The sequence below is a fragment of the Delphinapterus leucas genome, chromosome 6 (genome assembly GCF_059928025.1).
Source record: "Delphinapterus leucas isolate spDelLeu-1000000601 "Yukka" chromosome 6, BTC_Dleu_Yukka2, whole genome shotgun sequence".
NCBI classification, from domain to species: domain Eukaryota; kingdom Metazoa; phylum Chordata; class Mammalia; order Artiodactyla; family Monodontidae; genus Delphinapterus; species Delphinapterus leucas.
The window spans coordinates 15303082-15375170 of record NC_143134.1 but is presented as its reverse complement, the minus strand read 5'-3'; positions in this window follow the sequence as shown (position 1 = coordinate 15375170).

Genomic DNA, 72089 nt, shown 5'->3' with positions numbered 1-72089 from the left:
ATGGAGTGAAAATCCCCCAGAACACTGCTCAATCGAGTCCCCTCCCCAAGGGTAACAAGGCCAGCAGCTAAGCTTGTGTCCTGAGAGGTCTTTTCAGTGGATTTCCATGCTTCTATGGGTACATCTAGAAATGAGTAGGTTCTAATATACTGCACTAATCCACTAGATGGGCTCACATACTATCCTCATACACTAGAGGATTTACATAGGGCTTCTACAAGTAAAGATGTGCTATGGTTTATACAACGACTTACTTACAGAAATTTGGACCCCTTCTCGTTTATTTCTGTTCCAAACCGTGCTGTAATTAAAATGCGTCCCCTTTTTTATTTTGCAGGCAAAGTTGGTAGGTGCCCATATCCCACTGGGACTAGATGATCACACGTCTTCCTCTTCACCCTGGGAGGAGACCACACCCTTGCTCTGCACGTTTGCCCTGCACAGTGTATAATGAGTGATCTACAGCACCCAATGTCCTTCCCAAGTTGTGTCTATTTCCACAAATACAGCTGATGACTCTTTGAAAATGTTGGCATTGTTGAGTGATATTCTCAGCCTTAACTCTTCTTTAGGTTTCCGACTGTTTGGCCTGAAGTTGACCAGAGGAACAATATAGAGATTGCATCGTGTGCTGTGGCTGCCATAACAAATGATCACAAACTTGGTGGCTTAAAACAACAGAAACTTATTCTCTCAGGGTCGTAGAGGCCAGAAGTCTGAAATCAAGGTGTTGGCAGGGCCCTGCTCCCTCCGAAGTCGCTAGCAGAGCATCCTTCCCAGCCTCTTCCAGCTTCCTTGGCTGGTGTCTGCATCACTCGGGTCTCTGCCCCTGTCTTCAAATGGCCTTCTCCTCTGTGTGTCTGTGTCTCCTGTCTCTTATAAGGACACTTGTCATTAAATTTAGAGTCCAGGGCTTCCCTGGTGGTGCAGTGGTTGAGAGTCCGCCTGCCGATGCAGGGGACATGGGTTCGTGCCCCGGTCCAGGAAGGTCCCACATGCCGCGGAGTGGCTGGGCCCATGAGCCATGGCCGCTGAGCCTGCGCGTCTGGAGCCTGTGCCCTGCAACGGGAGAGGCCGCGACAGTGAGAGGCCCGCGTACCGCAAAAAAAAAAAAAAAAAATTTAGAGTCCACCCAGGTAATCCAGGATAACCTCCTCTCAAGATCCTTAACTTAAGTACATCTGCAAAGACCCTTTGTCCAAATAAGGTCACGTTCACAGGTTCTGGGGCTAGGATATGAACATATGTATTGGGACCACCATTCAACTCACTACTGGGATCATTAGTGCAATTCTCCACTTCACAGATGGGCGTATTCTTCCCAGCCAGGGGATGATAAGTACTATGGAAAAAAAAACAAAGCAGAAGAGAGACACAGGGAGGTGCCAGGCCAGGGGCGGGGTTCCTATTTCAAATAGGGTGGTCAGGGGAGGCCTCCCTGATAACATGACATTGACCAAAGAACTACAGAAGTGAGGATGTGAGTCATATGAGTGTCTGGGGGAAAAGCCTTCCAAGCAGAGGGAACGGCAAGGGCAGATCCGGCCTCTGTGTACCCTCGGCACTTTGCTCCTATTGTAATAATTTACTACACTACTTTTATTTTAACCATGTGCATATTGGTCTCCTGGATTAGATTGTAAGTTCCTTGAAGACAGAAACTGTTTCTTTCTCCTTGGAACCTCCCCAGCACCTAGCCTAAGGCATAATGCATGATGCATGGTAAGTAAATACTTGACAAGAAAGTAAATGAATGACAGCAGATATGAAGGGATGCATGGCTTACATGACTTGCCCAAGGTCATACAGCTGGTCAAGGGCAGTGCTGAGGCCAGAACACCAGAGCTCCGGTTCTCATGAGAAAGCAAAGTGGCACATTTCAGTGGAAGCTCATTTTCTAGTCAATTCTCTCTAAAGAATCCATTTGCTGTATTGAGATACACAGAGTAGATGTAACCACATCATAAGACAGAGCCACAGGTCTCCTCAAGTCATGGGCCTTATTGAATGAGAATATCCACACGCCAGGAAACATTTCATAAATGGCTGGTTACGGGGCCGAGAAAGCAGAATGGACAAGATCAATAAATTGAGTATCTCTTGAGAGTAGACCAGATTCCAAGGAGCAACCACCCAAGAAACCAAGTGGCTATGGGAAGAGGTAAGGGACAGAGTGACATGCAGTGCTGGACAGTTGGGTCAGCTGATTATCAGCAGGGACAATGGTAGTTAAGGGGGAGCCCTGGACTGACTTCGAGGCTGACCCTCAAGGCCATCGTGGACTGGGTCCAGTGAGCTCAGATCAGCAGGACCTAGAAAGTGAGTGAAAGGGCAAGGTACTGTAAATCAGACAGGCAAAGTCTGGTGGGGTCCAGAGCCAGGGAAGGCCAGAGGCCAAGGACCCAGGTAGAAAGATGGGGGGGGGGTCAGTTGATTACAGGGAACACAGGGCAAAGCATTTGCAGGACCTTGGATAGCTCCACAGGAGGCTCTGCTGAGGGGACTGAGGGTCTTTCCAGCTCCAAGTCCCAAGGGTGAACAATTGGATCCACCTCTCAGACGGAACTCTGAGATTTAAAGACCTCCTACAGTCACAGAGGCTCTCACCCTCTGGCTGTGAGGAGCAAAAGGGCTTCTACACTCTGAGCACATTTCCCGAAAGTAGTGGCTCCTTCAGCATTTTTAAGGTGTTGTGTTGATGTGACCAATGGTTGCCAAAGCCACAATAAAGCAGGAGAGATTAGTGTTCAGAGGAGGAGCCTTAGCTGTGTTCCAGATCTCCCACCTCCAGTGCAGACCCCATCCCCAGCCTGGCTTCCCTGCTCCAAAGAGCGGACGCTGGCTACGCCTTGGGCAAGGGGTAATCGTCACCTACGCAGGAATCCCCAGGCATCTCCAGGCCACGCCAGTGCATCTGTGATGTGTCGGAACGAGCATACAGTTTGGAGGCATTTAGCAGCACAGCAAGTTATTTCGCTCCTTTGAGCCTCCATTTTGTCACCTGTAAAGTGCGGGCAAAGGATACCTTTCAGAATGATTGTAAAGACTAGTCATGCTACACAAAGCACCTGGCACACAGCACAGATTCCGTGAGTGACTGCTGTTGTTAGGATTGAGACCACTCCCCGTCCTCCTTAGGGTCATGCTGCGGGTCTAGTGCACACCCCTCAGAGGAGGCATTGTCCCTCTCCCAGAATTTTTAATCCCCTGCCACATCCCACCCAAGTTGGAAGCTTGTGTCCAGGCAGGATCTTAAGACACGGTGGAAACAGACAGCCAGGAGATTGGAGAAGGATTTTCAAAAGCCAGTGGAAGAAGAACTCGGCAGCTTAAGAATTGCTTCCCATACTAATAAAACGTAACATTTTTGGACTGCACAGCCTGGAGAATGGCTGAAGACAAACTCAGTTTATCGGCGCAGCCTGGTCAGACTTTCTGCCCCCAGAATCAGGCCAGTACAGTGGGTGCCTACTTCTGACCAACATAAAAATGCTTGTGGAATTGTTTATGACAAGGAAGAGAAGCCAGGGCTGGATCATACAGATCTGGATTCAAACCCTCTGTCTAGCTCTCACCAACTCTTTGGCCTTGGGCAATTTACATATCCTCACGAGCCTTCGTTTCCTCATCTGTGAAGTGGGGAGCTAACACCTCCCTCAAAGAGCCGGTGAAAAATAAATGAGGAAACACGTCTACAATTCCTGACAGACAGTAAGCACCCTTCCTCCCACAGGAGTGAATATCAAGGTTTTGAGGGGAAAAAAGTCTAGCTTTTAGGTTTTGTTGTAAGATTTCCTTTTTTTCTTTCATTTTTGAATTAAAAACTTTTTTAAATTGTTGTAAGTTTTCTAAGTGAGCTGGACCACGTTTCCTTGCTTCTCATAGGCAGAAGTAGACTCACAGAGCTGGGAGAGCTTTAGCCATCACCTATTCCAATATCTTCATTTTAATGAATGAAATGAGTCAGTGAGGCCCTAGAAGTGAAGTGGCCTCTGTATCGCAATTCCTTTCGTTGCAAGTGAGCAAAATCCAACTCAGAACAGGTTAAGAATCAGTGAAATGTTTGGGACATCAGACACTGCTGGGTCCTGAGACTCAAAGGACGTTACCAAAGCTTCTCTCTCTCCTTTACCATGTCTTAGTTCTCATTCTGCTTGAGGCTTGCCCTCATTTTCTCTACAGCTGGCAAACTTTCTCCATACAGAGGGGAAAGAAGATTGATAACCGCTCTAGACCTGTAATGTCAGTTCAGCAACCTCGATAAGAAATTCACTCTCCCAATAGCCCATATACATCCCAGGGAAGGACACAAAAATGGTCTTATTTGCATCATGTGCCAACCACTGTATCAGAGGGTAGAGGTCAATGATTGGCTAAGCATGTGATGGGGTGGGTGATACAAGACCTTATGGGGGGAGGCTGGGCAGAGAACACCCTTCTATCCACTCTGTCCGCCGAGTCATCCAGCTGACTAGCGGCCCTGCTGGGGTGAGCGCTCAAGTTTTCTGATTCCTAATCCAATGTTTCTTCCCCTCTATCAGCTCACATTCCTAGACCCAATGGTAGACCTTATTTACCCAGTGGTGGGAATGGATTTGTGCTATTTCAATCCCTTAGGAAATGTGAGGGCCCACAGCTCACATCTGGGGACCCGTCAACCAGAGTTTGTGATGAGATCAGGCTGCGGCCACGGTCAACACTGTAAGGGTCTGGGAATACTCGCCCGTAACCGGCTAGGGCAGTGCTGTTTTCAGTCTCCTAGTTAGCAGTGGTGTCGACACTAGGCTGCATCGCCTGTCAGGAATTCAGGGGCCTCTAACATACACTCCCACTGTCAGAAAAAGGTTTCTTAACTGCTGCGAATCTGGCTCTACTGCTCTAAGAAAATATATCAGGTTGCTTCTTCTTTGGCCTCGCCATGAGGGATCTTAGTTCCCCGACCAGGGATGGAACCCGTGCCCCCTGCAGTGGAAGCAGTGTCATAACCACTGCCCCGCCGGGGAAGTCCCTCAGGTTGCTTCTTTAAAGCAATTGTTCATGCATCTGGTGCTATCTGCACAGTGTATAGACGTTCCAGAAGGGTCAATCCAATCCACCACTCCAACTGAAACAGCCAAACCAACCTTAGCACCAGCTGATTTCGCCATGCATCCAATCCACGCAGAGCATTGTATGTTAGTGTCCCAGAACGTTAGAGCTAGAGGTGGCCCAGGCTTTCTTCCACTTTACAGATGAGGAAGTTGGGGAATAGAGAGACCCATGTTACTTCAGGGCAGAGTTTTACAGCAACATTTATCCAAGGAATCTTGAGCCTGGGCATGGCCAAGTGCTGGCCTAAGGGCAGGGCAGCCACCACAAACAGGCCGTGGAGGCCACAGTCCACTCTTGGGCTCCCCAGGTCCCCCTCCACAGCCATTCAAGTCCTCAGGGACACGGGGCCGGAAGTCCTGCTGTCTCACAGGGACCAGCAGTGGGCGAGTTGCTGGTCCTGGAGGGAAGTCTGGGCAGAGTCCTGGCATCTGGGTCCCCTGTCCTCGTGGGCATCCCCTCCTGCTTCCCAGAACAAACTGCTGGAGCCCTCGGGAGACCCGGCTCAGCCAGCTGTTCCATGTCTAATCTGAGGAGCAGAAATTCTAATAGGGATGATTAATGAGTTTCTGGGCGAGGGGAATGGGAGCCGCACTTTCCTCTGACACAGAGCCTGGTCCCGCGGGTGCCGGCATGAGTGATGCTCTTCCGTGGGGCAAAGGGCTGTTGTCTGAGTCAAGGGATGATTTAACTCCTCAGGGAGCCAGCGATCCCTCCAATAACTCACCCTCCTTGAGAAAGGGAGTGGCGTCCCCCGTCCTGTCGGCGTCTCTGCCCACTCAGGGGCAGGAGGGGCCCCAGGAGCAGTCAGCAAGGAAACCCCACGTCAGCATCCGGCAGGGCAAGGTGGAAGCCAACAGGCACGGGAGCGGGTCAGCGTGCTGACCGCTGGGCAGGGGCTGCCCCAGGCTGCCGAAGGGACCCCCAGGTGAAGAAGGAGCCGACTTAGACTGGCTGGGTGCCAGGGCCAGCCCAGGGCAGATGTAAAGGGTACTAGAGGGTTTGAGCTCGGGATAAAAAGAACTTCCCACCAATCCGATTTACACCAACACCCATAAAGAATACGCTGTTTCCTGAAGTGGTTACTGAGGATGTGGAGAAATCAGAACCCTTGTGCGCTGCTGGCAGTGTGAAGTGGTGGAAACCAGTATGGCGGTTCCTCAAAAAATTAAACCTAAAATTACCATTTGACCCAGCAACAGATATTTGCATACCATGTTTATAGCAGCGTTATTCACAGGAGCCAAAAGGTGGAAACAGCCCAATTGTCCATCAACAGATGAATGGATAAACAAAGTGTGGTCTGTGCATACAATGGAATAGTATTCAGTCTCAAGAAGGAAGGGAATTCTGACATATGTGACAACATGGGTGAACCTTGAGGACGTTATGCTGAGTGAAACAAGCCAGGCATAAAAGGACAAATACTATATGATTTCACTTATACGAGGCACTTAGAGCTTCCAAATTCATAGAGACAGAAAGGAGAGCACCAGGGGCCGGGGGCTGGAGGGAGGGGGAGATAATATTTAATGGGGACAGACTTTCAGTACGTGACGATGAAAAAGTTCTGGAGGTGGATGGTGGTGACGCCTGCACAGCAATGTGAACGTATAAAGTGCCACTGAACTGTACCATTTTTAACCTTAAAAATGGTGAAAATGGTAAAATTTTTGTTATGTATATTTTACCACAATAAAAAAAAAAAAGAAAAAATGAAACTCAGTAAACACAAGAGAAGGGGCTCAGGCTTTTGAAGGACCCGGATGATTTTGAAATTAACAGGTCGTCTGAGCATCAGGGAGACTTAGGGTAAACTTGAGAGAAAATGGGAAACTCTGGACAGACTCTGGGGTTCTGTCCAGTCCAGATCCTCTCAGTCTGAGATAATGATGCCCAGGGCATCTGTCCTTGGAAAACAGATGCAAAATTTATCTCAACCCTGACAATCCACTTCCTAAGTCAGTCTCCTGCCTCTCCTGGTACCTTTTCTGTATTAGTAATAAGAATTACCAAATACAGATCGGTGTGCCAGTCCCTGTGATACGCACACTATACACACTGTTCCTCACAGCAAACCTAACAGGTGGGTACTGTCATCACCCCTTCTGCAGATGAGGAAAACTGAGCCTTGACGCCATTAAATACCTTGACCAGAGATTTCTCCAGCACTCACTCTCCCACCGGCATGTGCTGTAGACCAAGGGGCGTGAGAAACAGGACGAAGATGGTACAAATCTTTGTCTTCAAGGAAAACGGGGCTCTAGCTATGAGCCCAGCTGTTGGACTCACGAGCCATGATTTAGCCATCTAAGCCTCAGTCTCTCGGCATGGACACATATACACTGCCAAACGTAAGGTAGATAGCTAGTGGGAAGCAGCCGCATGGCAGAAGGAGATCAGCTCGGGGCTTTGTGACCGCCTAGAGGGTTGGGATAGGGAGGGTGGGAGGGAGACGCAAGAGGAAGGAGATATGGGGATATATGTATACATATAGCTGATTCACTTTGTTATACAGCAGAAACTAACACACCATTGTAAAGCAATTATACTCCAATAAAGATGTAAAAAAAATTTTTTTTTAAATAATAAATAAATAAGCCTCAGTCTCTCAGTCTGCAAATTGGGGATGATCATCTCACCTGCCCAAGGGTTTGTCACGAGGACGAGGATGCAACCAGTGAACAACGCAAGAGCTTAGCACAGTGCCTGGTGAGGGAGAGGTGCTGACAAGCGTCTACTCTCCTTGTTAGCATCCATCTCTCCCCCTCTGAACTCTCCGAGTGCTCGGCTGCACTTGGCAACTTCTACCAGGCATTGGATGGAGCCCTTTAACTCCGTCCAGCAACCTCCCTGCTCTCCACCCTATTTGAGGGCAGAGGTCTCATCTTGCACCTCTCCGGGTGCCCAACAGCAGCCTAGGAAGTGCACAGTGAACGTCTGAGTGAATGGTGACATCATAAATGGATTCATGATGCTCTGTGCAAAAACAAAAAATCCTCCTGCGGCTACAATCAGAGCCACAGTTGCGCGGTCCATGAGACAGGCCAGAGCACCGGCCCGCCCCATCCTCGCAGACGGCCAGTCGGCCACTTTGACTGATGCCAGAAAGGACCAGGGGAGCAGGCGCCTTTGGGAGGGGACAGCCCTGGGCCTGCGGTAGAAAGTCGAGGCTGTGAAAAAATGAGTGGGAAATGAAGTCAAGGAGCAGAGGGAAATCGCAGATCTGTTAACAGGCTGTTTTTGCTTTTGTCTCTGGAGGAAGAGGATGGAAAGTAGAGAGGACAGTCACGGCGGCTTCCTGCCCTGCCCGCCGGGTGGGATTGTGCTAGATAGCGGCTGATAGCGGTGGAAACCGGGGGAGACAAGATAAAGGGGCGGCACACAGGCAGCAGACCCTCGGAGCCAGAGCCGGGGAGGCGCAGGAGGGGAGAGAAAGAGGGTGAGGAAGCTGGGAGGACGGTCTCACCAAAAAGGACCCTGCAGAAGCTGCCCAGCGGGCCGGGGCCTCTGTCTGGGAATGAGATGCTGCGCTCTGGCTCAGGCCCCGGGGCAAATCCCACCTCCTCCAGGATTCCTACCGTCCTGAGTGCTGGGGCTGCAGAGGTGGCCAGATAGAAACCCAGCTCCCTCCAGGGGTGTTTGCTGCAGGTTAGATGGCTGTTACAAGTGGCAACTCAACTAAAAAGCTGATTCCTCATCTTCCCTGTCCATGGATTCTTCCGTTCCTCCCTGTGACCCCCGACCTCTGGGGCGGCCGCAGGGGGTCTCTGGTGACTACAGCAGCAGCCACTCTGCGGAGAAGGCTTGGGTGGTACCCGCTTGGCTCCAGGGCCTCTTCTGGCTTCGGGCATCAGAGGGCACGTGGGGAGCCTGCGTGAGCAGCGCTTGTGTGTGTGTGTGTGTCCCAGCGCTGCACGCACCGCTCCCCCCTCTGCTCTCCCTCCTGAGAAGGAGCCTGGCGCTGCCATCCACGCAGGGCGCAGTCATCGTGTAGACGCCTGGGCTGTCTGACCTGGTCACCCTGCGGCGTGACACTCTCGCCACTGCTTCCTTACAGAGCCAGGCGAGGCACGGACCCAAGAGACGGCAAGGAGCTGGCGTCAGGAAGAGCTCAGAGGCGGCTGCCCCTGTCCCCGCGGCTGACCCTGGACAGTCATCTTCTCTCTGAACCTCCGCTTCCTGCTCTGTCCTCAGCCTCCAGCGCCGCTTCTGGCTCCTGCTCTAGCAGGCTGAGGTCTGGGATGGCCTTGCCGTCACTCACCCACGCGGCCGTCCTGCCTCAGAAGCTCAGGACACAGCCCATCCCCCCTGCCCCCCGCAGAATCCTGCTCTCTGTACAGCATCCCTTCCTCAGCTCGTTCCTTGACTCGGCCCCTATTTCCTGAACACCTTCTGTGTGCCAGCCCCGGGCTGAGACGTGGGGACACAGTGGGGACAACAGCGACCAGCTCCCACCCTGATGGGGCTCTTGGTTGAGAGGTGATGACGAGAAATGAACGACTGATCATTGCCAAGCACAGGGAGTGCTGTTAAGGGTTCTGTGAGAGATAAAGGTTGGGGAGGAGGTATATGTCAAGGAAGAATACATCACTTCCTCATCCAGGCCACAGACTTCTTGTGTGAGTAGGTATTTCAATGGCAAATTTGCAGATCTCACGGGAGAAAGGATAGAAAGGTGAAAGGCGAAGGACAGAGGCAGAAGGCAGAAAAGAGAAAGGGACGAGCTTACAGAGATGAGCCGGGCATTGTGTGCTAACACGGTATTTATAGAGTTCTGATAACTCCCTAAACTTGATTATTTATCTGGGCAGGGAGGAGGCGCTTCGATGTCTGTAAGAATCTTCCAAGAAACCCAGCCAGGCCTCTTAACTTCTAGAAAATTACACTCTGAGATCATCAAAGCTTAAGGAGCATAAGTGCTTGGTTGAGCAAAGGGACACCCAGGAAATGCTGCCTTGAACCAAAGGAACATGTGTTCCAAACACAAAACTAGAAGGGAAAAGATATCCTACTCCATGCGATAATATCAATAATGATAAAAGCCAAGTCTGGATAAACTGTGCAGCAGATACTTGTCTTCTGTTTCCATGCCCCTTTCCTCCTGCACTGGCCCTTCTCCCCCCAGTGTTCTCCGTGGGCACCCAGCATGTGAGTTACTCATTCACACTAAGGTGTTCATGACTAACTTGCACTTTAAAATGGGACAGATGGAAGGATCGTTGGTGCAATTTTACCCAGTCCATGGAGGAGAGCTTTGAGACCTGTAGGAATCCTACAAAGCCCTCACAGAAAGAGAATTTACTTCGCCTGAAGCTGCCCTTGAAAACACCATCTCCTATCCACATGGCACTTTATTTCTGCCTCCGTCTCATTCTAGTATTCAACTTTTGCAACTTCCAAAAGAAAGTCCTATCAAGAAAGAAGTGGATCCCATGTGGCCTGGAATTGGGTCCAAGGAAGTACAACCCTGTCCTGGGCTTCTGGTCCCCTCGGTCCCCTTAGCCCTGGCCTCTGGGCCAAGATCCCCAGGGATGGCAGAGAATGTGGCAAGATGAAAGAAGATCACCCAGTAAACACCATGACAAAGCAGACAGTCCCTGCCCTTATTCTCTAAGCTTCTTTTCGTCCCAGGAATGTGTGTTTGAGAGGCAAAGCCAAGGGCTTTATCTGCTGCCACTGGATGTCCTGGAAAAGGCCTGGATTTGGACTCGGAAGACCCAGGTTTGACTTCCGGCTCTCTGTGATCCCGGAGTCCTCATGGTATGGAGACTCCCATGGGTGTGGAGACTCGCCAGTGTGCCTCACTGGTTCTGGTGAGAACCTATTGGGATGTGGTTCCCGTGTGCACCCCGGCCTTTAGGAACTGTGCTTATTATCAGCCTGGGGGTCTGGAGCCGCAGGGAGGGGGACAGATGGATGACAAGGGTCTCTGCCGTTCTCGGTGTCATCCGCAGGCCTCAAGCCCCTCACCCTCTTGAAGGAGTAAGACCCGCCTGCGGGGTTTGCGTGTGTGTTAAGTTAGGTTCCCGAGGCCACTTTGCACGGTAAAAACTACCTTCAAATGGAGCTTGAAATTAAATTTCCCCAGGAACACTCCAAAACAGACACATGAGATATTAAGTTTGACTCCATAGAGAAGTCTCCAAATGCTCACCGTATGCATTTATTTTCTTTTTAAAGTTGAGGCAAAAACTTGAGGCCTGATGGTCTCATTTTCCCTCTTGCAGCCAACACAGGCTGGCCTAGCCCACCGTGGCCCACCTCTTCCTCTCTGCCCCGGCTCTCCGAGGAGGTGGCCAGGAGGACGACCTCTAAGCCCCACTGGCACCTCTCCTCTGCCCTGCTCACCAGGGGCCCAGACCAGGCTCTGTGCCAAGCCACAAACGGCTATACCCACAGCAGCCACGCCTTACCGCGTGGGACTATAGGCCACGCATCAGCCGGCCACCTTAATTGTTTGAATTCTGGCCTCAGGACAATCCCTTGAGAAGCTCCCTTATTGGACCTGCTTAATGGGTGAGGAAGCTGAGTCTTGGAAAGGTTAAGTAATTCATCCAAGCAAATGGCAGGGGGGCAACGCACCACTTTCTTTCTTAACCACGTTCTCTGAGGGGCTTTATAAAAACGGCAGCTGCAAAACACACACACACACACACACACACACACACACTCCTGTACGCAGACCTCCACTATGAGCAAAGAGGATCTGTGAAGGACTGAGCACAGACCATACTTTTAAGACTTTCCTTGGGGGCTGGCACAGTTTGGGTGTGGGGCGTTCAGGGGTGCGGTGTAACAGAAACGAAGGTGGGTCTTCGAGTTTTCTACCTGCTCTCGGGCTGGACCTTCCCAGCTGGCTGCCCTTGGGTTTCATCTCTTATATTCTTACTGAGCTCCTACCAAGAACAGGCTCTGGTGAGGCCTTCCGGGGCTGCAAGAGAGTCAGAGAAGGAAGGGCCTGTGCCCTCCCCAGCCAGAGCTCACCAGTGGGACAACAGGTCTCCAAAAGCCCAGAGCCCAGGGGGGCAAACCCCCCACCCCCCCACCCCCCGCACACACCAGTATCCTACACCCTCCCCAGCATTTCAGCTCCGAGGCAGGCCGTCAGGGTTGAGAGCCAGGGACAGAGAGAAAGGCCAGGAATGGTGGCGGGGAACCACCCCTCTGCGGCGCCCTCGGCGGCCCCGCTGAGGGGAGGAAAGGGGTGCATTCTCGTGAGAATTCTGATAAATGGGCTCCTCCACCCCTCCCCCTCCCCCAATTAAAGCGAAGCCGTCCGAGCGGAGATGCAGAAACCACTTCCAAGCCAGGCATGACATCAACATTTCAGCGATAAGCGGTGGACAATGGGGTGTTAGACTAATAGAAAAACACCGCTGGATAAGGCCGGCTCCTGATACCCAGGCTGATGGGAAATACCATTGTCTGTCCGCTGTCAGCTGAGTCCCGGGGCGACAGGGATTCCAGCGGCCGCAGGCAGCAGCCGCGGGAGGGGCGGCGGCCGGTGGGGCTGGGGGAGGGCGCCTCGGAGAGGGGGGGCGGGCGGGGGGAGGGGCGTGGAGACGGTGCTCAGAGGCTCCAGGACGGGAGGCGGAGGGTGCTCTGGGCGTGGCAAATAGAGGACGACCCGCTCTGTCCCCGCCTCGTCTGTTGGGGAAAGTGTCTCCCTCGCCCGGCCTCCTAGAAGCCTGCGACAGCGACGTGGAGCCAGCTGTTCCCAAGCTCGGGGGCCCGCAGCAGCCCGGAGAAACCCGAGGGCTGGGCTGAAACGGAAGAACCAAACTTCTCTCCACGGCCCTGGGACCGTGCTGCTTGACCGTGTTCATTGCTCACACGTGAACTTGATGCTTTGAGTCTCAGAATTTTTGAAAATTATTATTAAAGTAATATGTGCACAGTTTTTATATTTTAAATCAATTAGTAACAAAAGAAGGTTTAACAACAAAACTGGTTTCCTGCAGTCCGCCCCCCCATCGCCCTTCCCATCCTGTCCCCTGCCCTGTTCTGCTCCCCAGAGGCAACCAAACCACTGTCAGCCTCTGGGGCTGCATCTGGTGTTTGCCTCTCTGTTTCCGCATAATGTACTTATGTCGCCATGTCTTTGTTTATCAGTTTTAGACATCATCTAATGGCTTCTTCATATGGCAAGTGAGAACTTAGTAATTTTACACTACTCCCCTTTTTACTTTTTCTCTCTCATCCTTCCAATATAATTATAATACTTGAGTAAAATAATAATAGGTGATTATTTCTGACAATAAAAATATTGCTGTAACCCTGTTTCATAGATCCTGTGTTCTGTACTTTCTTGATTTTATTCCTTTGTCTTAACTGGAACACCTCCTTCAGTACCTTCCCAAGAAATAGTACGTTTTTCATTTGCTAAGCTACTGAATTCTAAATAGGAAGGTGTTTTGTTTTTTTTTAAGGATTTTAAAACAATTTAAAAAGTATTTTAAAAGGATTGCTCCTTTGTCTTCTAGAAGCTGTCAGACTTCTCAAGACACCATTCTGATTCCTGAGTCTTTGTATGGGACCTTGTCTTATTGTTTTGGACAATCAATCAATAGGCTGTCGATCTGGAAACGCACCTCCTTTAATTCTGGGGGAAAATTGTGTATTATTTCTTGGCTAATTTCTACCCTTTCCCATTTTTCTCTATTCCCTTCTTCTAGAACTTCTATTAATTGGACATTAGATATCCTAAATGGATAGTCTAAATGTCTCATCTCTTATCTCGCATCTTCTATTTCTTTATCTTTTTGTTCTACTTTTGGGAAGATGTCTTCAACTTTATCTTCACATCCTGCCATAAAATCCTTTTTTTTCTATTATATTTTGATTTTCAAGAGATCTTTCTTGCTTTTTTTTTTTTTTGCTGTACGCGGGCCTCTCACTGTTGTGGCCTCTCATTGCGGAACACAGGCTCCGGACGCGCAGCCTGTGGGATCTTCCCAGACCGGGGCACGAACCCGCGTCCCCTGCATCGGACTCTCAACCACTGCGCTACCAGGGAAGCCCCTTTCTTGCTTTTTGATTGCTGCTTTTTCATAACTTCTAGCCTTATTCCATTAAGGCAAAATCTTATCATCCAAAATATTTTAATTATGATTATTTTTAAGTTTTCTTCTGCTCCTTGCATTGTGTGTTACCTTCAAGATCCTTTTATCTGTTTGTCTTGATTTCTCTCCCTCCACTCTGCCAGATCCTCCTGGGTCAGGAGCCTCCCCAGTTCAGGTTCCACCCGCAGACAGTTTACTTAGTACCTACCACCTGCCAAGCCCTAGGATTATGCTGGAGAGCTCATGGAACCCCTTCCTTTGGCAGAGAAGAATGGTGAACTCAGTGAGAAACGACTTGGCCTACATCCTGTGGGAGATGGGAGCAGTGCTGGACCAGGCAAGCCCAGCCCATGACCTCGACCTCGACCTCCACCACCACAGAGGACACAGCTGACAGGTGGCCAGGTCTCCCTCCCCGCTCACCTCTCTGTGTATCACTTCCTTTCCCTCCCTCTGTTTTTCTTTGCCCCTCCGATGACAGATCACGATAGGGTAAAGACATTTAGTATGAATTGCACAAATTGCACAAAAGGGAGCCTTGGATATTCTATGCATAATTTTTAAGTGAAGAAATAGAAATTTTAAAATTTTATATAAATAAATATGTCAATTATCCAACTAAATGGAAACCAAAAACAAAATGTGATACTGGCGGTAAGAGGGGTTAGATCTCAGGAACTCAAGTTGGATGAGACAAGAAGCTACCAGAGTGGCCAGTCTTTGGCTTCGGGCTGAAGCGTGTTGAATGAACCTGGTTGCTGTTTAGTTTTGAAGGAAAACAGCATAGTTAGAGAACAAGGCTTAATTGGAGAGTTTACAGTCTTTTTTAGATCTCTGCCGGAGACCATGTGTCAAATCTCGTGAGAGGATTCTGATTGGTTCTGCACAGGTCACACATCTGAACCAATCACTATGGGGAAGGGAGTAAACGATTAGAATTGGACCAGGCCAGGTCATAGGCCACCCATGGGGCCTCTGTGTTTAATACCCCATTAGACCCATATGAGGTTCAAGTCATGCTCCCCCAGTAAAAGCTTCCTGTCCCTTGAAATCATCCACACAATAGACATCTCATCAGTGCCCTCTCAGAATAAAGCACTATATTCGGCTTTGTGGGAGAAAACAAAGATTAGTCAGAGTCATCTGGCCAAAAGGGGCTTAGAGCCAGTAAGAGATTTAGTTATGTCCATAAATATCTATAACAGAATGCAGTTGGGCCCTAAAGGCACAAATAGAGTGCTTTTATAGGCCACAGAAGGGAGATATCTGAGGGGTCATCCGTGGGAACCAGGGCAGAAGAATAATCCTATAACCTTGGTGGTTCATTGGATGGAACCACCAAGGTGAGGGAGCATCAATCCTGTTTACCCAGAGCTGGCTGGATGCCTGGGCACAACTACTTGAAGGTCCTTCCATGCATCCAAGGTGCTGTTTTCTCTTTCAGGTCCAACCTCCCATTCTTCTGCTCACTTTCTCAGCTCACGTCAGGACCCTGATTCCTCCCTTTCTCATCCACTGGGCTGGTCCATCCAGTGTTTACCTGCGTCCTGCCAGCATTTCTACTTCTGATTCCTGAGCTCCATCAAGGAACCTGGCTGGTGATGACTTTAGGTCAGATTTGGCCCCAGACTTTGTTCTAAGCGTCTCTTAATCAAATGCTTCAGCCTCTAACCCCTGGACTTCTAAGTGATCCTCAGTCAGTTGACAAGAACTCTCTCTCCAATCACAGCCAAGCTTCTAACATGGGGAAGCTCAGCCTTTCAGAATATCCCCCTTTTCATCCCATCATATCCCCCCACCCACGATCCCATTGGAAGGTTGAATTTTCATAAAAGAGGGAAAGTGGATGCGGCTAGATGGAAAGGAGACAATGCTGCTTGGAGGTGGGGACATGGCTGGTTAGAAGGGAAATCTCGGCCAGCCAGCTAGATTGGCCTCTGGGGTCCCATCTGTTCATAATTTCAGTTTACTCAGTAAATGGGTTTCACAACTCTACATGCTCCAGAAAATACATGAGGTTTTTTTCCCCACACTGGCTAGGATGTGAAAAGTTGTCAGTCAAATAGTGATTTGCTCCGTGAGAAGCGCACAGTGGGTTAAATATTTTCCTTTCTTAATGACTCTCTGAGTGAATTAACTCCTTTTTTTAAAAAATTGAGGGAAAGTTTACATAACATAAAATTAATCATTTTAAAGTGTATATTTGGTACCATTTAGTATGTTCACAGCGTGCTGCATCCACAGCTATCACCACTATCAAGTTCCAAAACATGTTCATCGCCCCAAGAGAAAACCCCATATCCATTAAGCAGTCACTTCCCATTCCCGCCTTGCCTAAACTCCTGGCAACCACCAACCTGCTTTCCGTCTTCATAGATTTACCTATTCTGGGTATTTCATATAAATGGAATCATACAGTATGTGATTTTTTTTGTGCCTGGCTTGTTTCACCCAGCATAATGTTTTCAATGTTCATCCGCATTGTAGCCTGTGTCAACACGTCATTCCTTTTTTTATAACTGAATAAATTTCATTGGTCTGTATAACCACATTTGTTTATCCGTTCATCTGTTGATGGATATTTGGGTTTGTTCCCACCTTTTATCTATTGTGAATATGCTGCTGTGGATGTTCATGTATAAGTGTTTGTTTCGTGTACCTGTTTTCTATGATTCTGGGCACAGACCTAGAAGCGGAATTTCTGGATCATATGGCAATTCTATGTTTAATTTTTTGAGAAACCACCGTACTGTCTTCCACAGCAGCTGAACTATTTTACATTCCCACCAGTGATGTATAATGGATCCGATTTCTCCACATCCTCTCCAACACTTGTTATTTTCCGAGTTTTTGTTTTTTCTTAATACCCATCCTAGTGGGTATAAAGTGGTAGCTCATTGTGGTTTTTATTTGCATTTCCCTAAGCACTAATGATGTAGAGCGTATTTTCATGTGCTTTTTAGTCATTTGTATATCTTCTTTAGAGAAATGTCTTTTAGACCTTTGCCCATTTTTAAATTGAGATTTCTGTCATTTTGTTGTTGAGTTGTAAGAGTTTTTTTTAATATATTCTAGATATTAGATGTTCATCAGATATATGATTTACAAATACTTTCTACCATTCTGCAAGTTCTCTTTTCACTTGATTAATGCATGAAAGTTTTTAATAAGTCCAACTTATCTATTTTTTTGCCACTCATGCTTTTGGTATAATCGCTAAGAAAACATTGCCAAATCCAAGTTCATCATGATTTATCCCTATCTTTTCTTCTGAGTTTTATAGTTTTAGCTCTTATATATAGGCTGTAGATCCCTTTAGAGTTATTATTGTATATGCTGTGAGGAAGGGGTCCAACTTCATTTTTTGGCATGTAGATATCCAGTTGTCCCAGCACGGTTGTTGAAGAGACTATTCTTTCCGCATTGAATGTTCTTGGCCCTGTTGTTGAAAATCAGTTGGCCATGGATGTATGAATTTATTTCTGGGTTATTTTAGTTAAATTCTATTCCATTGGTCTATATGTTTATCCTTATACCAATACCACACTGTTTTGATTATTGTAGGTTTGGAGTAAGTTTTAAAATTGGGAAGTGTGAGCTATCCAATTCTGCTCTTCTATTTCGATATTGCTTTGGTGAATTAAAAGCGATTTTAATTACATGAAGCTCTCCTGTGATTGGTGAAACTCACCCAAGTCATCCCAGGAGGCAACTTGTTATAGTAGAGGGATCCTTGGAGACCTGAGTTCTGGTTCTGACTTTGCCACCAACTCTCTAGTTGTCCTTTGTAAACCACACCTCCTCTTTAGGTTTTTACTGCTTTGCAAAATGGAGACAAGGGATCTCAAACTTATATTTTCTCCTTGGAGTGGGACCTGAAGCTTTTTAATAAGCTCATCCTGAAAAATGCTTGGAATTCTCAAATTGAGGAGCCAGGTACCAGAGGAGTGAACGTCAGCCAGCTCCCCTCCCACAAACCCCACAACTATAGCTACCTGGCTTCCGCCTGCTCCTTCCTGGGTCATCAGTAAAGGTGTTATTCTAGCAAGCACAAAACTGGCAGAGGGGTGAGAAGTCTGGGCCAAGGAGAAAGTCAGATTTTGGGTCACCTTTAGTTCTTCCTCTAACTGTCACTGAATTACGCTTGATATTCTCTAGGACTTGACTGATGAATAAAGAGTGAAGTCTCATGTATTTTAGATGGCACACACTCATTCATTGATTCAAAAACATTTATAGGGAACTATTATGTACGAGGCAAGTTGGGTACTACGGGCTGTACAAGGATAAATTAGCTATGAGTCCCACCCTCTGGTTTCACATTTGAATAATATCAAGGGGAATTTTAATTGTTTTGAAAGTCCCTAATTTTTTCATTGATTTGGGTATTGCTTTCAATTTTTTAAATTGCTACTGCACGTATTAATGACCTTACAGGAAATCAAAGCCCCAGGCATAAAAGGTCAACTACAACACACCTGAAGCCACTTTCCACACCAAGCAATTTAGTACAGTTGGGGTTACATGCTGAAATCAGGGTGCACCTTCTACCACAGCTGGCCTTCTTAACTGGATCTAATTTCACTGAATTATTTTCTTGCAGAGATATAGTCCAAACTGCAGAGTGTGTGCTAGAATGCCACCATCTCGATAGTCAGCTTGCTTCTGCCTCTTGTCCGCGTTTCTGCGTCAGCTGCCCCCTATCTCATGTTCTAATGCGGGAGTGTGGCTGGATATGCAGGAGGCTACTACAGAGGTGACTGCGGCTTGTACAAGGTGGTGGACTACATATGGCGTGGGAGAGAGGGAAACAGGTATCAAGAATGACTCTTAGAGGGCTTCCCTGGTGGCGCAGTGGTTGAGAGTCCGCCTGCCGATGCAGGGGACGCGGGTTCGTGCCCCGGTCCGGGAAGATCCCACATGCCGCGGAGCGGCTGGGCCCGTGAGCCATGGCCGCTGAGCCTGCGCGTCCGGAGCCTGTGCTCCGCAAGGGGAGAGGCCACAACGGTGAGAGGCCCGCGTACCGCAGACGGAGCACAAAGAAGAGGTCAGGGCTGGAGACGGGGGTCTGGATGCGACTGCAGAGCGGGGAGAAAACCCAGACCCTGAGGGGCACCAACTTTATAGGCTGGAGGGATGGTTTCCTGCAATGGACACTAAGAAGTGACCCGAGCAGTCAGAGGAGACAAGGAGCTGCAGAAGCACCAGATGCAAAGGAACCGAGGGCTTCAAGGTGGAGGAGGGAATCGTAGACAAAGTCAAATGCTGCTGAAAGGTCAAGATGAATAGAGAAAACGTTCATCGGATTTAGTGACACTGAGGTCACTGGTGACCCTAGAGCTGTCCCAGTGGCCTCATGGGGGAGGCGTGGTTGAAGTGGACCACGGAGCAAGTGAGGAAGCGGAGAAAGTAGAGGCAGCTCCTCTGGGAAGCTTGGTTTCCAAACAGTCTATTCCAGCCCTTCCCCATCCTCACTGAGTGCTGTGTGACTTTAGGAAAATCTCCTCACCTCTCTGGATCTCATTCCCCAAGGAAGCCGGAGGGAGCGATACTGTATCTCCAAGCACCAAAGTCAGCATATATAACCTGAAAAAGAAAACAGGGCACGTGCAAGGACAATGAATCGAAGGAGAGTTGGGTAGTGTCACTCTTCTAGGGTCCCCGTTTTCCTTAAGAGGGGCACGGAGCCCTTTAGGGAATGGAGGGTCCTGAACTACCTCCAGGCTCTAGTGGGGCCTGAGTCTGCCCAAGGACGACGCAAGAAGGGGGCAGAGGGGGCGAGAGGAGGAGAGAGTGGCCTGATTCAGGGCCAGTTTATTCTTCCCAGAAGGTGCATCCACTGCGGCCTGGGGGTGGGGCAGGGTTGAGGAGGGCAGAGAGGAAGGACGGCAGGAATAATTGCTTTTGCACTGGCAGCAGCCGGCTGGAGGGACCCCCTGGGACCCCAGGGTAGAAAAGAGTGTGGTTCCTCTAATGGCCACAGGTGTTGGAGTAGAAAATTTTCCATGAAAAGGGGGCTGTTCCACATGATTAAAATAACCACTTGGCCCGCTTGGCAAGCGCGGGCCTTGTTTTTTTTCACACTTCACAGCGTGTCCTTCAACTCCTTTTGGAGACTGTTCCAAGGATAAATGGCTAAAGGAATTCCTTTTCTTTTTACTCACTAATAAGGAAGGAGTGGGAGAAACTGGGCCCCCAAGGGCAGTCTGGGCAGGCAGAGGCAGGGCGCTGGGTTTTGCTGGAGACTGAGCAGATCGAGGCGGGGGATGACGATGAAATGACTCGGCAACTGGGAAACCTTGTGGCCGGGGGGAGCTCTGCAGAGACACTGTCTGGTTGGAGGCTGCTTGGCAGGAAAAGCTGGCGGGAGAGTGACAGGGACTGAAGTCCCATCCAAGACAGAGAGCTCAGGACCTGGTGCTCGTGGTGGTCGCAGCGGGGAGTGTTGTGAGCGAGGCTGGGGAGAAACATATGTGTGCACCCCCTCGGGTGTTTCGAGGCTGCGCCTGGGCAGGGAGAAGCCAAGACCTGAGGCAGCCTGAGCGCATGCGTGCGCTCCACTCCCGGTTACTGGGTGGCTCATCGTCTCGCCGGCCTGTCTGTAAAACGGGGCTGCCTGAGGATTGGATAGGGCCCATTTCGAGAACAGCATGTGAACAGCAGCTAGCGTTAGTGATGGTGGGGATCCTTTCTCAGTCCCCACCCAACCTGAGTCTCCAGGGCTCACACCCATTCTCCCCACCCGCGTCCTAATTGCACTTGTGTTTTCTTTGTTTCTCTGTCCTGGATCAGGTGGCAGATACCACCTCCCTCGCCTTCATAATGTCCACTTTACCCCTGGGAATGAATGCCCGGGGTTATCCCCTTCCACTGAAGCAAAGGAGGTGACACTTTTCTTGTTGTTGCCATTGTGACATTACCATTATTGGGTGAAAGCTAACCATGGTGGCTTCCTACCACCTTACTTCCTGCAGATGCCCTCTGCCCCCCGTGGGCATGGCCCTCACTATCACGGGAAAGTGCTGGGCCCTCGCCCGGGCTGCCCCCCACCCTGGGCTTTTCTCCCCCATCCCACCCCACCTCCTAAGGTTCCCCAGGCCCTCTCAGGGGATGTCGGAGTGCCCGGCCTTGACCCCAGATGTCCTTCCCTCACCATCTCAGGCCTCACTGACACTCCCCTCTTCTGAACAACACTCTCCAAACAGCTGGTTTCCAGCGTGCAATCTGAGAGTCACCTACATCAGACTTTCCTGGGGAACTTAGAAAAGCAGATTCCTGAGCCCCTCCCCCATTCTGAATTATAATAGCATTCCTGAGCCAGGGCCAGGGAATCTGCATTTGTAATCATCCCTACAGGGGAATCTTAAGAGACACACACAGTGTGACATCTCATCATCTGCCATCCCTCATCACCTGTGCCAAACTAGCAGGCCTGGAACATTGCGGTGCACGGCCGAGCGCCCTGCACGTGGCAGGGCTCGATAAACTGTGAGAGAGAGAGAGACAGACAATGGATGAATGGATGGATAGATGGTGGATGGATAGATAAGGAATGAATAGATAGATTATGGACGGATAGATAGATGATAGATGGATAGATAAATGATGGATAGGTAGATAGATAGATGCTGGATGGATAGGTAGGGAGATGATGGATAGATAGATAGATAGATAGACGATAGAGCAAAACCCTGTTACCGTTTTGATCCCAGTTATGGTATCTCCCGGAACTGAAGTGTGGGATGTAGAGCAGGGTCTCACAAAAGACAGGGCCTGGATCTACGAAGGTGTTTAGAGCAAAGGTAGCTAGAGGGTTACGCTTGGATTCGGTAACCTGACAGGACAGGGTTCAAGTCTGCTCCTTACTGGCTGAGTGTGGCTGGAAGAGTTACTGGATCTCCAGGCCTGACTTACCACATCAGTAAAAGAGGATCCCAACAGCACCTGCTCTCGGGAGTACGTGAGTGCTGACTTAGACGGTGCCGGCAGCGAGCACACATGTGCTCCAAGTCCTGGCCTCTGTCTTCCTTCTCTCTTGCAACCTCACTTCCCCGGCTCCTCCCTGCAGACAGCCAACTCTTAGCTGGTTTACACCTCCTCAGAGGCAGCACAGCAGAGAAGAGGCACATGTCTCTCAGTCTTGAACCCAGGTCTCCAGAGAAGAGACTCTGGAGGGACCTGCAAGCTCCATCGCAACCTTAACCCCCTCCGGTGAGGGATCCAGTCATGCAAATGCGGATGCAGCTCCATCCCCTCAGCTTCCACCGAGAAAGGAAACAGTTCTCGGGCTTCCCTCGTGGCGCAGTGGTTGAGAATCTGCCTGCTACTGCAGGGGACATGGGTTCGAGCCCTGACCTGGGAAGATCCCACATGCCGGGGAGCAACTAAGCCCGTGCACCACAACTACTGAGCCTGCGTGCCTGGAGCCTGTGCTCCTCAACAAGAGAGCCCGCGACAGTGAGAGGCCCGCGCACCGCGATGAAGAGTGGTCCCCGCTCGCTGCAACTAGAGAAAGTCCTCACACAGAAACGAAGACCCAACACAGCCAAAAATAAATAAATAAATATTAAAAAAAAAAGAAATGTTGATGTATGAATATTAAAAAAAAAAAAGAAACGGTTCTCAGTGGAGGCTGGTGACGGGCTGGGCAGATACACCACCCCAGGTATTTACTGTGGCTCCCCAGAAATAAGCACCCTCCCCAGCCCTAACCCCATGCTGTCTTTCATCTCCATGCCCTCCACATCTTCCTGGCAATGAGTCCTTCAGCCTCAGAGCTCCTCACCTCTACCCTGATCCATCCCCTATCCCCTCAAGCCCTCCCCACTTCCCATGTGCCCTCCCCGTGGTGGGGGGGAGTGGTCCCCAAATGTGAGTCCTACCCTCAGGGTGCTGACAGTCTAGCTGATGACAGCAAGGCAACACACGCAAACTGATTGGAGAAGCATCGGTTACTAAGCCATTAGCCGTGACTCTCAGGGCTCCAGGGGGCTGCAGTGATCAGGGAAAGCTTCCTGGACGAGGAGGAACCAGGGCAGGCGTTTGAAGACTCTGGGGGTTGGGAAGAACGTTCTAGGCAGGCACTAGAGGAATGGAGAGAGCCCTACGGATAAGCTGCCCAGGTGGGAATAAAGGCTGGGGAAGGAGAGGAAGAGAAGGCCAGCTCGGCAGGAGCTGTAACTGGGGTGGGCCTCATTGGCCAGGCACGGGCCTTCAGACTGGGTGCTAGAGGCTGGTGAGCCACGGCCTCCCTCCCACCCCGCCGGGCAGGCTGGCTGTTGGGCCTCCCAGGCCCGGGGGCTGCCCCATTGATTGGCCTGTGAAAGGCCACTTGGTAGGCTGGTTGCCGAGAGACGGCCCCAGAGGCCAGGGCTAGGATTAGTGAGTGGCCCTGTTTGCTCTCATTGCTGGGAGGAAAGAGGACTTTGGTCCCAGCTTATCAAACTGCCCTGGGTTTGAAAGCCCAGGAATGCAGCCTTGGGCAAATGTGCAGGTTCACAGGACACCCATTAATCAAACAGTTCCCTTCCCTCTACCCCAATAACCTGGGCCCCACTACACACACACACACACACACACACACACACACACTCACACGCTCTGCCACTGCACTTTCATATGGGCCGGGCCCCACTGGAGGTGTGTCAAGCTCGTCCTCAAGTTGTGTCTTTCCCCTAGTTTGCCTGGGGGCCAAGCAGAGGCAGCTGAGCTCCACAAAGGAGGAGAAGGCAGCCCACCACCCCGCTGCCTCTTGGCACAATTCAGGTGGCAATGCGTTGTTCCCTCAAGATGGAAAGAAAAATATCCTGGGCAGTAGCTTTGTACAGATTTTTAAGTTTTTAAAAGTTTTAAGTAGTAAGCTTTTTAGAACAAACTTTTTTAAAAACCATAAACTTCTTCTTACACAGTGGATGAAAGTCATATATCAACCCAGAGGCCAAGCTTTGCAGCTTCTAACCCAGGGTTTCTGCCTCTTCGGGGCAAAGGGGTGGAGGTGAAAGCACTGAATCTAAGAAAATTGAATTTCTTGGGAATAAATAAAAACAATAAATGTGTGTTCCTGTTAATAGGTTCTAGAAACCAGCTGCCCAAGTTGCAAATGCGGGAACGTAGCTTGGAGCTATCCAGAGTGAAGGTTAGTGGCCATGAGAAGACAGTGTGAGTTTCGATGAGCAACTGTGCGCTCCAGCTACCAGACCTTGGAGGTCAACCTTGGTGGCAGAAAGGACAGAGAATAGAAGGAGGGAGATAAAGGGCTGAGATATTCCACACTGCCCAGACGGCAGCTGAAATCCTGTGTTCCGCCCTGGGTACCACGCTTGAAGTTTTCCCTAAATTGTAAATGGGAGCCCAACGCGAGGGGCTGAGCGCTTCAAAATTATGTCCAGTGAGTGCAGACTCTGGAGATGCACGCGCAGGGAAGGTTGCCAGCCCCGCCTTGGACCCACATGCTACCGTCTCTCAACTCTGCCCACTGCCCTCCACCCACGGCTGCCGCCTTAGCCCAAGCAACCCGTGCCTCCAGCCAGGCTTCCTCCAGGGGCCCCTCCTGGACTCTCTCTGCTCCAGCCAGAGGACACCCTGGAAATGCCTTCTCCACCTGGCAGTTGGCTCAGCCTCGCTGAAATCCACACCTGATCCTTCCATCCCCACTTAAAACTCCGTGGTCTGCACCCACCCTCACCCCTGCCAGGGCCTCAGGATGAGGTCCGGCTGATGCCCTGACTGGGTTAAGCTGTCTGTGACCCGCACATTCTGAGTCACCTGCAGTGCAGGCGCCATGCTGCACCCCCACGCCTCCCTTGTCCCAACTCCTCTGTCTGGAGCACATATAGCCCTGGCACCCCAACTGAGTAACCCTCGTGTGCCCTCCAGCACGTGGCTTGCTGTCCTCTCCTCCGGGCAGTGCAGTCCCCCAGGCACCCCCAGCCTGCAGGCCGCCACCCTACGGGGCCACCTCTCCTCTCCTGTCTGCCACTCCACCAGACCACCAAGCACATCTTTCGTCAGCTCCCAGCCCTGGGCCCGGCACCCAGCAGGAACCCTATCCGTATTTGCCAAATGCATGAGTGCCAGCTGTTTTCAAATACTGAGAGGCTGCTGTGCCGAAGAAGGGTTAGTCCTAACCCGAGTGGCACAGTCAGGACGAGCGAGTGGAAGTGACAGAGGGACAGGAACCTGGTGGGCTTTCCCTCTGCCATAGGCTGCTCTCAGGGGCAGTGAAGTCCCTGTCACCTGTGGTCACCGAACGCGACAGGCTGGCCCCTTGAAGGGGTGGCCATAGAGGGGATTCCCTTTAGATGAGATGACCTCCACGGCCTCCAGCTACACACCGCTCGTGCTGAGACTCGAGCTGCCCCCGTCGGGCCCAGCCAGGCTGTGCCTCGGAGCTGCTGAGGAACGCGATGCAGCCCCACTGTCACCATTCTGGAGAGGTGGTGCCTTTGGGAGGGCCAGGAGGTTGACCTTTGACCATCAGCCTGCAGACCCCCGGGGAGAGATGGACTTTTCTCCCCCAAACCTGCAGGGCCAGCGCTTAGCGCTCATCCCCTCCTTGAAAGCAAGAAGATGTCTTCCCGCCCAGGGCTGCCGCGGGGTCTTTACCATCAGAGCAAACCCAGGTGCAGCGGGGGAGGGGAAGTGACCTCCACTCAGCCAGTGCGGCTCCTTGGCCTCAGCTGGGCCGTCCTCCCTCACCAGCAAGGTCACTGTTATCTACTCCGTGAGCGCGCTCGCAGGGCCTGGACGCCCTCCAAATATGTAGAGGGAGTTTTAACCTAACCCAAGACTAGGAGGCCTCCCACACTTGACATTTTCCAAGTGCTGTAAACTCCAGGCAAGGACAAGAAAGAAAGGCGCCAGGAAGCACCTCTGCAGCCACAGGCTGTGGATGTTACCTGCACGAGTGCACTGGTGTGTATGTCAATGCGTGTGTCTGTGTTGGTCAGTGTATGTGCATATGTGCCAACGTGTGTGCGCACATGCCATTGTGCGTCTTGTGAGTGTATTATTACACATGCATGTGCCTATGTGTTCACGAGGGTGCAGGGAAGCTATTTTCTCTGATTGCAAGGCTGGATTTATAGAAACATTTTGTCCAGAACCCTCTCCCAGGCTGGGAAGCCAGGGTAAAGTGGTTCCATTTCTCAGCCTCTAGCTGCTTGATGGATGTGGCCACGGGCAATGCCCTCAGCCCTTTTGAAATCTTTAACTGTGAACCGTCTTCACCCTCCCCAGAAACTTCTGCTCCCCTGTTGCTGTCAGAGGTGCCATCACTTTCCGGCGTTGAGGTTCTAATCCTCAAAGCCACAGGGAAAGAGAGGAACGTAAAGTGGACAGTCCTGAATCCCCGCCGTCCCATCACCGGCTGTGCGACTCAGGTGAGTTAGCCTCTCAGCCGTCAAATCCAAAAGCACCTGAATGTACTATCACACATGTGCTCCTCTCTCCACGTTTCTGTAGTTCTCCTCATTGTAAATCCACTTTCCCAATGTAGAATCAAAAAGCAGAACAAAAACGACAAAGCTATTTCCCAGCCTCCCCTACCGCGGGGACGCTGAGATGTCACCCAGAGATGCACCTGCGTGAGGCTTCGAGTTGTTGACAGGGAAGCAGGCCGGTGGGACGTCTGCCAGAAGGATGAACAGCAGAGGTTGCTGAGTGGTGCTCCCTTCCCTGCCCAGCTCTGCGTAGCCCTGGGAGTCATTCCTAGAAGGTCGACCTAGAGCCTGGAGCTCACCCACAGCCTTTAATAAAGTCTCTCCTGCCTTAACTACCAGCTAACACTGATTCTGTGGTCGGCAACTAAGAGCCCGTCAAGTCCCGAGACATCGCCCCTACCAGCAAGGTGTTAAAAACTGGGAGGAATCGTGACTGTGTTAAATGAGGTGAGATGACAGCGCCAAGTACGGTCTGCTCCTGCCAGAAAAGCCCGTGACACCCGGCCCTCAGAAGAGAGCCAGGCTCCTTCTTTAAGCCCGTGCCCTGCTCGCAGACTGGCAATAAATCCGGAAGGCCAAGCCTCCAGCTCTGTGCGGCTGGGTCTCCTGCGGCTGGCGTGGGACCTGGCTCCGCCCCATCCCCCGCTGTCCGAGGTTGGGAAGAGAGTCGGGAGGTGGTGTGTTACAGAAGTGCAGCCGGATTCAAGGCCCCCTGGAAACCAGCCCAATGTCCTCATTGTCTTACTTGGAGATTTTCCTCTGTGACTAATGAACACCCACTGGGTGCCAGGTCCTGCCTGGAACTAACTAGTTTGGGGGGGGGGGAGTGAAAAAAAGTTAGAAGATCCAGTATCTAGCCCTAAAGAGTTTAGTGGGGTTGGGGAGACATCTTAGATATGTGGGAGAGAAAACGGACCAATAGAAAAAAGTAGACTTGATCCTCCATTATTGGGAGGAACAGATTGTACCCCTGCCCGCCCCCTATCAGGGACGATGAGATGGCTTTTTCTGGAGGGGGCAGCGGGGTCTTCCCAAAGGAAGCTGGACAGGGCCTGACCCTTGAAGGGGAGGCAGGATCTAGAGGGACGGAGCAGTCGGGGCGGGAGTTCCAGGATGGGGAAAGGCAAAAGCAGAAGTGCAGAGGAGGGAGAGCCTGTCTGTGTCGTGTCCAGGGCTCACCTGCTAGAAGGGAGGCTGGCGGGGAAGTAGAGGGAAGTTATCTGGAATTCCTGGGACTGTCAAAGCTTGGATAAGGAGTTTGGGTATCAGTCCAGGATGAACACATGGTTGGGCTAGAACAGAGGTGACATTGATCTCACCTGTTTGACCCCACTGTTTGACTCAGAATATTTTGACAACAATAAATTTATTTATTTACTTATTATTTTTGGCTGCGTTGGGTCTTCGTTGCTGCGCGCGGGCTTTCTCTAGTTGCGCCGAGCGGAAGCTACTCTTCGTCGCGGTGCGCAGGCTTCTCATTGCAGTGGCTTCTCTTGTTGCAGAGCACGGGCTCTAGGCGCATGGGCTTCAGGAGTTGTGGCACACAGGCTCAGTAGCTGTGGCATGCAGGCTCAGTAGTTGTGGCTCACGGGCTTAGTTGCTCCGCAGCATGTGGGATCTTCCCGGACCAGGGAATGAACCTGTGTCCCCTGCATTGGCAGGCAGATTCTTAACCACTGTGCCACCAGGGAAGTCCCCCAACACTTCCCTTCTTTCTCTGAGAAAATCTTCTGAAATCAGGAGGGATCCCTGAGGTAGATGATAAGGCAGGTTGAGAGTCAGATAGACTTCCCTCTGCTCCCTGGGACTACTTCTCACCTGGGTCCTCTTGCCCTTCAAGGAGCCTTAGGTCAGAACACAAGGTCACTGCAGGGGGAGGCATCTGGAGCCCTTGGGCCACAGGGAGTCCTACTTACAGGATAAACAGGGGACAGAGCTACAAGCTAGAAGGCGCCACGAGGGAAGCAATGAGACAGACCCGGAAGGTGGGACATTTTGCACAATACGGTAAGTCATACAAACTTTCGAGTTGTGAGCTTTCAAAGATGCGAATGTGCCCTTGTGTGCCAGCTGTTGTGTTGTACTATTGTACTTTTCAAGGTACTGAGCTGTAAGATTAAGAATGTTTTCTTCATTTTTTATGTTTTTTTAATGTGTTATTTGTGTGAAAAGTATTATAAACCTATTACAGTACAGAACTATATAGTCAATTGTGTTAGTTGGGTACCTAGGCTAACTTTGTTGGACTTACCAACAAATTGGACTTAAGAATGCACTCTCAGAACAGAACTTGTTTGTATGTAGGGGACTTGTGGCTCTGGAATTAAAAAATAAACAAATTAAAAAGTAAAATAAGAATAATAAAAATTTAAAATTTTAATAAAATAAATTTTTAAAATTTAAAAAATTTAAAAATAGAATAAAAATATTTTTTTATTTTAAAAATTAAAAAATACAATAAACCATGTCAACAAAAAAAATTATCTTAATGACAAAAGGAGATCCTTGGATGCTTGGGACCATGCTAAGTAGTAAAGGGGAATCTGAGGGTTAGCAGGGTGGGAGGGAGGGAGGGGAGCAGGGGATCAAATGCCTGAGAAGTGACTGTGAGAGTGAATGAAAACAGTACTTGGCAAAGGCCAAGACCATGCAGATCCAAAGCCCACTTCCCTGAAGAGCAACTCAAGAAGCAGAACCAGGGTTTGGGCCATGCTGGAAATTCAGGAGACAGAACCAAGGGAAGTTTGAGCGGCCTGTGGGGAAGCAAGGAGGGTGGGCTTGGGGATAGACACCAGACAGAGCGCTGCTCCGTGTACACTGTGGTGCTCCCTTCCATGTGGCCTGCATGACACCATCCGATTAGGATCACAGGCATAAAGCCAGCTCTACAACCTAAGGGTGGTCGTGCTGGAGGCAGCACACGCAGGTGTGAGTGCGCGTGCACACATTTGTGCGTTTGTCTTGGTGTCAGCAAAGTGGATGGGGTCCTTGGAGAGACAACACACCAACATTAGTGGAAACAGAGAGCTGACCAACTAAAAGTGAGTTCAGTAAAACTTAACCCATGAAAAGCAGACCCATATGGTAATTTAATTTAAGGGCATATAGCTGTACCTCTCAATGGTCTTGGAGGACATCACTGTGTTATTTACTACAAAGTACAAGACACAATGCTTAGGAGGACTCTTTATCATCAAGAAAAAGTTATATAGTACCTTTTATTCAGGGAACCAAGGAACTGTGTGCCAGTTTTAGGGTCATCATACATTATTAACTTTTTTAAAGTTATGTTTTCCAGGAGTGTCACTGATTAGTATATTAGTGCTACAAAGATCCCACGTACAAACAAATGGCTACATAACTGAAGGTGACTATAATAGAATAGACTGAATGAGTTTATTCCTAGGGTAAATCAAAGCTGTTAAAATATATATTTTGTTTATTTTTCTACATTTCAAAAACTCGGCAATTCTTGGGTCCAAAGAAAACCAGGGAAAGCGTGAAGAAATGTTTTTGATCATTATCAAAAATTATTAATGACTACTCGAGCCCTTAGAGGTGTATTTAGTTGGCATCCATAAGAGACACATTTGAAAAATGACTTCTGTATATGGACTGAAATATATTTTTCTTGCAAAGAACATATGTGTGTACTATATGTGTTATTCTTAGAATAAGGAGTGGGGGAAGATAGGATGCCATCTATCTTATTTTATTGAATGAGCTTTTGTGTGCATCCTGCCATCCCCAAACACCTGATGCATCTGAAAGCAGTCCTTCCTGGATTTGCAGTGCCATCTTTAACACTTCTTCTCTAGGTTATGGTGTGATGCATCTCCCTGGACATCCACCTGTAATCCTAGCTTAACCTCTGAGAAAGTTAGGAGTTTAGGTTGCACGTTACAGAAATCAGCTGAAGTTAGCTTAAGCCATAAGGAGAATTTATGATAAGGGTGCAGAGTCTCTTCCGTGATCTCAGGACAGAAATGCAGAGAAAACACAGCTGAGCTTAAGAAAGGCCCTGGGGCTCTCTCCGTCTCACCACTGAGCTTTACTGGATGAGTCTGGTTCACTCTTCTTTCTCAGCAAAGCACCTTTCTGGGCTATAATGTCCCAAAGAAGGATGAGATAGGAAAGATGGCTGCCACAGTCACAATTCCAGATATACAGGAAAACAGACACCTGATCTCCCAAAACTAAAGGTGTCCCCTGCAAAGTCTAGCTCTCCTTCTTCATAGCAGCCCTTCAAATGCCCCAAGTTCAAGGTCATGCCACCTTTGAATTCAGCCAACAATTCTTCAGTCATCTGTTGCCTGATCTGGCTGTGTGCCCCCTCCCCATCCCAACAATTATCCAAAAGAACTAGTGCCTCGATGATTGGCAATGTAGGTATTTGTAGATACTTGACAAAATCTCCAACATAATGATTATTCTCTCATGGCCCTAGCTAGGGAGCTGGTCTGTGGGTTTCCACACCACCTAAGAGACACCTCTCACCCAGATGATATGAGCCTTGGGAGTAAAGGTACACACAAATGATAGGAACCAATACAAGTGGTTCAAATGTTCACACTGGGAGGTCTCCTGGAGAATAATTTGTTCCAACATTCTCATATTACAGGAAAGAAACATGACAGCCAGAGAGAAGAAAAGATTTGCCATGTACACAGGTTAATTGAGAGATAAAACAAGGGCTGTCCCCTGATTCTCACTCTTCTGGCTCACATCATGTCCGGAGTCCAGGGTCTCAGCTTCTCACAAAACTATGCGAATTTATATAATCAAATTGGGTCCCCCCATGATATTTGTCCCAGCTACACCTTCATGAGACAAACAGGCTTCACATGCCTGCTTCCTTATCTGTAACATGAGGATAATGACAGATTTCACAGAGTTGTTGCAAGGGTAAAATGAAAGATTGCATGTATTCTCACACCGTATGTGATCAATGAATGAATCATTGTCATCACCATCATCCTTATTATTACTGTCATTATGAAACCCAACTTCATAGAATAGAAGAGATTCAAGGCCACAAAGAAACAGGGTCATCACTTATTCAACAACTGAGTATCTTCCATGAACAAGTTCCTGTCCACCTGCTCTCCTTCAGGGACTCCAATTAGACGTATGTTAGACCACTTGACATTGTCCCACAGTTCATTGATATTCTGGAAGATTTTCTAGTCTTTTTTTCTGTGTTTCATATCAAATAGTTTCTATTGCTATTTCTTCAAGTTTACTAAGATTTTCTTCTGTAATGTTTAATCTGCTGTTAATCTTATCCAGTCTAAATTTTATCTCAGACATTGGTTTTTTTCCATCTCTAGAAGTTATGTTTGAATATTTTTTATGTCTTCCATGCCATGGTCATGCTTTTCTCTATCTTCTTCAACTGTAGAATATACTTATAATGACCATTTAATGTCATTGTCTCCTAATTCTATCACCCATATCATTTCCGGGTCTGTTTCTATTGATTGATAGTTCTCTTCATTGTGGGTCATACTCTCCTGCTTCTTTGCATGTTTGGTGATTTTTAATTGGCTAAAAGACATTGTGAATTTTACCTTCTCAAGTGTTGGATATTTTTGAATTCCTTTCAGTGTTCTTGAGTTTTGTCCTGAGATTCAGTTAAGTTGCTTGGGAACAACTTGTTCCTTTCAAGGCATATGTGTAAGATTTGTTAGTTAGGACCAGAGCAGTCTTAAGTCTAGGGCTATTCAGACTTATTGCCACTATAGAGGCTATAACCTTCTAAGTACTCGACCCAGTGCCACAGGTATTATTAGATTTTTCACTCTGCCTTGTGGGGACATGAACTATCCCTGATCTGTGTGAGTTCTGGGGATGGTTATGTCTATTCCTTTAAGAGGTTCTTCCCCCAACTCCAGTAGTTCCCTTATGTGAATGCATCCATCCACTGCTCTGCTGGATACTTGAGGGGGACCCTATGCAGGTCTCCAAAGCCCTCTCTCTCTGGCCAGCTCTCTCCTCTCCATTAGTCTGTCCTGTGAACTCTAGCTGTGTGGCCTCCCCTTGGACACTGCCAGGCTCTACCTGGGTCTCCCCTGCGGTGCTTCAGCCTAGAAACTCTCTTCTGTTTCTCTTCTCTCAGGAATCCCTGTTTTGCACTGCCTGTTAGTCATTGTCTAAAGGCCATTGTTTCATACAGTGTATCCTGTTTTTAGTTGTTTAAGGTGGAGTTGAATCTGGTCCCTGTCACTCCATCTTGATTAGAAATGGAAGTTCCTTCAACTCTTAGAAAGTTATTCCTCCTCGCTGAGCTTGAACCTCAGAGCACCAGGGATTGGTCCTGCTGTTGCCATTTTACCTTTCCAAGGAGCCTGAGCCCAAAGCCAACACAGTGGAAGGCAGAGCCAAGAGATGGAGAGAAACAGGGTCCCAGTGACGTCATCTGAGCCCTGAATCAAGCTGCTCTGTTAGACATCTTTGCTGCATGAGAAAGAAAAAAAATTCCTTTGCTCAGGCCAGTTGGGGTCAGGGTTTTCTAGCATTTGAAGTGAATGAGTCTTAAGTGATTTCCTTCTCTGTTTAAAAGTACATATGAATAACCACACATTGCCTTTTAGAACCAAGAGGAAGGATAAGAAAATATCCTGTATAAAAGGGCCTGTCACCCCTGTATATAGTAGGTGCCCAGTAAATGCTGTTCCTGTCCTGTCCTTGGATATCTGCTTTGAGCTATTGATCTGACCTTCAAAATGGACCCAGTTCTCTCTCCTGCCACCCCTTAAGCTTCCCTTTCTTTCCAATGAGTAGCCGGTCTGTTCCTCGGTTTCCCTCCGAGCAGAAGCAGGGCTTTACAGTTAATATCCTGCCGCCTCTGATTGCAGCTTTAAGAGGTGTAACATTTGATAAGCTCCATTTAGCTTGGCTGGGCTGCATTGTTTAAATTATTCAGACAGATTGCTCCCCTGCCCTCCCCCACCCTCCACCCTGAGAATTTCTGCTCTACTGAGCCTGCCGCCTGCAACTTACCAGGAAATAAGGAAGGGGAATCAGCAGGGCGGTTTCTCACTGTAGGGCTGAAAATTAGTTCCAGCCGTTGTTCGACACCCATCACACCCCATTATTCCTTGCTAATTGCAAGCCTGGTATGCCGGTTAACTCTTTGAGAACAATGCCGGCTTTGATTGCTAAGGAGACGCAGGGCTGCCCCTCCATTCCTCTCCCTCCATCCTCGGCTGACTGGGCCTGTCTGGGATTCCAAAGGGCTCACTTTGAGGAAGAGGATATGTGAAGAACTGCTCGTTCCCCAGGCATTCTGATTGGGGGCCATGAAAGGGGGAGCGGAGCATCTGGGGACAGAGCCTGTACCTAAATGATGACGGAGAGCAGACAGCCCAGACTCAGCCCCTGCCCCCCCCCCCCCCCCCCCCCCCCCGCCTAGGCTGCCAGCTCCTCCTGGCCCAAAACAAGGATGGAGAGCGCTCAGGCATCTCCATGGACGTATCATTCACTGGGACAGTTTGCTTAAAAGACACTGAATAAACGCAGATGACTGGCAGGCACTGTGAATGGGGAAATGTACTGGGGGGACTATTTATTTCCATCTACAGAATCCATTGGCCTAGATTTGACAGCCATTCACTTGGAACAAATACAAATAATTGTAAGGGAGGGCACACGGCCTGCAGAGACTAAAATATCTACTCTCTGGTCCTTTACAGAAAACGTTTGCCGACCCCTGACCTTGAATCTGGATTAAAAGACACTAAGGCCACAAGACCACTAAATACAGCTCGTGAGCCTGTCTTGAATTGGATCTTGGACCAGAAAAATGTCCATTAGTGGAATAGTTGGAAAATTTGTATAAGACCCGCAGATTAGATAAGAAAGTTCATCCATGTCTATTTCTTCATTTTGATCATTATACTGTGGTTCTGTAAGATGTTAACATTTGGGGAATCTCGGTATGTGGGAGTTCTTTGTACTATTTTTGCAACTCTTTTGTAAGTTTAAAATTATTCTGAGGAAAAAAAAAAAACTCTACAGGAAATGATTTCAAGGAGATGGAGGGTCTTCCTCTCCAGAATCCAGGGACTGGGAGAAGACAGCCTTAGGGTAGGGAAGCATCCTTAGGGTACGGAGGCATCCGAGAGAGGAATACTTAGAGCTCAGGAGGCTACCCTCCACAGAGGGCCTGAGTGTGAGCTGAGGGATCTAGATGCTGCAGAGAATACAGGTCTGGGGAATGGATGGGAAGTGAGGGGGGAGGGGAAGTAAGACAGTGGAAGGATGTCCACGAGGTGAGCCCTCCCCATAAAACCTAAAGCCTCGGGCAATTTACTCACCTTACGAAATACAAGCGTGATTAGATTTCTCATGTAAGTGAAGGGCCCAAAGTGGTGCGAGCTGGCAGGAGGGTGAATGGAGCTGGCACACCAGGATGCAGGGGCAGAGACAAGGGCCATAAGGAAGTGAGGCTGGCCATTCACAGAAATCTCAAGAGGCCTCAGGGTTTATACCCAGGCTGGGAAACAGGATGGGAGCCAAATGCAGTTAAATTGTCAAGGGGCAGAGAGATCCCAAGTGCTGGGTTACCCTCTCAGGCACTATGGAACACAAAATGTGCATACATCCTTGCAAGTAGTAACCCAGATCTCCCTTAAGATGCCACAACGGCATCAGAACGATAAGCGGGGCACTGGCGAATCACCCCATCAGACTGGATGATGCCCGAGTCGCTCCCAGCCGCTCCCAGTGCTATTTGCTTTCTCCAACCCTCAGAACCTGGGAACCAAACTCTGGACGAGGTCCATTTGCTGTGCTATAAGCAGCACGATTGATCTCTGGATTCCGCAGCTAGTAACTAGCAAGAAAACAGAAAGTCCTGCCCCTGTAAAAGCATCTTTCAAAAAAGAGGGCGTAAAGAGAGCAGGAGATTCTGTTCAGGTAGATACAAAAATGGCCAGATGGGCAGTGTGGCCACGAGAATGCGCCCTGCAGACCAGCCAATGGTTGAATGATGTGGCGCACTGGGCAAGATCCCTCAGATGCCCAGATGCCTCTGATGGCCAGCTGAGCTCGAAGACCCCTCTACTGCCCCTCTAAACCTGCCTTCGACGGCCTGTGAGTCTAGAAGCTCCCACCCAGTTTCTCTCCCTCTCCTCCACTCCGTCTAGACTTGCTTTGCAGACTGACAACTCTCCCAGCTTTCCCAAACCTCTCCGCATTTTCTCTCCCACAGGCAAAAATTCCCTTTTGGTATCTGCTTCTTGGAGGATCACGGCCAACCCAGGAGGCTTTGGCATGCCCCACTCTGTTTCATGAATGCCTTTCCCCACATGCCACCTCTGAGACACCAACCCCACCCAATACAGATGGAGGGGAGGAGGCAGGGTGCAACAGACTTCGGGCAGGAAGGTATTTTTGTTAATAAAGTACAAAATTTCAAGGATGGAATCCTTACTGGGATTATAAGAAGGGATGGTAAAGGATTCACTCTAGAAAAAACCCATCAAGCTATTGATTTCTGATGACTGCCGTCTGAGGTGCTTATCACTTTTGTGCTACTTAGTGGCTATGTCTTCAAATGTTTTGTTAGACAATTACTGAAGGCGATTTCTAAGGAAAAGCATCACCTCCGTCCCTCTCCTCAAGAGAAGTGCGAAACTATTCCAGATGAACAAGCCTCAGATTTAGGAATCATAAGGGGTCCGAAAACACAGGGTGAGGACATCAGGCTGACGTAACCTCTGTTTCAACAATTACAAAACATTCACAGCGCACAACTGGCAAAGCGATACAGTTTTTTCGTTTGTCTTTACTTACCTCTCTGCAAACATTTTCTCCAGAATAAAAATATACCACCAGCTAAGTCTATTTATGAAGCAGGAAGCTGCTTCAGAAACAGCATGTTTAAATGGAAAGTAAAGGGAAGAGTAGGAAGGAAAGTGAGAGATGGAGACAGAGAGGAGGGAATGCTGGGCGTGGCTGAGCATGGGCGCCTTGCATCTGGGCGCTGGAAGGGCCGTTGACGCTGCAGCTGGAGAGCCCCTCCAGAAGACAAAGTCGGGGGATGTCTGGCATCGCCAGTCTGGCTGCTGACCAGAGTGCCAGCCAAACTGTCCATGATGTTCCCCCACATTCTCTGAATGGGTGAAAGCTGTCGGCATACAGGGAGAAACTTATTTCCCGGAGAAGCAAAGGGAAACGTCTGGAAAACATGTCCATCTCCGCACACTCCAAGGAGGCAGAAGACACTAGTGGGAGCTCAGGAGGAGGGAGTGGCGGGTGGCAATGTGGGTGGAGTCATCCCCAGAGCAGTGGTCCCGAAGTGCCAGAAGACAGCGTGGCCTTGGGCCCAGCTCCTCCCACACCAAGGAAGCCCAAAAGGTTCCCTAAGAAGAGCCAAAGAGGTAATGAACCCCAGAATGTTAGCACTGGGAGAGGCCTTGGACCCCAGGGGAGCCAACCCACTGCATTGGGCGTTAGAAAGTGAGGCTCAGAGCTACTAAGTCGAGAGCTGGGATTCGAACCTGTCTGATGGTACAGTGTTGATGTCATGACACCCGTCATGTGACTCAAGAAGGCATTTCTGGGCTCCCTGCCTTGGCGACTCGGTCAGCGCTCACTTCCTTGGCTGGATTTTGGACTCAAAACTGCCCGAGTGATGAAATCACATTTGTCTTTACCTAAAGCAGCACTTTTGATTTTTTTTTAAAGCACAACTCACGGTAAGAAACATCTTTTTCATTGCAATCCAATACACCTACACATGCTGAAGTGTATAACATATCTGAAACAAAAGTCACACAAACTGATACTCACCCTATTTGCCATGCATTCTAGTATTTCCTCTTCCTGTCTCTTCTTTTCTCTATCATGAAAAGAAATGTTACTTGTAGTCAAACACTGGCTACAGGGAGGACCGTGGTGACCTGAGAGGCCCCTGAAGAGACAGCAGGTAACCAATGAGGCCGTAGTCAGGTGTGGCTGGAGGTCATCATCAGGAAGCTGGAATTATGACCCCAAGAGGTCCCCATAGCCTCCATGGGTCATCCCACTGCCTTAGGTCCAAGGGACATGCCTCAACTCAGATGCCCATACAGCCTTTGACTACAACAGCAACAATTTATACTTAACTCACATACATTCTCTCACTAGAAATCCCTCAGAACAACCCAGCAGATTAATGATGTTATTCCCTCGTTTAACTGACGAAAAAGTAAAAATCTGACTGTCTAGGAGACTTGCCCAAGGTCACCTGCGGCCAAGGCTGAGACCTGGGTCTTTTGATGCTCTTTCCAACAAGACCCTCCCCCAATATTTGATTCTCTGTTAACACTGGGGGAATCCTCTCTCTACCTTTAGAAATCTCTCCTGGTTCTCAGGCTCGGCGAGGTCCTTGAGTAGGAGAAATTTCTGTAATCATCTTGCATCAGTCTATCCAACAGATAGCCCCCCAACAGGGGCTTCCACCAAGCACATGAGCACATGCTGAGGTTTTATAGAGACGGTGGATCGCTCAAGAGGAAATATGGGAGCTCTGCCTGGGAGCTCTTTTAAGCTGCTGAGGTCAGAAGGGATTTGCAAAGCCCTCCAAGAAACTTAACCGAAAGACGCCGTGTGCTGGGGGTTAATGTTTTTATTAATTGGTTGTGTTTGCAGCTTCTTGAAAATATTGTCTACCCACTGGCATCCGCCCCCAGTCCCATTGTAACAGCCTCCACCCAGCCCTCCATTTATTAACACAGCTGCATCAAGGGATCACCTCCTGGCCTCATCCATCAAACAGGCCACTGTCCACAGACATTCCGGGATTTGTTGTATTTGGGATTAAATGTGAGGCTGGGGGGTGGTAAAATTAACAGGGTTTCTATAAATATAACTTCTCTGGCTCTTGTTAAAACTCTGGGGGTCACAGGAAATCTCTGGTTTCAAACAACTCCATGTGCAGTGATCCTGTTTACTTGAAATGTCTAGCCAAGATCTAACTTTGCCCTATTAATACTAAATAAATAATTTCTACAGAAGCTATTTTTTGGTCATCTTTGCCAAAAATTTTGAGAAAAGGGGCCAGCACAGAAGCCTTACACGCATGTTTCATGTAAAAGCCACAAGATCAGTGGGAACTAGGCTTCCTTATTTTTTTAAGCGGTTTTGTGACAGATAAAACTCAGCTGGTGAACCAATCCATACAAAATGACCCATCAGGGCTGCCGTACTGCTATGAAAGAAAAAAAAAAAATCAATGTCCCTTGTTAAAGACGGGGAGACTGACTTTATTCAGGACCATCACAACAGGTGTAAGGACCAATGCAATGGGATTTCACAGTGGGCTAGAGAGATGGGGTCAACTCTGAGCACAGCACCAGCAAGTGGGAATTTATAGCCAAGGAGCCTGGTGGGGGTCAGTGGCTGGAAAATTACTCGGAGGAAACATCAGGGCTGAGGGAGGTTCTTGATAAATTGATGTAACAGGGGACCTCGCTGGTGGTCCAGTGGGTAAGACTCTGTGCTTCCAATGCAGGGGGCCCAGGTTCGATCCCTGGTGGGGGAACTAGATCCGACAGGCGTGCCACCACTGAGTCCATATGCCGCAACTAAGGGGCCTGCATGCCACAACTCAGGAGCCAGTGCAGCCAAAAGAAAGAAAGAAATATTTAAATTGACATAACAGGATTCTTTTTTTTTTTATCATCTTTATTGGAGTATAATTGCTTTACAATGGTGTGTTAGTTTCTGCTTTACAACAAAATGAATCAGTTATATATATACATATGTTCCCATATCTCTTCCCTCTTGCGTCGCCTTCTCTCCCACCCTCCCTATCCCACCCCTCCAGGCGATCATAAAGCACCGAGCTGATCTCCCTGTGCCATGCGGCTGCTTCCCACTAGCTATCTACCTTACGTTTGGTATTGTATATATGTCCATGCCTCTCTCTCGCTTTGTCACAGCTTACCCTTCCCCCTCCCCATATCCTCAAGTCCATTCTCTAGTAGGTCTGTGTCTTTATTCCTGTTTTACCCCTAGGTTCTTCATGACATTTTTTTTTCTTAAATTCCATATATATGTGTTAGCATACGGTATTTGTCTCTCTCTTTCTGACTTACTTCACCCTGTATGACAGACTCTAGGTCTATCCACCTCATTACAAATAGCTCAATTTCATTTCTTTTTATGGCTGAGTAATATTCCATTGTATATATGTGCCACATCTTCTTTATCCATTCATCCGATGATGGACACTTAGGTTGTTCCCATCTCCAGGCTATTGTAAATAGAGCTGCAGTGAACATTGTGGTACATGACTCTTTTTGAATTATGGTTTTCTCAGGGTATATGCCCAGTAGTGGGATTGCTGGGTCATATGGTAGTTCTATTTGTAGTTTTTTAAGGAACCTCCATACTGTTCTCCATAGTGGCTGTATCAATTTACATTTCCACCAACAGTACAAGAGGGTTCCCTTTAATCCACACCATCTCCAGCATTTATTGTCTCTAGATTTTTTTGATGATGGCCATTCTGACTGGTGTGAGATGATATCTCATTGTAGTTTTGATTTGCATTTCTCTAATGATTAATGAAGTTGAGCATTCTTTCATGTGTTTGTTGGCAGTCTGTATATCTTCTTTGGAGAAATGTCTATTTAGGCCTTCTGCCCATTTTTGGATTGGGTTGTTTGTTTTTTTGTTATTGAGCTGCATGAGCTGCTTGTAAATTTTGGAGGTTAATCCTCTGTCAGTTGCTTCGTTTGCAAATATTTTCTCCCATTCTGAGGGTTGTCTTGGTCTTGTTTATGGTTTCCTTTGCCGTGCAAAAGCTTTGAAGTTTCATTCGGTCCCATTTGTTTATTATTGTTTTTATATCCATTTCTCTAGGAGGTGGGTCAAAAAGGATCTTGCTGTGATTTATGTCATAGAGTGTTCTGCCTATGTTTTCCTCTAAGAGTTTGATTGTTTCTGGCCTTACATTTAAGTCTTTAATCCATTTTGAGCTTATTTTTGTGTATGGTGTTAGGGAGTGATCTAATCTCATACTTTTACATGTACCTGTCCAGTTTTCCCAGCACCACTTATTGAAGAGCCTGTCCTTTCTCCACTGTACATTCCTGCCTCCTTTATCAAAGATAAGGTGGGTTTATCTCTGGGCTTTCTACCCTGTTCCATTGATCTATCTTTCTCTTTTTGTGCCAGTACCATACTGTCATGATTACTGTAGCTTTGTAGTATAGTCTGAAGTCAAGGAGCCTGATTCCTCCAGCTCCGTTTTCCGTTCTCAAGACTGCTTTGGCTATTCGGGGTCTTTTGTGTTTCCGTACAAATTGTGAAATATTTTGTTCTAGTTCTGCGAAAAATGCCAGTGGTAGTTTGATAGGGATTGCATTGAAGCTGTAGATTGCTTTGGGTAGTAGAGTCATTTTTACAATGTTGATTCTTCCAATCCAAGAACATGGTATAGCTCTCCATCTATTTGTATCATCTTTAATTTCTTTCATCAGTGTCTTATAATTTTCTGCCTACAGGTCTTTCGTCTCCTCAGGTAGGTTTATTCCTAGATATTTTATTCTTTTTGTTGCAATGGTAAATGGGAGTGTTTCCTTGATTTCACTGTCAGAGTTTTCATCATTAGTGTGTAGGAATGCCAGAGGTTTCTGTGCATTAATTTTGTATCCTGCTACTTCACCAAATTCATTGATTAGCTCTAGTAGTTTTCTGGTAGCATCTTTAGGGCTCTCTATGTATAGTATCATGTCATCTGCAGAAAGTGACAGCTTTACTTCTCCTTTTCCGATTTGGATTCCTTTTATTTCCTTTTCTTCTCTGATTGCTGTGGCGAAAACTTCCAAAGCTGTGTTGAATAAGAGTGGTGAGAGTGGGCAAAGTTGTCTTGTTCCTGATCTTAGCGGAAATGCTTTCAGTTCTTCACCATTGAGGACGATGTTGGCTGTGGGTTTGTCATATATGGCCTTTATTACGTTGAGGAGAGTTCCCTCTATGCCTACTTTCTGCAGGGTTTTTATCATAAATGGGTGTTGAATTTTGTCGAAAGCTTTCTCTGCATCTATTGAGATGATCATATGGTTTTTCTCCTTCAATTTGTTAATATGGTGTATCACGTTGATTGATTTGCATATATTGAAGAATCCTTGCATTCCTGGAATAAACCCCACTTGATCATGGTGTATGACCTGTTTAATGTGCTGTTGGATTCTGTTTGCTAGTATTTTTTTGAGGATTTCTGCATCTATGTTCATCAGTGATATTGGCCTGTAGTTTTCTTTCTTTGTGACATCCTTGTCTGGTTTTGGCATCAGGGTGATGGTGGCCTCGTAGAATGAGTTTGGGAGTGTTCCTCCCTCTGCTCTATTTTGGAAGAGTTTGAGAAGGACAGGTGTTAGCTCTTCTCTAAATGTTTGATAGAATTCGCCTGTGAAGCCATCTGGTCCTGGGCTTTTGTTTGTTGGAAGATTTTTAATCACAGTTTCAATTTCAGTGCTTGTGATTGGTCTGTTCATAGTTTCTGTTTCTTCCTGATTCAGTCTTGGCAGGTTGTGCCTTTCTAAGAATTTGTCCATTTCTTCCAGGTTGTCCATTTTATTGGCATAGAGTTGCTTGTAGTAATCTCTCATGATCTTTTGTGTTTCTGCAGTGTCAGTTGTTACTTCTCCTTTTTCATTTCTAATTCTATTGATTTGAGTCTTCTCTATTTTTTTCTTGATGAGTCTGGCTAATGGTTTATCAATTTTGTTTATCTTCTCAAAGAACCAACTTTTAGTTTTATTGATCTTTGCTATCGTTTCCTTCATTTCTTTTTCATTTATTTCTGATCTGATTTTTATGATTTCTTTCCTTCTGCTAACTTTGGGGGTTTTCTGTTCTTCTTTCTCTAATTGCTTTAGGTGCAAGGTTAGGTTGTTTATTCGAGATGTTTTCTGTTTCTTAAGGTAGGATTGTATTGCTATAAACTTCCCTCTTAGAAGTGCTTTTGCTGCTTCCCATAGATTTTGGGTCGTCGTGTCTCCATTGTCATTTGTTTCTAGGTATTTTTTTATTTCCTCTTTGATTTCTTCAGTGATCACTTCGTTATTAAGTAGTGTATTGTTTAGCCTCCACGTGTTTGTAGTTTTTACAGATCTTTTCCTGTAATTGATATCTAGTGTCATAGCGTTGTGGTCAGAAAAGATACTTGATACAATTTCAATTTTCTTAAATTTACCAAGGCTTGATTTGTGACCCAAATATGATCTATCCTCGAGAATGTTCCATGAGCACTAGAGAAAAATGTGTATTCTGTTGTTTTTGGATGGAATGTCCTATAAATATCAATTAAGTCCATCTTGTTTAATGTATCATTTAAAGCTTGTGTTTCCTTATTTATTTTCATTTTGGATGATCTGTCCATTGGTGAAAGTGGGGTGTTAAAGTCCCCTACTATGAATGTGTTACTGTCAATTTCCCCTTTTATGGCTGTTAGTATTTGCCTTATGTATTGAGGTGCTCCTATGTTTGGGGCATAAATATTTACAATTGTTATATCTTCTTCTTGGATTGATCCCTTGATCATTATGTAGTGTCCTTCTTTGTCTCTTCTAATTGTCTTTATTTTAAAGTCTATTTTGTCTGATATGAGAATTGCTACTCCAGCTTTCTTTTGGTTTCCATTTGCATGAAATATCTTTTTCCATCCCCTTACTTTCAGTCTGTATGTGTCTCTCGGTCTGAAGTGGGTCTCTTGTAGACAGCAAATATATGGGTCTTGTTTTTGTATCCATTCAGCCAGTCTGTGTCTTTTGGTGGGGGCATTTAGTCCATTTACATTTAAGGTAATTATCGATATGTATGTTCCTGTTCCCATTTTCTTAATTGTTTTGGGTTCGTTATTGTAGGTCTTTTCTTTCTCTTGTGTTTCTTGCCTAGAGAAGTTCCTTTAGCAGCTGTTGTAGAGCTGGTTTGGTCGTGCTGATCTCTCTCAGCTTTTGCTTGTCTGTAAAGGTTTTAATTTCTCCATCAAATCTGAATGAGATCCTTGCTGGGTAGAGTAATCTTGGTTGCAGGTTTTTCTCCTTCGTCACTTTAAATATGTCCTGCCAGTCCCTTCTGGCTTACAGAGTTTCTGCTGAAAGATCAGCTGTTAACCTTATGGGGATTCCCTTGTGTGTTATTTGTTGTTTTTCCCTTGCTGCTTTTAATATGTTTTCTTTGTATTTAATTTTTGACAGTTTGATTAATATGTGTCTTGGCGTGTTTCTCCTTGGATTTATCCTGTATGGGACTCTCTTTGCTTCCTGGACTTGATTAACTATTTCGTTTCCCATATTAGGGAAGTTTTCAACTATAATCTCTTCAAATATTTTCTCAGTCCCTTTCTTTTTCTCTTCTTCTTCTGGAACCCCTATAATTCGAATGTTGGTGCATTTAATGTTGTCCCAGAAGTCTCTGAGACTGTCCTCAGTTCTTTTCATTCTTTTTTCTTTATTCTGTTCTGCAGTAGTTATTTCCACTATTTTATCTTCCAGGTCCCTTATCCGTTCTTCTGCCTCAGTTATTCTGCTATTGATCCCATCTAGAGTATTTTTAATTTCATTTATTGTGTTGTTCATCATTGTTTGTTTCATCTTTAGTTCTCTAGGTCCTTGTTAAATGTTTCTTGCATTTTGTCTATTCTATTTCCAAGGTTTTGGATCATCTTTACTATCATTATTCTGAATTCTTTTTCAGATAGAGTGCCTTTTTCCTCTTCATTTGTTAGGTCTGGTGGGTTTTTATCTTGCTCCTTCATCTGCTGTGTGTTTTTCTGTCTTCTCATTTTGCTTATCTTACTGTGTTTGGGGTCTCCTTTTTGCAGGCTGCAGGTTCGTAGTTCCTGTTGTTTTTGGTGTCTGTCCCCAGTGGCTAAGGTTCGTTCAGTGGGTTGTGTAGGCTTCCTGGTGGAGGGTACTAGTGCCTGTGTTCTGGTGGATGAGGCTGGATCTTGTCTTTCTGGTGGGCAGGTCCACGTCTGGTGGTGTGTTTTGGGGTGTCTTTGGACTTATTATGGTTTGGGGCAGCCTCTCTGCTAATGGGTGGGGTTGTGTTCCTGTCTTGCTAGTTGTTTGGCATAGGGTGTCCAGCACTGTAGCTTGCTGGTCGTTGAGTGAAGCTGGGTGCTGGTGTTGAGATGGAGATCTCTGGGAGATTTTCGCCGTTTGATATTATGTGGTGCTGAGAGGCCTCTTGTTGACCAGTGTCCTGAAGTTGGCTCTCCCACCTCAGAGGCACAGCACTAACTCCTGGCTGCAGCACCAAGAGCCTTTCATCCACATGGCTCAGAATAAAAGGGAGAAAAAGTAGAAAGAAAGAATTAGTAGAAGTAGAAAGAAAGAAAGAAAGAAGGGAGGGAGGGAGGGAGGAAGAAAGGAAGGAGGGAAGGAAGGAAAAAAGAAAGAAAGATAAAGTAAAATAAAATAAAGTAAGATAAATATAATAAAGTTATTAAAATAAAAAAATAATTATTAAGAGAAAACAAAACAACAACCAAAAAAAACGGACGGATAGAACCCTGGGACAAATGGTGGAAGCAAATCTATACAGACAAAATGCCGCACAGAAGCATACACATACACACTCACAAAAAGAGGAAATGGGGAAAAAATCAGAGTCCACCTCCTTAATTTGGGATGATTGGTTGTCTATTCAGGTATTCCACAGATGCAGGTACATCAAGTTGATTGTGGAGCTTTAATCCGCTGCTTCTGAGGCTGCTGGGAGAGATTTCCCTTTCTCTTCTTTGTTCTCACAGCTCCCAGGGGTTCAGCTTTGGATTTGGCCCCGCCTCTGCGTGTAGGTCGCCGGAGGGCGTCTGTTCGTCGCTCAGACAGGGCGGGGTTAAAGGAGCCGCTGATTCGGGGGCTCTGGCTCACTCAGGCCGGGGGAGGGAGGGGCACGGAGTGAGGGGCGGGCCTGCGGCGGCAGAGGCTGCGTTACGTTGCGCCGGCGTGACGTTGCACCAGCCTGAGGCGTGCCTTGCGTTCTTCCGAGGTGGCTGTCTCGGGATCCCGGGACCCTGGCAGTGGCGGGGTGCACAGGCTCCCGGGAAGGGAGGTGTGGATAGTGACCTGTGCTCGCACACAGGCTTCTTGGTCGCGGCAGCAGCAGCCTTAGCGTCTCCTGCCCGTCTCTGGGGTCCGCGCTTTTAGCCGCAGCTCGCGCCCGTCTCTGGAGCTCCTTTAAGCAGCGTTCTTAATCCGCTCTCCCAGGTACGTGGGGGGTTTCTTGCCTTTTGGGAGGTCTGAGGTCTTCTGCCAGCGTTCAGTAGGTGTTCTGTAGGAGTTGTTCCACGTGTAGATGTATTTCTGGTGTACCTGTGGGGAGGAAGGTGATCTCCGCGTCTTACTCTTCCGCCATCTTCCCGGAAGATCCCCCATAACAGGATTCTTGATGAATGCGAGACGGGGCAATCAGACATCACATGGGGGATGGTAGGGGATAAGGAACCTGATCAGACATCAAGGGTGATCAGATACTGATGTTGGGGGGATTTGGTTAAACTGACTTAGCAGGGTTCTTGATAAAACTAGATTTTGGGCTTACCTGGTGGCGCAGTGGTTGGGAGTCCACCTGCCGATGCAGGGGACTCGGGTTCGTGCCCCGGTGCAGGAAGGTCCCACATGCCGCGGAGCGGCTGGGCCCGTGAGCCAGTGAGAGGCCCGCGTACCGCAGAGGGAAAAAAAAAACAAAAAAAAAAACAACTAGATTTCACAAGGAAGCGCACAGATAGGCCTGGGAGAAGGTTCAGGAGCCTGACTGAAGTTTGGTCAAGCAAAGAGTCTGTCACTGGTTACCACCAAGAGGCCGTTCTGTGAGCTCTACATTCTCCTGCTATCCAAGCAGCTCCCTGAAAAGAGCCTAACAAACATATCAGTATTTACTTAAGATGTCAAATGGCTGTTAAGTTGGGTGGCCAGATGGAGCACGTAAAAGTACAGAACGTCCAGTTAGATTTGAATTTCAGATGAACAACGAATAAGTTTTAGTATAAGTCTGTTCTGTGCAGTATTGAGAGCACACTTATGCTGAATTATCTGTTGTTGATCTGAAATTCAAATTTAATTGGGCATCTTGTATTTTATCTTGCAACTCTACTTGGTAAGGCCCAATATGCTACCTTTTCAAGGGCATTTGATTTTTAAGAGGACAAGAGTAGACAGTAAGGCAGTTAGAAGGGAGCCTCTGTGGGTCTGTGTTGGTTTGCCAGGTAAGTGGCCTTTCTTGCCCAAGAACTTGCTTTGATTCAGAAAGAGCAGCTTGTCCGCTGTCGTCTGCCTTGGGGCTGAATAACCAAGTTCTGCGCCTTGGCCCCTAGGACAGATAAGAGCTTGACATTCCTGAGCGCCTGGCACTTGACATTCACAGTGAGGTAGATATTCTGACCCCATTTTCACAAAAGAGGAAACTGAGCGCAGGAAGATCAGAAAACAGCCCCAGTTCAAGCCCAAGAAATAGTCCCCCAGAGCCAGTCGGGGTTAGCTTGGGAGGGAACCTGTTCTTCCTTGAGCCCCCAGGCTGGACCTGTGAGGGACAGAGGTGGACAGAGACGCAGAGGGATGCCCAGGTGCTTAGTGGACAAATCTAATAAAATGAGGTCTCTACAAAGCGCTCAGAGGGCACTTATACCTACTGGGGGGATTGATGGAGCCTCAGGGCCAAAGTGACTTTGGGGAAAATCTGTAAAGGAAAAGAGAAAATTGAATTTGGACGTGAAACGGGTGCCGATCCAATTTCTGAAAATCATAATCCCGACCGCTGTCAGAGCCTCTGCTTGGTAAAACTGTGTCCTCTCCCACTGGGTGTGTACCCAATTCAATAGGAAACTCCAGCCAAAATTTCAGAAAAAAAGAGTTTCGTCAACTTTATCCCTAGGAAAGGACCCCCTTCCTGGCTGCCACTTTGTCACAGGGCCCACTGCAGGACATAGTCTTCAAAATTGCTATTTTTCTCTGATTCGTGCTCTAACAAAATCAGCATCAGTGTCATTCCAACCTTGGATATGCCGACAGTGTTTCTCTCAAGAGGTTCAGAGATCACAGCAGGCCTCACAGTGGTTCTCCACTGGGGCGATTCTGTGCCCGGGGAGATTCGACCGTGACTGGAGATGTATCAGTTGTTACAACTTGAGAGCAGTGGGGCTACTCTCTCCAGCGGGCAGAGGCCAGGGATGCTGCTAGAAGTCCTTCAACGTTCAAGACTCCCCACAAGAAGGAACTCTGTGGCCCCAAACCCTGGCCTAAACTGCTCAACTAACCCCTGCATTTGAGAAGCAGCTACTGGACACCAATCAGGCCAGATGTGAGACCAGATGCCTGGAATGTGAGCTAAATCAGGCCTGGTCCTTGATCTCATTCACTCACACTCTGGGTGGGAAGGAAGACAGAGCATCTCAAAACTGTGTGTAGGAGGCTGTGCACAGGTCCACGTGGGCAGAGAGAAGAGGAAGGGGTCATCCTGATCTCCGAAGGTCCAGGAGGGCTTCCAAGAAAGGAACATCAGAAGAGGGCTGTGACGAATGAATAGGAGTTTGACGGCAGGGAAGGGAGGAAGAGTAGTCAGGCAGTGGGCCAGAGGTTCAGAAGCCTGGGGGTATAAGAGTAACATGGTGTGTTCCAGAAACCATGGAGGGTCTGTGCAGCTAGAGCATAGCTGCCATGATGGAGGTAGGAGGGTCCCAGCATGTGGGGAGGAGCCCAGTCATGGGATCACATTTGAACTTGAAAAATGACCTGTGTGTGGAGGACAGTCTGGAGCAGGGAGACAGTGAGAGAGGATGCAGTGGCAATAGAGCAGAGGGCGAAGCTGGCTGAGGGGTTGACACTGATGGACATTTTAGGTCTTAGGGACTGATTCTACAGGGGCGGGGGGCAAGGAGGAGGTCAAGGATTTAGAAGCTGCAGGAGGAGGGAGCACGTCAATGTGGTTGATGTGGAGTGGTGTCTGGAGCGGGTTTACTATGGGGACTTGTATTAGTTTGCGCAGCCTGGGGGTTTCAACAACAGAAATTTATCCTCTCACAGTTCTCGAAGCTGGAGGTCTGAGATCAAGGTGTCAGCAGGGTTGGTTGCTCCTGAGGCCTCTCTCCCTGACTTGTAGACGGCCGTCTTCTCCCTGGGTCCTCACACAGTCGTCCCTCTATGTGTCTGTGTCCTTATCTCTTCTTATAAGGACCCCAGTCACACTGGATTAGGGCCCACCCATATGACCTCATTTTCATGTAATTGCCTCTCTAAAGACCCGATCTTCAAATACAGTCACGTTCTGAGGTCCTGAGAGGTAGGACTTCAACATCGGAACCTGGGGGGGCAGGGACCACATCAGCCCCTAACAGGAAAGGATCGAGCTCTGTGTCCTCCAGCCATTCCCCGGGAGCCATCAATGTCGCACTGTTAACAGACACTGACTCAACAGCAGGGAGACTAGAGCGACGTCCCAGGGACCAGGCGGCCAACAGTTTCTCTGGTCCAGAAAACAAGAAATGCCCGATCATTGAGCAACTGCCGTGTGATGGGTACATTCCACGGGTACATTCCATCCTCAGAGGAGGATGCAGGCAGCTGCTGTCATCCTTGTCCTAGAGACTAGGAGACCGAGGTCCAGAGAGCTCAGAACACTTGCCCGGGTTCCCACAGCTCACAGGAGCGAGTTAGCCTGCACATCTGCCCAGCTGCCTGCCAGGCCTGGACTCCACTCAGGACCTCGCACCGTATCCCTTAGGGGGACCCTTTGCCTCTGTGTCACCCATCTCTTGGCTGGCAGAGCCCAGGCCAGACAAAGGTGCCCCTACTTGGCCAGAGATGTGCCCGTGGAAACAACAGGTAGCTCCCGGGCCATCGGAGCCTCCGGTCAATATTTACCCAGTAATTCAAGCAAGCAATAAACAGCTTACAGGTAGCTTCCTTCACACACACCACGCAAGCTTCCTCAGCCATTGGACTGGGCCCAGCCCTTGTGAGTCTGGGCCGGGGGGAGCAGTGGCTCCAGCCCTGCTGTGCAGGAAAGCCCCCAGGGGAGCTTTGGAAAATCCTGGTGCCCAAGCCACCCTAGACCAGTGAAATCAGAGCCTTGGGGATGGGACTCAGGCCTCAGGCTCCAGTATTCTTATAAGGCTCTCCAGTGTGCAGCCAAGGCCGAAAAGATGCAGTAAGACTCCTTACCATCCCTGTCCCCAAGGGGTGTGACACTCAGCACAGCGCCCCCTCCCCTGCACATTCCCACCTCCAGCCGCCGTCATACAGATGGACACATTCACTCGTGGGTGTACACACAGTCAGGCACGCACGCACACGCCGGGACCATCCCTCCTAAGCCCGCTGGAGACCAGTGTGTCAAAGGCCAGAGTTAGGCTTCTCCGGGTGACAGAGCACGAGTCACTCACCCTAGTTCCCCCTCCAGCACCCCAGCATGGACGATCCTAGCAGGCGGGCTCAGCCCTCTGTGCCGGCAGAGTAAAGGTTCCAGGCCCAGCCCCCGAGATGCCCATTCCAGGAAGGGATATTCTGACAGGTAGCCAGCACGGAGCATCAGAGTTGGGGAATGAGAGGGGACTTGGCAATGGTGCCAGCCCCTCTTTTCTGTGGCCCAGAGAGGTGCAGGGATGTAGCTGGGGCCACACAGGAAAGGGCTGGCAGAATGACCAACCACTTCTCTCTGGGGATGGCTCTGTTCACACATTCAACCCTCACAACCTCAGAAGTAGGGGAGGCTTTTTTCCCCATTTTAGAAATGAGGAACCTGAAACTGAGGACTTTTTTCCCTCTCTCTTTTTTTTCAATTGATGCACATAACATAAAATTTACCATGTTAACTATTTTTAAGTCTACAGCTCAGTGGCATTAAGTATATTTACACTGTTGTACAACTATCACCACCGTCCATCTCCAGAACTTTTTCTTCTTCCCAAACTGGCATTAAACCCTAGCTCCCCCCTCCCCTCCCCCTCCCCCCAGCCCATGGCAGCCACCATTCTACTTTCTGTCTCTATGAGTTTGTCTACTCTAGTTACCTCATATAAGTGGAACCAAACCGGATTTGTCTTTTTGTGACTAGATTATCTCACTTAGCATAACTTTCTCAAGGTCCATCTGTGTTGTAACATGTCCGAATTTCCTTCCTTTTGTGTTGGGTCTTCGTTGCTGCACGCGGGCTTTCTCTAGTTGTGGCGAGCAGGAGCTACTCTTTTTTGCGGTGCACGGGCTTCTCATTGCAGTGGCTTCTCTTATTGAGGAGCACAGGCTCTAGGTGTGTGGGCTTCAGTAGCTGTGGCACACGGGCTTAGTTGCTCCGCGGCATGTGAGATCTTCCCGGACCAGGGTTCGAACCCATGTCCCCTGCATTGGCAGGCGGATTCTTAACCACTGTGCCATTAGGGAAGCCCTCCTTCCTTTCTAAGGTTGAATAATATTGCATTGTATGGATATACAATTTGTTCAACCATTTTTTCATTGGTGGGCATTTGGGTTGTTTCCACGTTTTGACTATTGTGAATAATGCTGCTATGACACGGGTGTACAAGCATCTGTTCAAGTCTCTGCTTTCAGTTCTTTTGTGTATATACCCAGAGTAGAATTGCTGAATCAAATGGTAATTTTATGTTTAAATTTTTAGAGGAACCGCCATACAGGCAGACGTCAGAGATATGGCGGGTTCGGTTCCAGACCACCACAGTAAAGTGAATTTCACAATAAAATGAGTCACACGAATATTTTTGTTTCCAAATGCATATAAAAGTTATGTTTACACTGTGTTCATCAGTGATATTGGCCTATAATTTTCTCTTTTGTGATATTTTTGTGTGTTTTGGGTATCAGGATAATGCTGGCCTTATAGAATGAGTTTAGAAGCGGTCCTTCCTCTGTAATTTTTTGGAATAGTTTCAGAAAGATGGGTGTTAGTTCCTCTCTAAATGTTTGGTAGAATTCACCTGTGAAGCCGTCTGGTCCTGGACTTTTGTTTGTTGGGAGTTTTTAAATTACTGATTCAATTTCATTACTGGAAATAGGTCTGTTCGTATTTTCTGTTTCTTCCTGGTTCAGTCTTGGGAGATTGTACCCTTCTAAGAATGTGTCCATTTCTTCCAGGTTGTCCATTTTATTGGCATAGAGTTGTTCCTAGTAGTCTCTTATCATCCTTTGTGTTTCTGACTTCTCCTTTTTCATTTCTGATTCTATTAATTTAAGACCTCTCCCTTTATTTCTTGATGAGTCCATTAAGTGTGCAATAGCATTATCTCTAAAAAAAAAAGTTATATCTTCATTAAGAAATACTTTATTGCTAAAGAATTCTAACCATCATCTGACAATGCAGGGTTGCCACAAACCTTCAACCTTTAAAAAAAAAAAAATGCAGCATCTGTGAAGCGCAATAAAATGAGGTCTGCCTGTACTGTTTTCCACAGCAGCTGCATTATTCCCACCAACAGTGCATAAGGGTTCCAGTTTCTCCACATCTTCATCAGCATTGGAAGGGTGAAGTTCACACCCAGACATCTACGTGCAAGAACTTGCTTTTAACCATTGAAATAACACATGTGGAGCTTAGGTGGATTAAGTGTTCAGCTGTTACTGCCATTACTACCATTACTACCATTAATATTACCTTTACTATTGCTCTCATTACTGTTACTGCTATTAACAGTACTACTACCATTACTACCACTAACATTACCGCTACTCTTACTACCATTAATGGTACCACTGCTATCACTATGGCTACTGTCGCTGCTGCTACCACAAGGCTTCCAAGACAGGAATCAGCCGGATCTGTCTCACCACACAGCTGTAACCACATCCCTGTATCTGGGGTATTATTATTATCATGGTTGGGGCTGAAGGAGAAAAGATCAAGGACCACCAGGGCTTTGTTTTTTTGTTTGTTTTTGTGTTTTTTTTTTTGCGGTACGCAGGCCTCTCACTGTTGTGGCCTCTCCCGTTGCGGAGCACAGGCTCCGGACGCACAGGCTCGGCGGCCATAGCTCACGGGCCCAGCCGCTCCGCGGCATGTGGGATCTTCCCGGACCGGGGCACGAACCCATATCCCCTGCATCCGCAGGCGGACTCTCAACCACTGCGCCACTAGGGAAGCCCAGGGCTTTGTGATTGACTCTCTATTTTAGCATTTCTCAGCAAGTAGACTGTTGCCCGCCTGGATCAGAATAACCTGTGATGCTGGCTTTAAATTCAGATTCTGGGTCTCCCTCTCAGACTGGCTGGGGCGGGAGGGGAGCAGGTGAACACTTGCTGGATGCAAGCCCCCCGGGGATTCTCCACTCAGTAGGACTGAGCAACCTGGCCCACTGGTGCTGGGGCAGGAGCCCCATGCATAGCTTTTTGGTTTTGGTAATATGATCCCTCACCAAAAAAAAAAAAAAAAAGAATAAGAAAAAGAAGGTGTGATTTACCTTCTTTTCCCTGCACTTGTGAATTTCTAAATTTCTCTGGTGATCCTGTATTAGTTTTATACTGAAAAGTAAACATTTTTTAAAAACACCTAGAAATTCTGAGGCACTTATACCCTTTTTAATAGCTTTATGGAAGTATAACCCATACACAATAACTGCACTTACGTAAGTGTACAATTTGATACATTTTGACACATGTGTATACCCATGAGCCCACTTCCATATTCACAATAGTGAACATATTCATATCCCAAAAAAGTCTGTCTTGTCTCTTTGTGTAGGCACCGTTTGTAGTGTCCTCTGGCCACTCCTTTCCGCGCATGTACTCTCCACCTCTCCCCAAGACCTCCAGCATCAGAATTTGTAGGTTATTAGGAAAAAAAGGTGTCTGTACCCTTTGCCAATGAGCACTGCTGTCAAAACAACCTTGGTGACTACCTGGAATTACAGACCAAGTCTCAGCCACTGGGAACAAACTAAGCAGGAAGCAGCCCAGGGGAGCGTGGGCTGAAGCAAACAGGGAGGCACCACGAGGAACAGAGAGATGGGATAGGTCACCAAGCGCATGCGCAGGCATTGGTCTCTGTGTCTGGAGTGCCCTCCTCTGGCATCATCCAACTTTTAAACTCTTATTCATCCTTCAGAATCCACTTCTCCTGAGAAAGCTCACTTGGTCTATATCCCCCCAGTGGCCTTTTCTCAGGGATGGTGTCCAATGGCAGGGAGCATCTTCTGCTGAGCATTAAACAGGATCGGAGGACTTGGGACATCGTCCCGGCCACCTCCCAACATCAGAAACTGTGATATCTTAACCTGCCCCAAAAGACAGACCTCTCTCTCCTTTTCTGTAGACCTTCCAAGGAAGGTTCACAAATGCCCATGGCAGTGCCTAACAGCCTCCTCAGTTACGTTCTTGGCTACTCCAGCCTGACACTTGGCCCTGCCCACCCTCCCAAAATCACCTGTTGGAGTCTCCCTGGCTGGCCCTGCTCCCAGCGCCCCTGCCAGCTCCTGAACGTAGGGTCCCTGGAACCAGGCCTGTAGCCCCTCCAGCCACCTGTAGGGAGACGGCCAAGGGGAGAAAGGGAGGCAAGCAGGACTGCGGAGAAGTCAGACCCTTGGGGTCAGGACAGCTGTGGTGCGGTGTGCACGGGCTGACTTCCTTGGGGACAGCGCACATCCGGCCTCCCTACCAGACTGCGCATTCCTCCACCCAGGGACTTTGACAGAAGCACCGCGATAACCACCACGCCAGCAGCTGAGATCTGCTGAGCTCTTGCTATGTACCAAATTCTCCTGCACACGGTATCTCACTGACTCCTTGCAGAAACCCCATAAGATGGGCCGTTATTCTCGCTACTCCTCACGGAAGGCATAGAGGGCCAACTTGCTCAGTCACACAGCTGAGGTGGGTCAGAACCAGGATTTGTGGGCCTCCCTGCGAGCTTCCCTCCCCCGGAATCCCATACCCAGTATGTAACAAATGAAAATCAGTTTGCACACCTGACCGTGGAGCTCTCCATCTGGGGTCAGCCTCCAGCCTGGGCACACCATCCCCAGGGCTTTGGGACAGAGCTGTGTCCTGTGCTGTTGCAGAGCTGAGGCCAGACGGCCACAGCCCGCTGGAGGCCCTCGTCCCTGGAGCCGACCCGCAGGTCATGGTAAGTGTTGGGGATTGTGATGGTGGCTGAGCCCTCATCTGTGCTCTCCAGGCTGCACGACATTCTCTCCGTTTGTTTACAGGAGAAGCCTTTACTGGGTCTTCTCAGAAGAGAGGTTGGCTTCCCACCTCCCCAAGCAGCCAGACACAGAGCTGCCTTGTCGTGAGGAATAAACTGAAAGGAATTTTGAGTTTCTGGGCAACCAGACAAGGAGGAAACAGAGAGTCTGGGAGGAGGAAGGTGAGACCAGGAGGAGGGTCCGAGGAGAGGGGACAGCATGGCAGCTGGTGCCCTGCACGTGGGAGCTGCCACCACAAAATCCTCCTGCGCGGTGGCCACAGAACCCCGGACAATATGCCCCTTGTCGCATTTAAACGTGTCTGCTGTGTTGTCCCGAGAGGTGAATGTCCCCTTCCTGTTATCCAAGCCTTGAGCAAAGGTCAACCTCCCCCAAAAGTGGTACATCTTTGGTGCTTTGGGACGTGAAGGAAGAAGAACGGCATCCAGTGGGTCTGAGAGAAGACCCTTCTGTCAGTCATTCCCAACCCCCGAGTCAATTCTGCCTATACCCGTGTCCTCAGCTCTTTTTAAAAATTAACTACAGGGCTTCCCTGGTGGCGCAGTGGTTGAGAGTCCGCCTGCCGCTGCAGGGGACGCGGGTTCGTGCCCCGGTCCGGGAAGATCCCACATGCCGCGGAGCGGCTGGACCCGTGAGCCATGGCCGCTGGGCCTGTGCGTCCGGAGCCTGTGCTCCACAGTGGGAGAGGCCACAACAGTGAGAGGCGCGCGTACCGCAAAAAAAAAAAAAAAAAATTAACTACAGTAACTGAAACTGAAACTCTGTATCCACTAAACACTAATTCTCCATCTCCCCTCCTCTCCGCCCCTGGCAACCTCCATTCTACTTTCCGTCTCTATGAGTTTGACTCCCTTGGTACCTCATGTAAATGGAATCCACAGTATTTGTCCTTTGTGACTGGATTCCTCATTTACCATAATGTCCTCAAGGCTCATCCATGTTGTAGCCTGTGTCAGCATTTCCTTCCTTTTGAAGGCTGTGACGTATTCCATTGTATGGATGGACCACATTTGGTTTATCCATTCATCCACTGATGGACGCTTGAGTATTTTCCACCTTTTGGCTTCTGTGAATAACACTGCCATGAACATGGATATCAAACTATTTTTTCAAAATCTTGTTTTCAGTTATTTTGGGTTTATACTCGAAAGAGGAATAGCTGGGTTATCTGGCAATGCTATATTGAATTTTTTGAAGAACCGCCATACTGTTCGCCACAGCGGCTGCCCCATCTTACATTCCCACCAGCAGTGCACAAGGGTTCCAATTTCTCCACATCCTCTCCACGTCTCTTGACGTCTCTCTACGTCTCTTGACGTCTCTCTACTTACCGCCAGTGAAAAGTGGAAATATTCACTCTTCCAATGCATTTTTCCTCCAGAACTCCCAATTTCTGTACGGTTCCTTGTGCTCAGTGTTTTACTTAATATAAAATAACATCCAGATGACTTAATACTTCCTGCCTCATCTTGTTTGGCTCTGGTCCGGATCTGGAAGGAGGTTACTTTGACCTGTATGTGGGTGTCCCGATGGCCACTGACCCTGGGCCTCAGCTCTGGAAAGGGCTGCCTGTGAGCTGAGGGCTATTAAGAGGTCTTCACCTCTGTCGCTGATTGGGTAAAAAAACCTCTCTGTTCATTGGTGGAATGTGGAGTTTTTACAGAGATATTCCTAAGCTTAATCAGAAAAAGACAGTCCCAAAGAGGCCGCCACACATAAAAGGGCCGCCCTGGTGAGAATCAGCATTTTAAGATTAAAGGACCTTCAGAAGATTTTATGTCCTTGCCCTCTCTCAAAAACTGCATGGCAAAAAAAAAAACAACTCCATGGCAGAAGAATATCTGCCCTCTTCTTACAAATCTTAAAGGAGAGAAGAGCTTTCTGTGTATTTCTTAAATTATACTGCTATGGTCTGAAAGTTTGTATCCCCTCCAAATTCATATGTTAAAAATCCTAACCCCCAAAGTGGTAGTATTTGGAGTTGGGGCCTTTGGGAGGTGATTAGGTCATGAGGATAGAGCCCTCATGAATGGGATTAGTGCCCTTATAAAGGAGACATCCCAGAACTTCCTAACCCTTCAGTCATATGAGGACACAGCCATCTATGAGGAAGCTGGCTCTCAGCAGACACTGAGTCTGCTGGCACCTTGATCTTGCACATCCCAGCCTCCATAACTGTGAGAAATAAATGTCTGTTGTTTAAGCACCACCCACCCCGCCCGCCAGTCTATGATATTCTGTTATAGCAGCCTGAATGCACTAAGACGCATAACACTGGAAAAAAAAAACCAGAGATGGTGGGAGGCTAGGGAAGGTGACAGCAGCTGTTGAGTAGCTGCTCTGTGCAAACACCATGCTCAGTGCTTTATGTATTCTATATCATAGAACTCTCACACTCCTGAGGGATATGTAGTATTAGCCCATTTTACAGATTAGGAAGCTGAGGCCTACAAGGAGTTAGCAGCTTGCTCATTAATGATGGTGATGCAAGCCCAGATGTATCCGCCCCCCAAAATTATGCTTCCTCCAAACAGCCACCTGCTGCCAACCAGTACGAGCTACTGTCTGCTGTGGTGGGAAGAGGGGAGGTGGGCGTTGGTGCTGAGGCTTCAGCCCCTGGACCTCTGCTCCTCAGGCTCAGGGCTGGACATTCACTTTTCCCCCGAGGTGAGCAGTCTCCGGAGGTCTGGCCTCCGCTCAGAGAAGACTGCCTTGAAAACAGGGTAGTGTTTATCCACTTATTATGACCAGATGGTGACAGGATGCCTGGCTCCCAATCAGCGACCATCTCCTGGCTCAGGAAGTCAAATCAAGGCCAGAGCCAGACTGATATGCAGAGAGTCCATGCAAAGTGGAATCAGGATTTTTAATGCATTTTTTGTTGCGGTAAAACACACATAAGATGTACCATCTTAACTATTTTCAAGTGTACAGCTCAGTGGCATTAAGTACACACACACTGGTGTGCTACCATCACCACCATCCATCTCCAGGACTTTGTCATTTTTCCAAACTGAAGCTCCATCCCCATTAACCACTAACTCCCCCTCCCTCTCCCCCAGCCCCTGGCACCCACCCTTCTACTTTCTGTCGGTGTGAATCTGACTACTCTAGGACCTCCTGTAAGTGGAATCATGAAGACTTCGTCCCTTTGAGGCTGGCTTATTACACTTACCATAACGACCTCAAGGTGGAATTTAGGAATTTTAAGAATCCTTTGCACAAAGTGCTGTGGCCTAGTGAATCAGCCGCCCTGCTGAGGGGTTCCACGCCCTTCGGCCTGCACTAGATAAACACCCAGAAACCCACGCTGGCCTCTCCCCGCGGACCCCACCTTCAGCAGAGCCTGTCACGAGAGCAGCTCTCCTCTTAACTTCTGCATACTTCCAGACCTCGCAGAAGCCCCCAGGTGTCCGGATTACTTTTCACTAACTGGTTTTAGAGGATTCTTCCCAGTGAGAGCTGCACAGGCCCCTTAATCTCATCAGGATTAAATGCATTCCCAGCCACACGGGGGAGGGGGTGTTCCCTGGGGCAGGCATCCTGAATCAGCAACCGCCTCCTGGCGCTGGAGGCTCTTGGTTGCTTCCTGTAGAGCCGGGCACTTGCCCACCTTATTCTAGGCTTCTGCCCCCTTGCGCCATCCACTCAACTACAAACCCCTTTCTGGAACTCTCCAAACTGAAGACGACCCCTGGGAACCTCCCCACCCTGCCTCACTCCGGCTGCCCCACCATCCGGCTGCCTGCCTGTGCCCACCTCACTGCTCCGAGAACAGACTCTCCATCACTCATTCCTTGGGGGTCAAGGTCACTCATCCCTCCCACCTACCGCCCCACCCCGGCTGCCCAGACTACCCAGGCAGCTCCACCCCACACTCCTGGGAGCACAGACCCAGGATTGCATCACCCACACCTTTAGACTGCCAGTGCCACATGGGCAAGGACTCTGCTATTTGTCTTGGCTGCACCTTTTTCATTAATTCCCTGCTGCCCTCGTTTAAGGCCCCATAAAACGACAGGATAGAGAGAAATAAATAACCAATTGGCCGTTGGCGCTCCCTTTACAGGGAAGAGGTTGGGAGGGCCCTCCTTTCCAAGTTCAGAAGTAAAAATGTCATCTTTCACCTCAATAAGGAGAGGAGTCTAGGAGGCCTTGTGGAGCTTGCCAGGCTTCCATCCGAGCCTGGACCCGTCTCCCTCCAAAAAGCCTTCTGCCCCAAGCGAAGTCGCCCGCAGGACCCCTCTACATCTCTCGTCTCATCCCATCTCCCAACTTCCGACTCCCCACTGCCTTGTTACCTGTAACTGTCCAGAGCTGCTCCCTTCCCCCCCACACCGTAGGCTTCACCACCACCCCATTTTCCTTCCCGGATCCCAGACAGATGAAGTTCTCCCCTTTTCCTGCTTTCCCAAGAAACCTGCTCTACTGGGCCTCTCTCACCTTATTAGTAACTGATGGAGAATAAAACCAAGGGATCTTCCCCCTAAGCATCTTCCTTATCTTGTCCCAAGCATAGGGGCAGTGTGGACCACCCGCCCCAGGGGGGTGCAGGGGGAGAGGCAGGGCCAGCCTGCCCTGGTTCCCAGGGAGCCTTGGACCTCTCGTGCCCCCATCAGTTATCCTGATCGACTCTCTGGAAGACCCAGGTGACAAACCTCACCACCTCTCTCTGCGGCAGAAGCCTCACTTCCAGAACAACTTCCCACCTCTGCATTGTAGAAGCCACCTGCCTTTTCATCTTACTCTCTGGCTCATTTGTAAAAAGTGAGGGAACCCCCTTTTCATAGACACTCAGACGCACTGCTGTCGTCCCCTCCCATCTGGGCTGGGACGCTGACCCCCCCCTACCCCCAGCAGCTCGCCCCACGCCTCCTCAGTGTTGCCAGAGTAACCTCAGCCAGGCAGCACCGGGAGCCAGAAACCCTAAATGATTCCCTGTCTCACACAGAATGAAGCACTCGAAGCCCTGAGCACTCTGACCCCAGCTGCCCTTTCCAGAACTGCCTCCATGACCTCAGTATACGTATCTCACCCTACAGCTGAGAGTACCTACTCATCCTTCCAAGAATGGGTATGGTCTTCCCTTCTTTCAGGGAAATGTGCACTTAAGCAAGGGAGAATTTAAAGAAGGGAGCTATCATATTGTGTCTGATGGCGGTGGGAATGATCCAGGAGAGAAAGAACTGGTGAGTCTAAAGGGAGAGGGGAGGTTTGCTAAAGCCACGTCCTTGAGCATCAGGAAGGAATGGGGTCCAGGCCACAAGGTGAGGAGGGAGTGGCCTCATATAAGAGCAAGGACAGCGTGGCCATGCCCAGGCAGGAAGGAAGGGACAGATGCAGGGCTGGGAGCACATGGGGGCTTCTGTTTTCTCAGCGACATAAGAAGCTGAGGCAGAGTGGGTGGGTAGGGGTGTTGGAGGTCTAGGGAGACAGAAGGAACGAAATACAGGATGAGATCAACTATGAAAACATACATCTACATATGAGTAGCTCTGTTTCTCTGTGTACTTAACTATCTGTGTACAGCCCCCTCTCCCCCTATCAAGCCTGGAGAAATATACATCAGAAGGTAATGTGAGGCTGCATCTGTTTTATGGGGGTGGGGCTCCTGTTTCCTTCTTTGCATATGTTTATGTTTTCCAAAATTTTTCCAGTGAGTGTGAATTAATTTCATAGTTAAAATGGAACTTTTCACAATAAAAATAAAATTAGTTACAAGTTGGTATCTGAAGTAGAACAAAATGGTCACCCTAGAGAGCAAGTTAGGAGAATCTTAAACCTTCAAGAGTCAGCCTTGAAGGGAAAAGGCAGATTCTAACCCAAATATGAATAGAGAGGGGTCTGCTTCCTCCATGGGGGAAGACGCTAAGTAGTCATAATCTCAATCTCTCTCTCTACACGTGCACGCACGCGTGTGCACGCGCACGCACGCACATACACACCAGGAGATGTGGGGCTGGGGAAAGGACAGGGCTAAAATGCTGGGCTCGTCCCTCTGTCTGGAGCCCCGCATTCATGGAAATCCCATGGCCCTGGCTCTCCAAGACCAGCCCACGTCTCACAGTCTGTCCAGTTGACGCTGTAAGGAACCTGAAGCTGTCCACACGAGTGGCCTCTGCACGTGTACCTCTCAGGAAGGCAGCAGGGCACACAATGTAGAAAATTGCAACCTGGGGAAGAAAGATGACAGCACACCATTGAAATAAGGCTGGGCTGGCTGAGCTTCCGGAAGAAACAGACACCAAGAATGAGCCTCGAATTTTGCCCATGAATGCTGAGAGAGGACCGTCCTGGGCCTTTGAGGTTGTCACCACCTGGACCCTGAGTGTACACGGCAGTAAACGTCACAAAGATACATGACAGAAGGCCTCTTTCCAAGCTGGGCTAATGTTCCAAGCCCTGGTTGCCTTACAGACCAACAAGAATGGGTTAAAACTAAGACAGCGTGACACTAAAGTACAGGCAGCAAAAGAAAAACAAATCAGTTGGCTGACAGCAAACCTAGGTGCATCTAAAGACTGGGATTCCAGGCTTTCACTTCCATGTGGTGCGTTCAATCCCTGTTCGGGGAACTGAGATCCCGCAAGCCACACAGTGCAGCCAAAAAGAAAAAAAGACACAGTCAGCAGAGTGAAAAGGGCCTGCTACAGAATGGCAGGAAATATTTGCAAATTCTATTTCTGATTAGGGGTTAACACCCAGACTCTATCAAGAACTCCTACAACTCAACAACGACAACAAAACCAAACAACCCCATGAAAAATGAGCAAAGGACTTGAGTACACATTTCTCCAAAGAAGACACACAAAGGGCCAATAAGTATATGAAAGTAGCTGCACATCACTCATCATTAGGGAAATGCAAATCAGAACTAAGGAAGGAAAATTTAGGTTAAATAGCTGGAGGGAAGATGCGGGCAGGCCTGTGCAATTCTGAAACGGTCTATCCTGGAAGAGTGAGGCGTCTGTTTCATTGGAGTGCTTGAAGCATGAGATTAGACTCCCTGCTCACCCGGAGTGAGTTCCGGGGCCGTGAACTCGAAATCCGGCAGTGCATGCGCTGTTGCTGCCCTCCTGCATCCCTGGGCACGCTCTCCAAGGACCAGCTGTGAAGCCGGGGAGGGACCTCGCAGAAGGTAAGAGGCGGAGCCCCGCCCAGGTCTCTGACCCCACCTCCCGCCGTCCACTCAGCACCGCCAGCTGCCCCCTGCCTGACACCAACCGTCTTGAGAGGCCACCAAAATCTCAGCCACGTCTTCATGTCTAATTGCAGCCACTCTCCCTCCTCCGATCCTCTTCGCCTCTCTGCCTCAGTGCTCATTCCTATTTCTTTGTTATCAAAATCAGACTCCCTGCTCACCCGAGGCTCCATCTCCCGTGGCTGTTACGGGTGTTCTCTTTTATGCACAAGTTTGCTGCCCACATGACCCAGCCGCTTCCCCCTTCCAGTCTGTTCTTTCCCATCAGGGCCCTTGAACCTCACGGAGCAAGGGGGCCAGTTTTTTGCTTTTTTTTTTTAACATCTTTATTGGAGTATAATTGCTTTACAATGGTGGGTTAGTTTCTGCTGTATAACAAAGTGAGTCAGCTATACATATACTTATATCCCCATATCTCCTCCCTCTTGCGTCTCCCTCCCACCCTCCCTATCCCACCCCTCTAGGTGGTCACAAAGCACCGAGCTGATCTCCCTGTGCTATGCGGCTGCTTCCCACTAGCTATCTATTTGGGACCAGTTTTTAAGTCCCTCAAATCTACAAGACTTCTCCCATCAAGCGAGATGGTACCTGTCCTCTCCCCTGGGGTAGTCTAAACACACATCTCAAGAAAAAGACTTTATTGCCTAGACAATTGGAGATAAGGAAAGATCATCTGTCTGTCCAAATGGCTTGGGCTGGGCCAGAGTTGCAGCATTGTCAGAGTGATTTTAGTACAGACCCTGCTAGACATTAGGCTCTTACAAACTCTAGATAAGGACCTGGTCTTTATAAGGCTTGGAGGAGTGGAAGGGAGGCCGGGAGTTGCATGAGAGTTGCCACTGTAGATAAGGAGAATATATATTTTGTTTAACCAGACCTGTCCTTTGGCTGGAAACCCCAGTGAAGTAGCATCCATCAAATCCTTTTCTGATTTACACGAATCCCTGATTCCCCTGATAAGGAAAAGTGTAAGTCAACACAGCTCTGTTGTAATTGGGTGTTACCTGCCCAGATACCAGACTTTTTATCTACAGATTCTTTTGCAGGTTCCCTTCAGCTTTATCTGCCTTGTAGGTGCGACCAAATTATCATGTGTGTGTGTGTGTGTTCCAAGGGCCCATTCATGAATATGTCCCAAAGAAATGCCACAGAGAATTAGTGACTTAGAATCCAACGAGGGAAAAAAAGGGAGGTGGCAGGAAGATGATGGATCTATTTAATAATCATACCTAAGCCTTCCCATATTGTCTGCTCCACGGAGATATCTGCAATCCATCACCCGTAACACGGGGAAGCCAACCCCAAGGCTGCCCTGATAAGAGGCCAAGGCTGTGGTAAATCACCCCACACCTCTGGACTCAGTTTCTCCATCTATGAAAGGGAAAATTGTATCTACCACCATGTAGCTATCATGAGGATAAATGAGCTGCGTTACACCAAGTGATCTTAAAGCAGGAAGGCTGGTGGATTAAATAAAGATTTACAAAGAATTATGTCTAAATGATCATTATGTATGATGTGCTTCATGACGCTGATAAATGATGCCTGGAGGGGACCCCAGAGAGAACCTACTTCCAGTGTCTCATTTTCCAGATGAAAAAAAAAGCACACCACCTCCACCCCCGCTTTTCCTCTGCTGGTCAGGTCAGTACCCAGGGAAGATAAGTTCAAGCAGCAAGTCACTGGTAGCTCAAAGTCCATCCTTCTACCCTGAAGAGTGATACTTAGAATTTTTAGCAAGGCAGAGAAACAGCTGTGACACAATGTTAAGCAACATAGCAGAATACAAACCAGGACACATCCAGTGACTGCAACTGTGCTGTGTGTGTGCCTGGGAGAAGCAGTATTTCAAAATGAAAGAAAATACTTGTGTCTGAGAGTGGGTTTTAGTTTAAAACTTCGTCTCCAATGTTACTGCTTTGGTACTGGTCTCTTAACAAGTTGGGACACTCTCTTTGCCAAAGTGTTTTTTTGTTTTATTTATTTTATTTTTGGCTGTGTTGGGTCTTCGTTGCTACACACGGGCTTTCTCTAGCTGCGGCAAGCAGGGGCTGCTCTTCATTGGGGTACGCAGGCTTCTCATTGCAGTGGCTTCTCTTGTTGCAGAGCACGGGCTCTAGGCGAGCAGACTTCAGTAGTTGTGGCACTCGGGCTCAGTAGTTGTGGCGCACGGGCTTAGTTGCTCCACAGCATGTGGAATCTTCCCGGACCAGGGCTCAAACCCGTGTCCCCTGCATTGGCAGGCGGATTCTTAACCACTTAGCCACCAGGGAAGCCCCTGCCAAAGTGTTTTTATACAGAAGTGTAAAAAGTACAAAAGTGCCCCCGCTCTGACTCCCCAATCCTGTTCTCCCCTGGGGTAACTAGCTTTAAGTTGCCAGTGTCTTTCCAGACATTTCTTAGATACAAACCTAGTTCTAAATGTTTGTATCAATGTGCTTTTTCATTGAAAAGCAGGTGAGCCTCTCTGGTCTTGGTCTTGCTACTCAACAACCAGGAACAACCTGTCCTGGGACAACAGCGGAGGGGGGTGGTGTGGAAGATGCACTCTCCACCCATAGACCAGGAAAATGTGACTGTGGACCAGGGTGAGGACAGTTCATTCACCTTTCTAAGGGGAGACTTTACTCCCAGAAAACACTGACTCAGCCTGGCTCCTCCCGGCCCAGCTCCTTCCCCTTCAGCCCGAAAGCACCCAAGTTGTTGGCCTGTGGACTCAGCCACCATTGCTGAGTCAGACGCCAGCTTGAAGGAGGGAGGCTCTGAGGCAGCAGTGAGTCAGTGTGCGTGAGTGACTTGAGAAAAACCATTTAACAAGAACTGTGGGGACAGCAGGAGGAGTGGGAAGGCATTATGTGCAACATAGTATGTTCTGCGTGTGGATAACATTCCTGGGAAATCCACCATCCTCCAGGACCCAATTCAAGCACCATCTTCATAAAATATTCATTTATTCTCAACTCTGGGTGCTCATAATTAGTCATCCAAACGTTGGAATAAGGGACTTTCAGGATGTGCTGCCCCAGCACCCCCAAGTATAGGGACCCCCCTCATTCACGCACCATCCCCATCAACACATACCCCCCATCCACTGACCCCAAAACAATTGTTGCAGGTTCTCCATATTCAGAGTTGCCACATTTAGCCAAAGAAAACACAAGACACCCAGTTAAATTTTAATTTCAGATAAACAACCAATCCTGTTTTAGTGTAAGTACGTCCCATACAATATCTAGAATATACTTAGACTAAAACAGGATTGGTTGTTTATCTGAAATTAAAGTTTAACTGGGTATCCTGAATTATATCTGGCGACTCTATCCAAATTCTATATTCTCCACTGTCCAGACTACTTAATAATTTTATCTGATAATTTTATTTGTTCAAAAAGCGTATTCTAAAGACCAGGTAGTACCCTCTCAGAAATGGAAGCTTCCTTAGGAATATTTGCTACAATGACAAATAATCGTTTTTGAAACCTCCGAAAATTTGTTATAATCTTGATGTTACCTACTTCTCCCCAAGCATCCAATAAATCCTGGTCAAAATGTACACACTCAAAATAATTCCTTTACACATTTAGTCAGAAAGGTGCAGTGTGGTACTTCATTTAGTGCTTGAAATAAATTACACAGATATCTTAACATATATCTCTGTTTAGATATCTCAACCATGTGTTATATAACTGTGGACAAAACTAATCTTCATCATCTCAGCTAACATTTATATAGTTTGTATATACAATACTTTCTAATTATGTTGTGCAATTGAATACAATCTATATGAAAACTCTGTAAGGTAAGCATTTATTATCATCACCATTTTCAAGTGGGAAAACCTTATTTTATTTTTATTTTTACTTTTACTCACAGGGACTTTTTATCAAAGAGGGGGGGTTCAGAGGAACTGGGTATCTTGTTCGACAGCAACACAAAGGGTAAATGAGAAAACTAGGTCTTAAGCCAGGGTCTTCTGATTCTAAATCCTATTCTTTTTCATCTCCACACATCCCTGATGTAAAAATAAAAAGGTTAGTAGTACATAATCTTTGCAGAAAAATTGGAAAATATGGAAAAAGAAAAACTGTAAATCACTAGATGTGTCATCACCCAAAACAACCACTGTTAAAATGTTAAAATTAACTGTATCTCCTTCCAGACATTTTCCAACACAAACAGATCATCTAAGTATGTAGATATATAGATATAGATATAGATAGATACGTAACTGGTCTTTCTGCATACTCTATATTCACCACACCTTACTAAAGTGAGCTTTTCAAAATATCTACCTGATCATGTAATTCTCTTGATTAAAACTCTTCAAAGACGTCCCTTTTTTCTAGAGATAAAACGCAGAATCCTTACCATGGTTTACACAGCCATGAACTGGCCCAAGTCTATCTCTCCAGGCTCATCTTGATTCAATCTTCTCCCACCTTACTCTACTCTCCAGCCACACTGACCATCTTTCATCTTTGTTAATCCAATTCACAAAAATGCTATCTCACTTATGTTTTAATATGCATTTATATAAATTATTAGTGAAGCTTAACTTTTTTCACAGGTTAATCGGAAATTTTCATTTCTTTTTTGTGTGAAATGTCTACTCGTGTCCTTCATCTAATTTTCTGTTGAAGCCTTGTCTTGTTCTTATTGATTTGTAAGAGCTTTTTATATCCCACATGCCACAATGAAGACTGGGCGCAGCCAAAATAAATAAATGAATAAAAATTTAAAAATAAAATAAAAGAATTGAAATCATACAGTGTGTGTTCTCTCCCACAATGAAATCAAACAAGAAATCGGTAGCAGAAAAATAATGGGAAATCTCTATACATTTAGAAACTAAACAAGACACTTCTAAATAATCCATCGTTCAAAGAAGGCATCTCAAAGAAAATCACAGAACACGTTGAACTGAATGAAAATGAAAACAGAACATTAAAAAATTTGAGGGACATAGCTAAAGCAGTGCTGAGAAGGAGATTTATAACACTAAATGCTTATATTAGAAAAGGAGGAAAAGTCTCAAATCAGTCATCTAAGCTCCCACCTCTAGAAGCTAGAAAAATAAGAGCAAAACAAATCCAAAGCAAGTAGGAGGAAGAAAATAATAAAGGCAAGGTTAAATATCAATGAAATTGAAAACAGGAAAAAAATAGAGAAAAATCAATGAAACGAAAATCTGGCTCTTTGAAAAGATCAGTAAAATTGGCAAAACTCAAGAAAAACTGAAAATTTTAAAAAGAGAGAGAAGATGCAAACTACCAAGATCAGGAATGAAATGAGGGACATCATTTCAGACCCTGCAGACATCAAAGAATAGTAAGGGAATAATGTGATTAATTCTACACACATACATCTGATAACTTAGATAAAATGGACCAATTCCTCAAAAACTACAAACTACCACAACTTACTTAATATGAAATAGGCCATTTGAATAGCCCTATAACTCTTAAGAAAATTGAATTTATAATTTAATTCCCCCCAAAAGAAATATCCAGACCCAGATGATTTTACTGGAGAATTCTACCAAATGTTATGAATATGAAGAAATCTCACCAGTTCTACACAATCACCTCCAGAAAATATAAATGGAAGAAGCATTTCCCAATGCATTTTATGAGGCTAGTGTTACCAAATCAAGACTAAGAAATAAACAAAAAAGAACACAACAGACCAATATCTCTCATTTATATAGATGCAAAAACCTTAACATAATGTTAGCAAATAGAATGCAGCAGCATATAAAAAGAATTATATACCACCACTAGTGAGATTTGTTCCAGGGATGCCAAGTTGGTTCAATATTTGAAAATTAGTCAGTGTAATCCACCGCATTAATAGGCTAAAGAAGGTAAGTCATGGGATCATATCGATTGGTACAGAAAAAAGCTTTTGACAAAATTTGACATCCATTCAAGACAAAAACTCTCTGAAAAGCAGAAATAGAGGAAAAATTTCTCTACTTCATAGAGAGCATTTACAAAAGACCTACTGCTAGCACTATACTTAACGGTGAAAGGCTGAATGTTTTCTCCCTAAGACTGAGACTAAGACATGGGTTTCCACTCTCACCACTTCTGTTCAACATAGTACTAGAAGTTCTAGCTAGAACAATAAGGCAAGTAAAGGAAATAAAAGGAATACAGATCAGAAAGGAAGAAATAAAAGCATTCCTATTTGCAGATGACATGATCATCTAAAGAGAAGACCCTAAAGAATCTACCAAAGACACACCTCTAGCATGAATAAATAAGTTCAGTAAGGTTGCAGGATAAAAGATCAACAATTAATTACATTTCTGCATACTAGCAATGAACAGGTGGAAATTGAAATTAAAAGTACAATACTATTTACAATTGCTGAAAAAATTAAATTAAGAGTAAGTCTAACGAAACATGTTGTTTTGTTACATAGAACTGTATATGAAAAATTATAAAACACTGGTAGAAGAAATCAAAGAAGACCTAAATAAATGAAGAGACATACCATGATTGTGGATTGGAAGACTCAACAGAGTAAAGACATCAATTCTTCCAAAATTCATACATGGTTTTAATGCAATTCTTGTGAAAATATCAGTAAGACTTTCTGTAGCTACAAACAAGATTATTTATGTAATAAATAGAAAAATTTATGTAGAAATACAAAAGAATTAGAATGGGTAAAATAATTTTGAAGAAGTAGAATAAAGTGGGAGGAATCTAAAGAAATCCATGCCAAAACTCATCACCGTCAAACTTTGAAAAAATAAAGACAAAGTCTTGAAAGCGGTGAGAGGAGAATGATATCCTCCTACCTATGGGGGAAAACTACTAGAATGACAGCAAACTTCTCAGTGGAAACACTCCTGGGCATTTGTCCCAGAGCAATGAGAACCATGTCCACATCAAAACCTATCTGCAATTACTTTTAGCTGCTTCATTTATAATAGCCAAGAGCTGGAAACAACCAAAATGTCCCTCAGTAGGTTAGTGGTTAAATAAACAGTGGTGCATCCATAGCATGGGGTTCCACTCAGCAATGAGAAGGAATGAATTAATGATACAGGCAAAAACTTGGATGGATCTCAAGGACATTATGCTGATTAAAAAAGCCAAACTCACAAGGTCACATACTGTATGACTTCATTTATATAACATGCTCAAAATAACTAAGTTACAGAGATGGAGAAAATTGGTGGTTGCCAGAGATTTGGGATGCTGGGAGGGAGGGGAATGAGTATGACTATGAAGGAGTAGCACGAGGGGGGTCTTTGTGGCGATGGAAGAGTTCTGTATCTTGATTGCAGCAGTGGTTACATGAATCTACATGTGAGAAAATGACACAGAACTATACACACTGCACCATGTCAATTTCCTGGTTTTGATATTGTACTCTAACTGTGTCAGATGTAATCACTGAGGGAAACTGGGTAAAGAGCACATGTACTCTGTGATTTTATATATGTATGCAAATCAGTGGTGTATCAGCAGTCAAGGGACTTTCCTATGAGAAAAGCCCGTAAAGGGAAGAGCATTGGTAAAGAGTCTTCTCCTCACACTTTAGTAGCACGTATCTCTTTTAATTAAACATGGGTGCTGGTCTGGGATGAAAACAATGACTGCACCTTCTTCCTTTGAAAACATGGAATGTCAAAGGAAGGCTTGATCATTTAGAATGTGATATAAATTGCTTGTCACACCTTAAGAAGAAAGGAGATTTCGCTTATTTGATTCCACAGTCCCCTCCTTTATAAGGACCCATCAGTCAACAAGATTATGGATTATTCTGTGTGTGCAGTCCTGTGTTAGGACTTTTTCATCTCCAAGTGCCTAAAACAATTCAGATTAGTTTAATAAAGGCAGAGTTGAATCTAGGGATTAAAATATGTCATAAGGGCCCTCATGACCCAGCAGGCTCTCTTCCATGAGTGAAACCTGAAGATGCACATCCCACCAACTTTGGAACCCAGGTGGGGTAGACAGATGGCTTTCTCACCATTGTCTCCAGCTAGAAAGTCTCAGGAAAATTCTGAGTACATCTTCAAATTGGCCAACTTTGGACATTTGCTCCAAGTAAGCCTAAGTGTCCCATAGAAAAGAGGATTCTGCCACTTGAAGAAGGTATGAGAGAGGCCAAGATCTGGGACCAGCCCTCCAAAGGAGTCCTCTCTGCCCTTGAAAAGGAAATTATCAGGTGGTCCCCACCCCTGCAGGCTTGGTGCCCCAAAGAAGAAACAAGATGAACCCAAATGCACAATTTACATATAAACATGAGAGGTTGGAGACGGCAAATATGCACACATAGAACCTCAGCTTTATGAAGGCATTGATCTGAGAGGATGCCAGTGAAGTGTGAATAAGGAAATGCTGAACTGGTCTCTGAAGTGCCTGGAGGGGCTGCACTCAGATGGCTCTCATGCGGAGAGACACCCAGGAGCAGTTTCAAAGGAGGGAAAGTGTTTTGCCTCTTGAACACACAAGATTAATGGGAGGGTCCAATGAGAAAACAGATGTGATCGCTTGGTCACTGTCACCTGCAACCCAATTTGTTGTTGGTGTGATTTAGCAGAGAGTGTTAGAAGGAGGACATCCCCAACCTGAGGAGGACACAGTGAGGGGTTCAGAGTCAGCGGGCACAGTGAGAAACATGTCAGGGTTCAAGGGCCTTCTGTGAAACAAGGTAAAATAAAAGGATAAGAGAACGTGCACATGAAGAGCTCAGGGTGGTGCGTGGTGCACGGTGAGAACCCAGAGTACTGCCACCGTTCACAGCCATGGTCCTGGTTCCACAAGTCAACGTGGGGGACAGGAGGGAACGGGTGTGGTCAGAAATAGGAGGCCAACCCAGAAGATGAAGCCAGAATGGGGTTAGACCAACAAAACCCCAAGGGCCACTCCAACTAGAGAGCCTGGGATTTTCTCTAAGAAACTCTCAGTAAACATTGATTAGATCCAACCAAATTACAGCCCGGGTGATGGGAACGCTCTGGATTTAGATAGTGGTGATGGTGGCACAGCCCTGTGAATATACTAAAACCCACCAAACTCTACATTTTAAAATAAGGAATTTTATGATATGTGAAACATATCTCAATTTTTTTTAAAACCAAAGCCTGACAGGCTGGAGCAGAGAGCAAAGGTCAGAACAGAGCGGACATGCAGAGTCAAGTCAGAGCCTGGCTCAGAGGCCACTTGTCTTCAAACTGTCACTACCTCTGCCCACGTCGCAGGGACTTCAGGTAATTCTTCAGGCAATGAGGTCTTCTGGAGACCCAGGCCCAAATAGAGTGCCCACCCTGACCAGCATTTAGTCACCTTGCGACCTCCTCGTCCCCAGGGGACACTCTTACCAGCAGTAATGTCACCACAGTGGGGGGAGCCACCACCAAGCACAGCACAGCCATGAGCTCCTGGGCCTGCAGGAGGGTTCCCGGACAGACAGCCGAAACTTGTCAGATGGCTGTCCACAGATCTGCTTGGACACAGGTCAGCATAGGTAGCCAGAACAGGATCACTGGGCTGAATGCAAGCCTCCTCTTCCACCCACAGCTAATAACATTAATAATATTTATTTGTTTGTTTGTTTATTCATTTATGTGCCAGGCATCACACTAAGTGATTCCCATCTCATTTAACCTTCACAGGAACCCTCTGAGATAAAAATTATTATTATACCCATTTAACAGATTTGAAAATTGAGGCCTAAAGATGTTCATTAGTTTGCTCACACAAGAGTAAGAAATGTAATTTCTGGAGACTGTCTTTTAATTACATGTTCAATATCAAACAGCCCAGAAAAAGGAGTCTTCAGAAGAAAAGTCAGAATTTTAGAGTGATCTGGTGAAGGGGGAGGGGTCGGTGGTGACAAAGACTGTCGCTTTCTACCTTGTTCAGTACTTTTAATTTTAGCAGTGAATATGTAACAGTTCAACAATAAAAACTAATAAAAAGTGTGTGTGTGTGTGTGTGTTTGAAGACCAGGGACAGCAGACGTAAAACAGGTGATCCTCAGGAAGTCTCTCTCTGGACCTCTCCCTGGGGTGGGTTTTGAGTGGTTTTTAGAGAGTTCTGGCTGGTTTTGTCAGTAGTTAACATCATCTTCATCATCCCTGGGGTTTACCCTCTGACAGAATAGGACAAGCAGGGGAGTGTATATGACAAT